Genomic DNA, 66,753 nt, shown 5'->3' with positions numbered 1-66,753 from the left:
TTGGAGCTGGAATTACCGCAGATAATATGAGGTTTTCGCAGTTTCTGAGCCTCCATTTTGCCCTCCAGTTGAACCTCGTCAAAAGATTTAAAGTGTGATCATTCTAATTACAAGGCCTTAAAAGAGTCCTGTACTGTTTTTTTTTTCACGCTCATTATACTATCATGGCGGACCATCAACTTGATCCTCAGATCCACCTACAATTGGATGTGGTAGCCGTTTCTCAGGCTCCCTCTCTGGAATCAAAACCCGATTCCGTTACCAGTGGTCACCGTGGTCGGCACAGAGAGTAAAATCGAAAATTGATAGGGCAGACATTTGAACTCATTTCATGAGCGAGGTTTACATGTTTTGTTGTTTAAACTCATCTGCCCTTTGATTAGACATTTCTGTTTCTTTAGCAAGTTTGTCTTGAACAGAGTCCAGCTTTTCCAATTCCCATGGGTAATTTTTTCTGATTCTGGCGTTTTGTTTAACTCTGTCATCACCTTCCTGTGCTCAGCATCCTTGTGTTTTAGCAGTTTTTTCTGTTGGTCTTATTTTAAGATACGCTATTGGAGTTGGAATTACTGCAGATAATATGAGGTTTTGCTGTTTTTCAGCCTCCATTTTGCCCTCCAGTTGAACCTCGTTAAAGGATTTAAAGTGTGATCATTCCAGTTACAGGGCCTCGAAAGAGTCCTGTATTGTTATTTTTCGTCACTACCACCCCAAGTTGTAAGCGGGTATTTTGAACACCTGCTGCCTCCCTTGGATGTGGTAGCCGTTTCTCAGGCTCCCTCTCTGGAATCGAACCCTGATTACCCGTTACCAGTGGTCACCATGGTCGGCAAAGAAACTAACATCCAAAGTTGATAGGGCAGACATTTGAACTATCCTTATGAGCGAGTTTTTCTTGTTTTTGCTGTTTAAGCTCATCTGCCCTTTGATTAGAGATTTCTGTTTCTTTTGCAAGTTATTTTTGAATAGAGTCTAGCCGTTCCAATTCCCATGGGTAATTTTTTTTTCTGATTCTCGCATTTTATTTAACTCTGCCATCACCTTCCCATGCTCAGAATCCTTTTGTTTTCACAATTGTTTCTGTTGGTCTAATTTTTTGGTGGTAAGTTTTTAAACCCTTCCAATGTACTTTATCTCTTGTTGTCAACCTCTGTCTGCTCCCAAATGGCTCTTAATTTTACCACTTCTGCTTTTTTAATATTCAGCCAATTTAAAAAAAAAAAAAAAGTAAGATTATTTTTTGAGGCATTTTCCATGTATTTATAGGACTGTGCGAGAGAAACAAGAAAGGTGGGAGAGAGAAGGCGGAATTACATGCAGCAAAGGGCCACAGGCTGGATACGAAGCCGGGCTGCTGCAGAGGCCTTGGGCATATGGGGCGAACACTCTACCCAGTGAGCAAGAGGTCGCCCCATTTCAGCCAAATTTAGCACTGTTTTGACCTATTCGTATGTGTGGTGTGCACGTCACTTAAATTATTTAATGTAATTATCCTAAAGCATATAATTCCCACAACTACAACATGCAGTTGTGATTGTACATCAGCTTATGAACAACAGATTTATGCAGTCTTTTAACCCCTAGGTATTTTTCTGTGTGATTTAACTATGCCGTGTATCTGCTGCACCAGTTTATTTATATCTGTGACTTCAATGGCATGCTTAAGTTTCTTGGTCTCCAGCCTAAGATACTAAGTTCTTCCTCATATTCTCTGTGCATCTGCCCAATGCTTTGTTTTCCAGTTTGAAAGTTGATAGGGCAGACATTCAAACTATTCTTATGAGCGAGTTTTTCTTGTTTTTGCTGTTTAAGCTCATCTGCCCTTTGATTAGAGATTTGTTTCTTTCGCAAGTTTGTCTTCAATAGAGTCCAGCTTTTCCAATTCCCATGGGTCATTTTTTTTTCTGATTCTCGCATTTTATTTAACTCTGCCATCACATTCCCGTGCTCAGCATCCTTGTGTTTTAGCAGTTATTTCTGTTGGTCTAACTTTTGGTGGCAAAGTTTTTAAACCCTTCCAGCACTACTTTATTGTGTTGCAATGACTGCACTCCCAAGGTCAGTTTTTTGTTGTCCCCCCTCAAATTCCCAAACCTTTCCAGTTCTCTCTTCATCTGTTCTCTCATGGATTTTCAATGGAGAATTGATTTTGGACCTCCATCAAGTCTTTTTTGAGGTTAGCAACTGTCAATTGAAAATGTGTTTTTTCAAGATTCCGCTCAGTCTCTTCCTGTGTTACGGTACTTTTGATCTTTTTCTCAGCATTTGAACAAGAATGTTCTGCTCATCTACCTTAGCTTTTAGCTGAGTAATTGTAAGGTTTGTTGCTATGGAGGACCCACAATATGGAGACGAAGATGAAAAAAAGGTGTAACAGAGTTCATTACTGTTAATCAAACCAAAAGATGGAACAAACAAAGACTGGCAGCGTCAGCGGAGGCTGGCTGGTTGCTGGCTGGTGTGGCAAACAGAGGCACTCAGATAAGTCAGTCGTCAGGCCGGCAAGTCAATGAGGCACAGGTGAAGCTCATTAGAGACAAGGACTGGGGAGAAATCAAAAATCAGCCAATAGGCGAAGCAACAAAAAATCACTGCATGAGGGGCAAAAACACACAAGGGAGCAAAGAAGAATCTAGTAGCAAGTAAGCTAACACAACACATAGTTTACCAATTGCAATGGAGCGATCTGGCTCCGAAGCAGAGTCTCAACCAGGCATAAGAAGGCTGGAGTGACTGATTGATGACATTCAGGTGTGCCTCATCAGGGGAAGCCAGCCACACCTACCACTGCACACATACACACAGGAGGGAACATGCAGAGAGGGAAAAAAAACCTGAGAAACACCAGAAAACAATACCGTACAACAACCATGACAGTGTTCTCATTACGTTCTTTTTTTAATTTGGTCTTGGTTAAAATGAGGTCACTCAGCTTTTGTTTGTGCTCTCTATTTTGGTCCATGAAATTTTCTCCTTCCTTAATGCCCTATTAAGTTCCTCTTGTACTTGTGCCATTTTGCTGGCTGTAAATCAGTGTTTTTTGCTGGTTTCTTTTTGATTGCTGGTGTAAAATAAGAGTTTCTAAATTTTGTTAGAAAGATTAAAAGTTTGCACAATCACAAAACTTAAAATTTTGCAGGGAAACCTGTTATTTTTACAGACTGTTATAGACTGTATAGAGTGGTGAAGTAATGAGTCTTAAAACGCGGAAGTCTGTTAGCCTTGTAGCACTTATGGTTCCCTTGTCCAAAGTCATTAGGTTTTTTTAATGGGTTTTTTGGTAAAATGCACTAAATAAGGTCTGTGGTTAACACAGGTTTAACATATTTAATTAACATATATATCAGAAAAACTGCCTCTAAGCGCAACAGCTCTCTGTATAGAGCTTCACAGATTTCCCCGATAAGCACCTTCATTCCAATAAGATAATAAAGGCCCCATGTGGTGTACTGCCTTTTTGAATGCTGTATCACTGGGCACGCTCTGGAAAGCTCACCGCTACTCACTGCGCATCACTGGATCCCCGGACATGTCACCCCCTCCCTTTGCACTATCACACAGTAAATTAAATCACTTGAACTTCGTCCACTTATGCAGTGTCTTGCATTTGGGTCCTGTATTCCTCAGTTGTCCTGTAACACATGAACTATTCAGAACTCATTTTTAAATAGCCATAATTTAAAACATTAAGTCCTAAAGAAGTAAAATGCGCCATTTTCAGAATATAGAGGCATTTCTCCAGACGTAAAATGAACGTGCATCGGACCCGCACGACTCCACCGCCTGCATGAGTAACTCTCGAGTCCCTGACACAACATAGGCTTCGTGCTGGCTGTAGTAGTGGATATTTTTGCTGTAATTCATCATTTTTGAATCATAATTCATCATTTTTACCATCTTACAACACATCCATATGCTGTTGGCTGTAAAGCCTGTAATATGGACGTCTTACCGTGTCTGTATCATAGACTGTATATACAACTATGCACTGTATTCAAACAACTGGTTATCAGTGAGCAGCGCGGAGCACTAGTGACAGTTATTAAACGGTATTGAACGTAGTATTTACTTAAAGTTGAGCTGTTTAATAATACACCGGGCAATATTACAAGGCACCACCTTTATTTTATTTTACTGAGGTGGCGACAGCTAACGGAAGCTGAAAGGACTCGAAACCGATGGTGAGTTAGCCTCATTTCTACTTTACAGCTAAAAGTGTTTTTAATGTGTGCACTGTAACACTGTAGCCTGTATGTTGTGTGCTAACGTTAGCTTGTTTCCAAAGCTAAGGCTGGGTAGCATATATTTATTGCAGAGTGGGAAAAAAAATATCTTCATCAAGTTATCAAACAGTCTTGTCAGTTTGGTTTTATTACTGATATTTATGTAAGCTCTCATGTTATAATATTGTCAACACCACTGATCTCCCACGTAGTTAGGTCTCTGTTAACTGCAGTTTCTGTTATCAACACCTATAGTGGTAAAACCAAATGTTAAGGTTTTTTTGTTTTGCCTAATAGAAACTGTTGTGCATAAGTTTCCAAAGCAAAACAATTTATCCATCTGCTGATTATGTATCTCATACCTAAAATCAGAATCACGATTAATTGAACATTTTTACCTCGATTACAAATAATGATTTTAAACAAACTTAAGGTAAATTTAAATACATTGTGCTGATAATAGGCCAACCTCTCCTGACTGCAGGACTCTGACTTCAATTTCCATACAACTTCTGTGCTATTAATCATCTTACTCGGAAATTAAAAGCTTTTGAGTAGGCCCACTTCTCCTATAGCTGCCAACAGCCTGCCAACATTCCCAGTTAGAGGAAGGGAGAAAATAAGGCCATGTGCTTGTGGCCCCAGGCCCTATATACATTACATCTGCCCCTGGTAATAATAATGAGAGCTCAGCGCGAGTGGCTGGATGAGACACAGAGAGTGTTTCAATCAAAGTAATTCATCCAAAGTCTGATTAAACCTGAAACTAACACAAAGTAGTCTGTAGAAGTCTAAAGAAATCACTTTCCACCTCTGAAAATTTGCCTGTTTCAGACACTTGCTGCTACAGATGCTTTGAGGAGAAGCTGCGCTGTTTGTCTGTCTCACTGTGCTGCTGTCGGACCATCAGCTGTTAAATCCGCTATAATGAAATGCTGTGGCTGTCAAATACAGTTTGACAGACTTTTCTACAGTCAAAGTCGATCACTTTTTTACATGATTGTTCAATATTTCTGCCCTCGCTGTATTTTGGTGTGAAATTTTCCTCTGTGTCATGACAGCGTGAGACAGAGCCTAAAAGCATGAGACACATGGCAGATGCATGGGAGTTGGCAGCCCCGGTAGGGAAAGGGTTACAAGAATTTTTAGATAACCAAAGTACCCAACATTGGCAACATTATGTCGATTAGAGGTTCTGAATGTCAGTTTTGTTTATTTTTCAATAAACTGCCCAGCAACTTATAAAAACTCCTTATAAAATATTGTTCTCATTCTTACATTTTATTACAACTTGTCCACGGGTCTGAATAGGACAAAGTTTTGGTTCAGATCCGGACCATGCTCCGTCAATTGATGATGCCTGTTATATTATAGCTATCTATCTTTATATATATATATAGATTAAAGTTTTCTAAATAATCCCCCATCAATGTAAAACTTCAAACCTTAGTATATTCTCCAAGCTCAGTGGCCTTAAATTGCCTTTATTTATTCTGTTATTACAAGACTTCTGGCCCGACTCCAACATGGTGGCAGCATAAAAAGGTAGCTCCCCGACATTAAGATTAAAAAGGCCCTATAAACCGATCAGTTTGTCAAAGTGACGATAAATGCGAGAATGCGGTAGTAGGGGCGATGAGTAAGACCAGAGGAAAAAATCGAAAGTCGAGTAAAAACGCAAATTTGAACATCGAGCAAGATCACGAGCTAGCTAAGCTAACAGGCGAGTCAACTGAATTATCAGGAGAGATTACCGAGCTAGCTGATGAGCTAGCGGAGTCAACAGGTGATAGAGGGACAACCAAGCTAGCAGTGAGACCGAGCCAAGAAAGAGAAGAAACACAACGACCGGCTAAAAGTATGGCAGACCTGGAAACAATACTGCAAGGGATACGTGAGTTTCGACGGGAGAACTCTGAAAACCTGAAAGAAATCAAAGATGATATTAGAAAGACAAACAACAGGATAGATGACGCCGAGAAGCGGATCAAGGAAACAGAGGAGCGCACTCAGAACCTGGAGGAAGCCACGGTGGAGCTCATGGAGCTGCAGAAGCGGGTGGAGATCAGAATGACTGATTTAGATGGGCGCGCAAGGAGGGAGAATGTTCGTATCCACGGGGTGAATATGGCAGCGAGGGCCCTCTGCACCTAGGGAGCAGAGGACATCCCTCAGAGCAGACTGAACATCAGAGTTCAGAGAGGGTCTATAATAGGACCTCATCTAAGGAAGTCTGTGTAGTATCTTGTTTGAAGTTATTAATGTCATACCTTTGTTATATGTTGTTTAAGGTTCGTTACTGTTTTTGTAGCAAATGGGGGAAATGTGAAAGAGAGAATAGGAGAGAAACACAAAACATGAGAACGAAGATCAATGACAACATCTGTAGGCACCAAATACCTGTATGTGTTAAGTGTCATATGGTTTCTGTGTGCTATTCACTGTTGTGAACACGGGGTGTCGCTGTAGTACCAGCCTATGCGCTCACCTACAAAGGTAGGAGGAATCCTGTTGACGTCAGGTGTTGAACCCGGAAGGGCAAACGGTTTTTGACCGCTGTGGTGCCGACAGAGATTGCGGTGAAGCTGTGTGTTTGGTCTTCCATAGAGTTAGAGATGGTTATTGTTCACGATCGGTGCAAAGGAAAGCAATAAAAGTATTGCCATGCTGCAACAAGAACTGCCTGTGGATTCTTGAAGAAGCAACACAGTCACGGTATCTCAAAAGCAAAGCATGTCGACTAGGTCACGCTGGGGTAAGACACCTCAGTGGCTAGTAATAGGCTAGCTCCTTCAACACCCAAAAACTGCATTAAAGTAGCCTCATATAACGTAAATGGTGTGCTCAACCCAACTAAAAGGAGTAAGATAATAAGTAAGATGAAAAAAGAAGGGTTCGGGGTGATATTACTACAGGAGACCCACCTAACAGAAAAGGAACATGCAAAGTTGAAGAGGAATGGTTACAACCAAATATTTTCTGCCTCCTACAAAACAGGACACCGGAGAGGGGTGGCTATTTAAATCTTGGGGAAGAATTCATTTGAAAAAAATTCTGTGACGGGGGACAAAGAGGGTAGGTATATCATGGTTAAGGGGAAACTAGAGGGTGAGATGGTAACTTTTCTTAACATCTATGCTCCACCAGGATCAGACTGGAAGTTTTACAGGCAGATGTTGATGACAAAAGAAGCAGAGGGTGTTTTGATTGTTGGAGGGGATCTGAACCAAAGACTCAACTCACAGCTAGACTCCTCAGGAGGTGGAACACAAAAAAGTGCAATTAGTAAAAAAATGAAGGGTCTGATGTCTGAACTGGGAATTGTAGAAGTATGGAGGGATCTGAATCCCACAAGTAAAGATTACACTCACTACTCGTCATCACACAACCTATATTCGAGGATTGATTATTTCCTAATGTATAATAAAGATAGGCATAGGATGGAAAAATGTGATATAGGAGTAATGGACCTATCAGACCACAGCCCTCTCTATTTAACAGTCCGTCTTGCAAGTGAGAAAAAAAACAACAATCTGGAGATTAAATTCAAATATATTACAAGGACACATGAAGAAAGAAATGGTGAAGGAACTTCGAACATATATAGAAGATAATGACAATGGCGAGGTTTCCCCCTCTGTACTATGGGATGCATGCAAGGCAGTGATGAGAGGAAGGAAGATAATAGCTAAATCAGCATATTTAAATAAGATGAGACAGTTAAGACTTGACACACTAAAATCAGTTTTAAAAAGGCTAGAAAGAGAGCACAAAGATAAATTGGAAGAGAATATCAATCAGGATTTTTTTTTAAAAAAGGGCAGAGATAAACGAAATTCATATGCAGGAGATCCAAAAAAAACCTACAGTTTATAAAACAAAGATATTATGAAGTGGGGGGTAGATCAACAAAATTGTTGGCATATAAACTGAAAAAACAACAGGCAAAAAAATAATATTGGTAGAATAAAGGACCCAGATACAGGATCAACAGTGGACAAAACAGGGGAAATTCAAAAGTGCTTTGAAACTTATTATAAAAATCTATATGCTTAACCGAAAACTAGTAATAAAACTCAGATGGACCAATTTTTAGAGAACTTAAATCTACCAAGAGTAACAGAAGAACAGACTCGGGCCTTAACGACAGAAATTACAGACAAGGAAATAAATAAGGCGATCTCAAACCTGAAGGCTGGCAAGTCCCCGGGTGCAGACGGATACACTGCAGAATGGTACAGATCACTTAAGGTAACATTAATCCCACTTCTGCGGAAGGCATTTAACTGGGTGTTGACAGAGGGAAATTCCTCATTCATGGAGAGAAGTTATTATCTCTGTAATTCCGAAAGACGGAAAGGACCAGCAGGAATGCTCCAGCTATAGACCTATCAGTGTCCTTAATCAAGATTACAGATTGTTTACAGCCATTTTAGCCAGACGTCTAGAAATAATTCTGCCAGAAATAATCCATTTGGACCAGACAGGATTCATAAAACAAAGACAGACGCAGGACAATATCAGGTGCACCCTACATGTAATGCAACGTAATCAAATATCAGAGAGAGACAGTAGTGATGGGATTAGATGCGGAAAAGGCATTTGACTCTGTGAGGTGGGATTTCCTATATAGTGTGCTGGAGCGGTTTCGCTTTCACAAGACATTTATTAAGGTTATACAGGCCCTGTATAATAATCTGACAGCTAGGATCAGGATCAATGGGAGTCTTTCAAAGTCTATCTCTTTAGAACGAGGCTGTCGCCAGGGTTGCTCAGCGAGTCCGCTTCTTTTTGCCATTTTTCTGGAACCCCTGAGCTATTGGATAAAACAAAATAAAAATATAACATGGGGGGAGGGATACAAAAAAAGGTTTATCTGCTGACGACGTGCTAATATATTTATCAAGCCCAAACCGTCCCTTCCAGCACTTATGAGAACTCTTACAGATTATGGTCACCTGTCGGGTTATAGAATAAATATACAAAAAACTCAGGTTATTACCTTCAACTGTAGACCAGGCCAAGCGATTAGGGACAAGTACAAGCTCAATTGGGATTTAAAATCAATAAAATATTTGGGAGTTAATCTACCCCAAGATTTAGGACAATTAAAATCCACCAACTACGATCCGCTACTCAATAGAATTAAATCTGATATCAGCAGATGGAACTTGATACCTTCCATGAGTTTTACACAAAGAGTGGGGGTGAAAAAATTAATGTACTGCCAAGGCTTCTGTACCTGTTCCAGAGTCTACCGATGGAGGTAATGGATATTGAATTCAGGGAATGGGATAAAATGATCTCTAGATACATCTGGTAGGGGTGGAGACCGAGGATTAGGTACAGAACGCTGCAGTTACCTAAGAACAAAGGGGGGCTAGCACTTCCGTGCCTGAAGAGCTATTATCAAGCTGCACAAATAAAAACATTGCTAAATGTATATAATCCTTCTCACTCGGCGAGATGGAAAGAAATTGAGGCCAGCACAACAGATGGGGTTCCTATACAGGCTATAATAGGGGACAACAACTTGAGAAAACACCTCAACGAAGGGACAAATCCATGGTTGGATATATCACTGAAGCTTTGGTTTGAATTAATCGCAAAAAACGATCTGAGGATACAAAGTAGATTATTAAGATGGATCAGTTATGATTCGGAATTTATACCAAATAGAACAGATGAGTCATTCCATGAAAATGGCACAATTTGAGTCCCTCTCACCTCTTATGGTGTATTTCATCTATTGGGTCACCAAACTTTATATTTAAACAGCTTTACATATACATTGAAATGCACCCTTTAATACAGTGTAAAAAAACTGAACTAAATTTTATCTTTTTATGAGAAATAATACAGTTTTTTCATTTGACACCACCTATTTTGTCATGTCCCTCATGGCTTTGATGAAAGTTTACTTTGAAAACACCAAATAAAACTATTTAAAAAGTCAATAAATTTTAAACATCTATTTGTGCTCTTTTGCTGGTAATGTTTATTTTTTTTCAAATTTAATCGTTAATTATTCATTAAAATCACAATTATTTCTGTACCTGAGTAACCCCTCAACCCCGTTACACGAATGATCCCACCCCCATAAATACAATGGTGTGATCCAGAATTCCATAGTCTTTTGGACAGGGTTAGGGTTAGGACCACAGAGAAAGGCAAGTTGCTCCCATCTTTTCCTTTATTTTAGTCATTTATCTTGTGATATTGTGGTCGTCAAACTCAATGACTCAACATTGTAACATTAAAAAAAGATAGAAAACTATTACTTATGAAAAAGTTTTTTGTTATTTCATAAATATATGGTGATTTTGAATTTCATGCATGCCATGTGCTGGTATTCACTACACTGAGCAGCGGCCATTTTGTGCAAAAATCTCAACCCCGTCACACTCAACCCCGTTATGTGTTTGATTGTAACGGGGTTGTGAGATTGTGATGGGGTTGAGATTTTAATACTTTGGTTGTTAAGTTTTCAAATTATTTAAATAAATTATTATTATATTCAATCAACATGTCTCTATTTGACTCAAGAATGTACTGATCAGAATCTGGCAGTCAAAGGTCAAGGTCAAGGTCAAGGTCACTGCCCCTTCATAAAAGATGATTTCAACCATAACTCAAGAATTCATACACTCAAATTTCACACAAATGGCTCATAGGATATTACGCCTGAGGATCAGGGCCATTTTGAAGAAAAAAAAATGTCCCCATTGTCCCTGGTTGCCAAGGAGGCTGCCTGTGCTCTCACCTATTTTATATTTTGCTGGCAAAATGTTAATTTCCGTAATATAATGCCCCGTCTCGTAAATGCATGCATCGTGTTGGGTCAAACCGATTCTTCTGGCTGCATCAGGATGATATCCTCTGGTACCTGTTTGATGATGTCCTTGAACTCATTCCACCCCCACAGAATGTAACAAAGCGCCATGTGGAAGTCTTGAAAGAGGTGTGGAACCGACTCACAAGATGAATTCATGAAACAAAAGGCACATTCATGCATATATACAGACGCACACACTGATGCAGGCACACACATGCAAAAACACTCTGACATGGACACAGACACAGGCGCTGATACAGACAGACACATTGAAATCGTTAACTGTTTGATTATTATTGTTATTAGTTCAACCAGTTCATCAAGTTTAATTGTATGTTATCGGAGCAAGGATGAGGTGACTTACACCTCATGAGGCTCTCTTATGCCTAGACACACACACACCCACCCACCCTCACATACACACACACACACACACACACACACACACACACATTATGTTGCATTTGAGCAATTCACTTTCCAATGTTAGTTGTTAATATGCCGTTGTGGTTATTTTTACTTTAGATTAATAAAACTTAATTCTACTGTAATTTGTATCTGGTGTCCCTCCTGTGGTTACAAAATGAGATATAATGCTAATGGAAAGTCCTATACATTGAATTTGAGAGTAAACAACTGTTTATATGTAAAGCTGTATTTGTCCCTTCAACCCCGTTACCATCTTCAACCCTGTTATGCTAATCTCAACCCCGTCACACCTACATTTTCATAAATTATTTTCTTACAATGTTGAAAAAATAATTTAATGTTTGCTGATTTGTGTCTAAAATATTGAGCGCTTTCATATGGTCATTGATTTTGATTACAATTCTTAGTTAAACTAAATTTTTTCATGAAAAATGACAAGATTGCTTTCACTTATTAGTTACATTTCAGGATTTAAGAGACAAAATTACATTTTTCTATTTAAAATTATTGAATTAGTATGGGGGACATCTGATTAATGTGAAAATATTGATTTCTTTAGAAATACATTTTATGATAATATTCAGAGAGCCTCCAAAGTGTCCATAACGGGGTTGAAGAATTACAGTCACCACATCTTGAAATAATGATCAGTAATAAAAGAAACCTAATGCCTGAGATGGGAAAATGCATTTTTCTGATAGTTAAATATATCCTTAATGATGTGGGATATACATATAAATAATACATTTTGGTAAAAAAATGTGAAAATATCCAAGTCCAATTTTAACCATTCTCATGGAATGACTCAGATAAGAGTTTTCAAAATTGGGAAAGGGGACCTACAATATTCTGGTAGCTCTTAAGAAAGTAAAAGATAAATAGTTTTCAAGAGATAAAAGACCAATTTAGTCTGACAAATTGAGATCACTACAGATATTTGCAATTAAGGCATTATCTAGAGCAAACACTTAGGGGAATAATAGAGGGGAGGGGTTTAGCAGTGACTGAGATGTTTATTACAGCATGTGAATCAAAACTGGGGGAAAAAATTATCTCAAAATTATATAAAGGAGTGGAAGACTTGAAGGGAAATGACAGTTTATACAAAAGAGAGATGGGAGAGGGAGGCAAATATTGTCATATCAGTGGATGAATGGGAAGAGATAAATGAACAGCAGTGGAGAACAACCTGCTCCTTGTCTTGGAGAGAACGTGGGTGGAAGAACATCATAAGATTTTTTAGAACACCAGCACAGACAAAGTACCATGACACTAAGTGTTGGCGATTATGTGGAGCTGATAAAGCTGACCACTTTCACATATTCTGGAGTTGCCCCTCCATCTGCAGCTATTGGCAGGAGCTTAAGAAGTGCATGGATAAAATACTGAAGGTAGACCTCCCACTTACATTTGAGGTATTATATTTGGGGAAACTAGACATAGATTTTACAAGATTAGAGGACAAACATATTTATAGAATAATGTTGACTGCAAGCAAAAAAGCGATTACCAGAAAATGGATGAAGAATGAGGTACCTAAAGTTGAGGACTGGGTTGAGGTTATACACAATATATACATGATGGAAAAGTGAAGTTCATAGAGTTCATAAAACCAATTAGGTCAGATTTTATTTGAGTTGTCATCACAAGAAGAAAAAGAACCCTAGTTCATAGCTACACAAGTTGTAATGTTTTGTTTCTGTGTCTTTATATATATATATATGTATATATATATATGTGTGTATATATATATATATGTGTGTGTGTGTGTGTATATATGTGTGTGTGTGTATATATATATATATATATATATATATATATATATATATATATATATATATATATATATATATATATATATATATATATATATATATATGTATGTATGTATAATGTATTACCCTGTTTCTGCTGGAGCATGGTAAAATTATATTAGTTTAACAGAACATAATGTACGTAAGGCAGTAAATGACCTTTATGTTGGGCAGAATTTTATTTGTGGATATAATATGGTTATTCTTGTATTTTGATGCAAGGTTAAGAAAGAAAAAAAATGAGGAAAAATTTTAGGTTTGATTTAAAGATGTAGCCTTGGAGGGAAAACTGACTCAATTATTGTGTACCATTTGTATGCAGAATATATGGTGTGTTAAAATGTCTAATAAAAATAAAATTTAAAAAAATAGTCTGTTATTACAAGACTGAAAAGGTCCCCAAACAATTATCCAGTTTTTTATCAAGAAATACTGCTGGTTTGGTCTACTATTTATTAACATAACTCATCGCCTCACAGACTTGTTATTTGGAACAAAAGGATAATTCTGTGTAAGAACAAATCAATTTTTTATGAGAAATGGTCCACAAATAATATTATCTCAGCAGGGCAGTTTTTTAATAATGATGGACACTTACTTAGGTACCTGGAATTCCTCCAACCAATAACGTATAGGAGCAGCTGTGCAAAAGACCTTGGTTGGAAAAATATCTGGAAATTACCCTGTAAATATTTGTTGATTAATGAAATGAATTATTATCAAATCACAAGTCAAAGTACAATAAAACTGAAACCACACAATGCATAAAAAACATCTCCTAAGCAAACAAGATGGCCATTAAGACGATGAATTTCTTTAATTTTGGTCTTTGAAACTGGAAGAAAAAAAAAACAAATGGAAAAAATATATAAAATGTCAACACCAGTAAATTAAAACACCCCTAATTTGGAGTAAGTACATAATATAACATCACCATTATATAGATATATAGATTTTATTTAATATTTTTTGTTCTTGTTATTATAATTCCGTTGGGGACAAACCGGAGCACCCGGAGAAAACCCCAACAAACAGAGAGGCCAAGATATAGTTTGCAAATGACAACTGTTTTACAAATACAAAGGTACTAACAAACAAAAATGCACAACATGTTTTTACCACATTATGTTACAGAAACAAACACAAGTACATAAATTGCATTCTACAAAGACAAAAAAAAATCACGTGACTTTTGCCACAATTTTTCCTGCCGTGTATAATGCTGGGAATTTCTCACAAATGTCCCTCTTTGTACTTGTAAGACGTGTTTGTTTCTGAAGCATAATGGTTGGATTTGTTTGATAGGTACAGTTTGTGTTTGCAGAACAAAAATATACATATATAAGTATGTTAACCATTTGCAAACTACATTGTGTAAATGTGCACTTGATTGTTTCCTGTTAAAGCCAGGCTGGGGAAAATGAATGGCTCTGGTTACATTAAAGCGCTAGCCAAAGACATATTTACAAAGACATAACATAGGCCACTGTGTTATTTGTCAGTGGGGCTGTCATATAGGTGAGGGCTAGATGAGCCCTTTAATAATGACAGCAAACAGAGGAGCTGTGGTTTTTCTGGATAAAAGCACAATAATGTTAATATTTCGCAATCACTTGAGAAATATAAACATTATCAGCAAGATGGACAATATGACAGCTCGCCCAAAATGTAACTTTTCAATCTGGGTCGCTCCCCGGTGTAAGACTACAGTACAGGTCTTAAGGCCCGCCCCTCCATGAAAGTGAATGGTGATAGGCCAAACTAAAAACTCACAGTACATGCCAAATACATTTTTCCCCCAAAACACTCTCTGTTCAGGACAAACATCAGAACAGAAACCATAATTGGGTAAAATTTATGTGGCGTGTGCCTAGCGTTTTTAGTTTGGCCTATGCCCCATTCACTAACATGAAGGGGCAGGCCCTATGACTTTTACTGTAGTCAGTCACCAGGAGGGGATCCAGCTTGAAAAGTTGCACTATAGGAGAACTGTCATGTTATCCATCTTTACATACCATCTGTAGCTGACACAGTCACTGTGGCATCTTTGTATGTCTATGACACTAGCCATATTAGCTTCAATTTATGGCGGTCCAATTTAGTCTAGTATAATTTATAGTTTGTATTATTATCTTCATTGTCTAATTTGCCCCGCCATAGTCTCAAGGAATGGAGCTGGACTGTTCATGAGGAGTGGTATTAAAATATATACATCTTTGGGTTATTTATAGCGCAGTAGCGGCACAGAGGAGCAGCAGCACGTCAGATGCATTTAAAGTAAACTAAACCGTTCACTCTGCTGAGCCTCAAACGCTCTTCCACTTACAAAAATCTGCCAATATCTCCTGTCAACCATCAATCTGTGTGAACCATCTAACTGTGAACGCATCAACAGAAAAATTATCCACCCTACGAGTCACATTCAGTTGCTACGGAGATACAAAGATGTCCACCTGCTCCTCCCTGGTCGCCTGGTACCACCACAGGTACACAGGCAATCTGCGGGAAACACTGTGAGCAGTGGATAAAGTTATTATATTCTGTTTCGGACTAAATACACCGGGACTGTTAGCAAGATGGCGCACTAGCAAGTTGATAAGTTGTCTACCTCCAAGTTAAGTCATATTATGTAGAGATGTCTCCACAAGTTTTAGTGACAGAAATAGACTCTATAATTAAATGACACTCTTCAAAAGTGCCATGCAACTTGCCATTAATTATGCTTAAAGCAACGTGCAGCCTATGGAGTTTTGGGTGAAGGTGGAGGAGGCAGTGGCGTTACTTTTCTGCCAAGACACTGCATGGAATTGGCGATGGGAGGGAGGAGGGGGTTGGGATTTAGGACGCTAACAGACTTAGGCTCTTCACACTCCGTCTTCACGACACGGAGTGGGAAGCGTTTGTGCCTTGATAACCGAGGAGCCTCACCTTGGCCCTCCGGTTCGCTGACAGAGGGGGACTGTGGCTTTTTACAAACAGGTGTTAAGTGTTGCATGTGCCAAGCCTCCAACTTCAGCTTTCTCAAGTCATCAGTGAGCCTTTGATTCTCATTACTGACCTCCTTGTATTTTGCCTCATATAATATTTTCTCTCCCTCTAACGCAGGGACCTTTTTGTTCAACTCTCTGATGGTCCACATACACTGTTGCAACTTCTGTATTGCATCAACTGGCCGCCTTGCCAGCATCTCCTCTATCGCTTTAATTTTTGCCTCTTGAGTTTTTAAACAGAGCTCATACTGACGGTTCTGGTTGTACAACATGCGGTTCTGGTTGTACATCACTTTATGAACAACAGACTTATGCAATGTCTTTTTTGCCCTAGATGTTTTTCGGCGTGATATAACTAAACCGTGTATCTGCCGCACCAATTTACTTACATCGGTGACTTCAATGGCATGCCTAAGTTTCTTGTTCTCGAGCCTAAGATACCTAAGTTCTTCCTCATACTCTCTGTGCGTCTGCCCTATACTTTGTTTTCCAGCCTCCTGGAGGTTAAGCAGACGCTGCTGCTGCATTACCTTCTCCATGGAAAGCTGAATGTCTTTTTCCAAACTCTCCTTCTCTGCTGCGACCCTCTCTAATCTATCCTTTACCACCTGTAGATCCTGCTCAGCACCAACTCTATAGCTCTCATGCATGATCTTACTTTGTGCTAATTCCCTCTTCACTTTTTTCAATTCAGCCTGACTCAAACGATAACACCTCTTAAACCTGACCAGCTCTGTGCCCTTCTTAGTCTGATCACAAGCCCGATCTTGGATCTCCTCCTCAAGTTTCTGAATCGTTTTGTTCCTTTCCTGAATTTCTGTCGCAGCCTTGGACAAGTTTAGAAAGATGAGCTTTTTCTCACCCAGGGCAAGGCCATGTAGGATTTTTAACTCTCTGTGCCTGCTTTCTGCTTCCCAAAGGTCACTATTAAGGCTGACTATCACGTCGTCCTTGTGCCTCATGAGTTTCAAGGTTTCTGCTGCGTGTTTTTGGAGCCTTTTTGTCACATCTCCATGTTTGTTTGCGTCACACTGCAGCTTTAATATAATGTTTCGCTGTTTCTCAGCTTCCACTTTGTGTTTTTCCATTTCTAATTTTAACACATCCGTATCTTGTTTCATTTTAAATATCTGGTCTTTCATGTCATTTTCTGTTGATTCAAGCTTACTTTTCTCGCTGATCAACTTCTTAATTTGTTTTTTCAAGCCCATTATACTTTCCTTATGAGAAAGGTTTTCTTGTTTTTGTTGCCTAAGCTCATCTGCCCTCTGACTAGAAATTTCTATTTCTTTGGCAAGCTTTTCTTGAATACAGTCCAGGTTTTCCAAATCCCATAGATATTTTTTTTCTGCTTCACGCATTTTATTTAATTCTGCCATCATTTTCCCCTGCTCAGCATCCTTTTGTTTTAGCAGTTGTTTCTGCTGATCTATTTTTTTGTTGGCAAAGTTTTTAAACCCCTCCAGCGCTGCTTTATCATGTTGCAGTGACTGTACTCCTAGGGTTAGTTTTTTGTTGTCTTTCCTCAAATTCCCAAACCTTTCTAGTTCTCTCTCCATCTGTTCTCTCATGGACTTTTCAATGGAGAATTTATTTTGGACCTCCATTAAGTCTTTTTTGAGGTTAGTAACTGTAATTTCATAATGGGTCTTTTCAAGATCCCGCTCAACCTCTTCCTGAGTTACGGTACTTTTGAGCTTGTTTAAGTCCTTTCTTAGCTTTTGTATAAGAATGTTTTGCTCCTCTACCGTACCTTTGAGCTGAGAGTTCTCATTCCGTTCTTTTTTTAATTTAGTCTCGGTTAAAATGAGGTCGCCCAGCCTTTGTTTATACTCTCTATTTTGGTCCATTAAGATTTTCTCCTTTTTTAATGCCCTATTAAGCTCCTCTTGTACTTGAGCCATTTTGTTGACCTTAAGATTGGTGTTTTTTTCTGGTTTCATTTTGCTGGTGTAAAATGAGAGTTTCTCAATTTAATCTAATAGATTAAAAGGCTGCAAAATCACCAACTTTAAAACTCTGCTGGGCAACCTAATATTTTACAGACTATTACAGACTGTATTATCCTTACACTTACTAACGCCGCCTGAACACGATATGTCACTGCCTCTAAGCGCAACAGCTCTCTGTACAGACCTTCACAGATTTCTCCCAAAAGTACCCTAATTCTGATGACTTAGTAAAGGCCCTGTGTGATGTAATGCCTTTTAGAATTAGTGGTGACATCACGGCATTCCACTGCCTTTACTTCTGTAACTTTATGACATCACAGAGGTAACTTGGAGACATCACAATGTAACATGATGTCATGAAGTAGAATAGAATGTGCATAGACAGAGCCAGCTGACCAATCAGAGCAGACTGCCCTTCCAGCTGACAAATGAGAACAGACTGGACTTCCAGCTGACCAATCAGACCAAACTGCTTCCAACTGACCAATCAGAGCAGACTGTGGTTCCAGCTGACCAATCAGAGCAGACTACGCTTCCAGCTAATCAGTCAGAGCAGACTATGCTTTCAGCTAACCAATCAGAGCAGACTGGGTTTCATTTGAGGCGGGACATAAGCTCAAACATATGGGTGAAGTAATGAGTCCTAAAACGTGGAAGTCTGTTAGGCTTTTAGCACTTGTACTGATCTACCACGTAGTTAGCTCCCTGTTTACCACAGTTTCTGTTATCAACACCTATAGTGCTAAATAGTGTTTTGCCTAATAGAAACTGCTGTACATAAGTTACCAAAGCAAAACGATTTATCCGTCTGCTGATTATGTGTCTATCAACGCACAGGCTGCGGTTGTTGGACAATAATGTTGTACCTGCCACAGCTGTAGTTGTGTTACCGTCACTGCCACATAGTAAAATGACAAAATACATCTGGAGGTGAGAAAACGGTCTTATCACACAACTAAACATCTCTGCTTTTTCCACAGGCCTGACATCATTGAGAGAAAGACTGAACTTTGCATCAGGAATGAAATCCTCCAGCTCTATTTTTTAACTGATATATTATTTTATCATATTATAGTTTGTTATATATATTCAATACACTTTGTAGCATGATTCACATATTTGTAAATTATCTTACTTTGTATTTCTTTAATTTTTATTTGTAGTATAATGCACATACTTTTAAATACATTTGATCTTAGATTTATAGCCTATGCATAGTATGAGACTAACCTATAAAATGTTACAATTTTCCTCTGAGGATCAGTTAAGTATTTATGATTATATTCCAAAGTTTCTTTCACATACCCCTACTACTCATCCTACTCATGTACCTTGTATTTCAGTCATCTACCAAATAAAACTGAAAAATATATGTCAATTGTCATTACTTATGTTTACATAAGCTTTTCAGGTATTTACTGTGAATCTCTCTTACAGGTGCAGGTCTTTATATTATATTACAGGGGTATTCAATTAAAATTCAAAGGGGTCCAGTTGCTAGAATGTCCTCCCAGCAAAGGTTTGAACCTCATACCTAAAATCAGAATCACAGTTAATTGATCATTTTTACCTCGATTACGATTAATGAATGATTATTTTGCTTTTTGTAGCTGTTTGTTTTTTGCTCTCATAGTTCACTGATAGTTTCATTTGACCAGGGTTTGTTGGAGTGTAATAAAGATATGATTTATCATTATTTATTAAACTTTATTTATTAAACTTTTTTTTGTAATGCATTACATACATTAAAATCTCGCTGCTTGTCTACAAATTAATCTGTGGCTCAGCGCCAAAATATATCTCTGACATGCTTGTGTCATATGAACCTTCAAGGAGCCTCAGAACATCAGGGGCCAGCCTTCTGAGCGTCCCAAGAGTCAGAATTAAACATGGCGAAGCAACATTTTGTTATTATGCAGCACAAACCTGGAATAACCTCCAAGATGAGGTTTGACAAGCCCAGATCACTTTTAAGTAAAAGCTAAAAACATTCCTTTTTCACACTGGCTACTCTGCTGACTACCAACTTATTTTTAAACTTGATTTTAAATCATTTTAAATTACCTTTTTATCTTTGCACCTCTTGACTGTGTCATGGTTCCTGCATCCTCCACACTGCCAGTAAATTTCCGTTCACCTTCCTCTGACCTGCTCTACCTCCTAGCCACGCCCTCTGCTGCAGCCTGCTCTCCCACAGCTGCAGCTCATCACCAATCAACCCGGTATTTAAGACACTCCTGTTCACACACTCATTGCCAGATCGTCCTCTGCAGTATGCACGTCTTTCCAGCACTGTCCGTCCAGATTCTCTGTTGCCGACCCTACCTGTTCCTGACCATCTCTTCTCGCCTGCCTCCCTGTGATCCGACCTGCCTTCTGTCCCCGACCACGAACTCAGTTTCGGCGTTCCAGAAATCTGACGGATTCCCCGGTAAAGACCTCTCTGCTCAGACTCGACGATTCTTCCGCCTGATCCCTGCTGGTGCTGCTGTTTCCGTGGACGGACCTCCCGGTAACCGAACCCCTGCCTGCCCTCGACCACCCCTCCGTTCGATCCCCGACATCACTCTCACACGTGTTGTCGGCTCACGGAGCTACGGGGTTTCCTCGCCACCGGCTACAGCGGGTACGTGTGTCTTCTACGTGTGTCGTGTCTTCGTTACTGGTGATCTCCAGAGACATTGTTTGGGCTCACAGCTCGAAGAACGAACTTTCATTCTGTGTCCAGTCTGCCATTTGTGTTGGTATTAATAAAAGTTATTACCAAGTGCCAGTGAAGCGTACTGTTCTGCATTTGGGTCCTCCTCACGCCCATTACAGTACGATCTGGCCAGAAATGGACCCAGCAGACTCCGGTGCTCTTCAGTCCCGCCTAGCCCGAGTTGAGGGAATGCTTCAACAGCACGAAGCTCAACTCACCTCGAACGCGGCGGAGGCTCGCCAGTCTGCTTCGGCGCTGGAACGGGCGCTAACTCAGCTAGCCACGCAGGTTCAACAGATGGCAACCACGCTGACGCAACACGCTGTTCCAACTCCAGTTCCCGTCCAGCCCGCTCAAGCTCCTACGTCATCATCCAGCGCCGCTCCTGAACCCCGGGTGGGGGCTCCTGAACGCTACGCTGGAGATCCTGAGGGTTGCAACCCGTTTCTCACTAACTGTTCCATCCTGTTTGCATTGCAACCCCATACCTTTGCCTCGGAAGCCGCCAGAGTTGCCTTCGCCATCAACCACCTCACGGGTCGAGCTCGCCTATGGGGAACGGCGGAATGGGAGAGGGGCACGCCGGCCTGTTTGTCGTTCCATGCCTTCGCTGAGGAACTACGCAAGGTTTTTGGACCGATTCCTGTGGGTCCAGATGCTACCGGGGGTCTTCTGAATCAACGCCAGAGAGATCGATCCGTTGCGGACTTCGCCATTGAGTTTTGCACGACGGCTCGCCTGAGTAGTTGGAACCCCGCTGCCCAGTGTGACGCTTACCTGAACGGCCTCGCTCCTTACATTAAAGATGAACTGGTTTCGTTTGATCTTCCTCAGTCTTTAGACGGCTTGATCGAACTCACCACCCGTCTAGACAGACGAATCCTGGCGAGGAGAAGAGAGCGGTTCCGGGAGGGGGAGACTCGCCGGACCCTCTCCAGTCGGCCTGGTCCTTCCTCCAGCCCGGCTTCGAACTCTGTACAAGGGACAGAACCCATGCAGGTGGGTCGCACACGGCTGACAGCCGAGGAGCGGGAGAGACGGCGTCGGGACAACCTCTGTCTGCACTGTGGTCAAGCCGGACACTTCGTTTCCAGTTGCCCGGTAAAAGGGCGGGCTCAGCAGTAAAAGGGGGCATTCTGCTGAGCCGATCCCGATCCACAGCTCGAAGAACGAACTTTCATTCTGTGTCCAGTCTGCCATTTGTGTTGGTATTAATAAAAGTTATTACCAAGCGCCAGTGAAGCGTACTGTTCTGCATTTGGGTCCTCCTCACGCCCATTACAGACTGCACTTTTTTCTTCTTTTTTATCATTTAGTGATTGACTTCACCTTGTATATCTTAACTCTTTCTCTTTTATTGTAAATCTGCATCTTTTATTGTGTTTTTATATTTTATTATTCTGTTAAGCACTTTGAACTGCCCTGCATATGAAATGTGCTATACAAATAAAGATTCCTCGCCTTGCCTACTGAAGTCGCTGAAACTTTAAATTGAATTAAACTGGTTATTTTTATGTATATTGGAACAATGATGCCCTGTCTAACTTTAGTTTGACCATGTTAGTTGCAGACAGTTTGCAGCATCACAAACCCTTTATTTAAATCAAAGACCACATCAAATATGCATTTCCTTTTTCACTGCTACATGTAACATGCAGTATGCTTATATCATTTGAATTTGTCCATCACATTGAAGAAAGTGTTTTGGAGAGATAACAATAAAGCAGAATCAAAAATTACAAACAATCCACATTACAGTTAAATTGTTGAAAAATGTATTTTGACTATTATTGTGAACTTTGAAAGGTTGGTTGTCAATTTCTCCTTTGGCATTGCCATGATGGTGCTAGCATTTCTTCAAATCAACATTAACTACATTTCCCATAAACTCTCAGCAAATCTTCTCTATCAGGAGATAAACTTGTTGGATGTCATTTTTCTCACTTTTGAATTTTTGACTTGCATGATTGAAGTTGAAATAAATTGCATTCATGGTAAAAAACAGATGTCTCAAACCACACATGCCATATTGATTAGTAACATCAAACTTCATATCTTATCTCCATTATTACATGGGCGGAGACTTTTGGTTTGTCCTTCCCTTTAGCAGACAGGACTGATGGGCACACCCCTCTTGGGTTTATAGGGTGTCTTCATGGTTACCATCTTGATGCAGTCTATGATTGGACAGACGCTGAGGCACAGAGTGCAGCCTGTGCAGTTGTCAGTCACGTTGGGAAGGTGGGTCTCTGGGTGGAATGTTATGGCCTGCCAAGACAGATAGCAGTCATGTTACAGGACAGTCTGAAAAAAAGGGTCCATCTAGATGCAGACTGACATTTTTTAAATGGATATTTTTCCCCTCTGTTTTATAAAATCATTCTGTCTAGACTTGCGTTTGACAAAATATCTCTGTTCTCACTACAGAGCAAAACGTCTCCAGGTGCTCGCTATCGTACGCTTTTCACACAGCCATCGTTACTGCTTCAGAGCTGCCTGCTGCTCTACGTACTGTATTTATACAGCTAAAAGCTGGCAGTCAGCTAATTAATGAGGCTGTGAAGCCACTGCGTTGTCAGCAATGCAGTCCTGCAAATAATTCTCAATAAAAAGATGTGTAAGGATGCACAATATTGGATTTTATGATGATATACGATATATTAAAAAAACACACTTGGCTGATAATCAATACAGATATATCCCCAACATGTAAAATTTTAGTGATCATCTAGTCTCTTCTGCAATGGAATTAACATCATATTTTGCATATTTCAATTATGATGGCCCACCAGCACAGGACACATAAAATACAATGCTTTTCAGTATATGTTATATTAATTCACTGTGCAATATAAGTCAACCCTAAGTTGAAATACTTCAACTTAAGTTGACTTATGTTCACTCAAAAAAAAAAAAAAGAGTAAATATTTATGTCCTTTGCTTTCTTCTCCAGCTTCTCTTGGTAGGGTGTGGTCTTGCTCTTGGACTTCAAACTTTCAGGTGCGTTTCACCACCTCACCACGAGGTCGAAGAAATTTGTGAAGGAGAATTCATAAGGACTTGGGAAAAGAGGACTGTTGTGTTTAGAGAATCCAAATGCACTTATGCCTGGCTCTGTGATGATGCATTAGCGGATATTACGGACGTGGGTCTGCTGTGATGACACTACAATGTTCACATGATGGACGACTAAAATCACGTCCTCACAGTTTTGGTTTTTTATGCAGCAACTAGTTTTGTTTTCTGAATTGTTGTTTTCTTTTAAACACTTGATGATTTGCTGCTGTCTTGAAGCACTTTGTGACGTGAATGTTAAAAACTGCACCTTAAATTAAGAGTATTACTATCATGATCATTATCATGATTATGATTATTATTAACTGTTTTTGTTGTTGTTATTATGTTAAACTACGCCCCGCTTGTTTTTGTTTCCTCCACTTTATACAGGCTAAACGAGGACAATCGGGTGAAAAGAATTGCATCTGAATAAGAATTAAAAGGGCTCCCAGTCACAGAAGTAAAATGTAATGTACACGAGATAGTTGTTCATGCTCACCATCCCTTCCTCTCATACTTATCGCATATTTCTGAATCCCAGAATAAATATATGAAAAAAGTTGTAAAATGTATGCAAGATATGTACAACATGTTAGACCGACTACTTCGTTTGTTATCATTCTTATGGTTCAAACATGTTGAATTAAAAACATAATCTGTCTCTAAATGTCCCCTTGTGTTCTGGTCAATATGATGATTATGATCTTGCTAAGATGTTTATTGTCACTTCATTTACAGAAGTACAATCATATGAAATACTTTCACTAGGGGAAACAGTAAATAGTAAATATCAAATACACATAAAACACAAAATATTACAATGAAATGAACATATAAGAAGCATGTATTTTTTTTATATACATGCTTACATTCAGGGCAAAGATCTCATTATAAATCTGTGCATATGACAGCATAAGAACCAGCACAGACCTCAAAAAACACCTGGCGCATGTAATTTTGGCTGTGTTCATGCATATGACACACATTTCTTCAAGATTGTGTACTTTTATTCTCAGAATTCCCAGCTCAGCTCCTACAGTAAGTCTAAAATACACTGTGGAAACTAAATTTTTGCATTCAGACTGTTATTTTTGATCCCCCAGCCATCAAAGCATAAAAACATGACTTGTATTATTTCTGGGTGTCATTCGGGGTTTTTTTTCCACCTGATGACATCGTTTTGACCATATCTGGCATATGGATAAAATACATGCTATTTCCACTAGGTGCACAGTCACAATCAGTGTTGCTGATAATCATTGACATATCCCAGGCTGTGACGGTTGAAAAAAACAATCTTCTTTGCAATAAGTATATTGAAACCTGCATTTTTTTTTCATCTCAAAACATAGTGCCATTGTGACAAAAACTTTACATTTAAAGGGCTAAAATTCTGAAAATTCATGAATATTTAATATGTATGATTAGGACTGATGTTAGATTTTTAAAACACACGCACACACACACACACACACACACACACACACACACACACACACACACACACACACACACACACACAGAGATATAACTCAAAGTAGAAAATAATATCAATGTATACAATTTTTCAAAGCTTGGTTTTAAAAAGTGCATTTGGTGCGCAAAGCGATACTAGTGTATGTAATATTAAAGTCCTCGAGGTAAATACGAGAAAAAAGGACTTTTTGGCTGCAGCCACGTAGAAGAACGCCTTAAAGAAAACCCAGAAAGCATTGCTCCATGCCGTCGTTGCCTATTCTCCATATGTATAAAGAGTTTATTAACTTTAAAGAGACAACTTTCTTTACGTAACAGACAGACGGACTGACTTACCTGGTAACCAGAGTCATTGCAGGTCATGTAACATTTTCCACAGTTGATACACATCTCTTCATCTATCAGAGCCTGGACCTGAGAGCAAAGGAGGCTCATGATTATGATCATGTAACATTCAATTTATTAAAGACTCAAAGTGTGACCTTTTATATAAATGTCACTTTTACAGCTCTTACTGATAGATCATTTGGAGGTTAATGCCAGTAATAATAAAGTAATAATACTTCATTACATTTCAGTGTTTTTTGAGTGTATCTATACTAAACTAGTTTTAAATTCTGTCAAATTCACTTGTAATCACTGTGTTGGATCTAAGCATTTTAGCTCCTTACAACAAATTAGGGAAGGAAGGGTGGAAGGAGGATGGGATGGACTGATGAGTTTTTTTGTTTTTTAACCATTTAAAACTCGAAGCAAATTGCCTTGAATTCTTTCAAAAACATTGAAAGAAGGCAATGAGCAACAAAGAAGAAATGATGCCAAACTTAGCAAGAAATCAGTAAAAAGCATAAGAAATTTTCCTGAAAAGTATTATTTTTAAAAAAGTGCTTAAATTATAATAATTCGGATTCTGAAAACATTTCCTGCCATATAGCTAATTGACTTTTCCCCTTGTTTTTGAATTTAAAGGTTTTAAAACTGGTGAAAGGCATCTGAAAGCAGAGGTGAAGTTGCTCCAGGTTTTAAAGGGTTAAACAATACGTGCATTCAAAACCCTACTTCAGTAAAAGTCAGAAGTATTGTCAGTACGTTGTAATTTTAGTATAAAAAGTAAATGAACTCTTTTTGCATTAAAATGCCCCTTGTGACTGTCATAATATTACAGCCTTTAAGTTGTAATAATAACCTCATCTTTCTTGAAGTATAATGTACGCTCCAATTTAAGGTGGTGTACGTTACGAAGATATAAACTTTATAATTCCCAAAATTCTGACCACTATCTTTTTTATAACCACCATTTACTTTTCATTCAATATGTAATACATTTCAAACAAAACAACAGGAGCACTGGAGAGGGACGGATCGCCCAAAAAGCTGCAGAAGGACTCCTGCACATTGTCTGAGTTGCAATATCACATATTTGCGACATTTCGGTACTAGACTTTCGTCAAGCAAACAAGTTTGTGTCAAATGAGAGCCATCTTAAATAGAAATAGAAATAGAAACAAAGACTGCTTGCCATGGTCTTTGGGCTTCTCATCACCTGAAGCTCAACAATCTCTCTTCAAATGTGCAATTCTTACTTAGAGGATAAAATGGCTTTAAAAAGTGAGAAAAAAAAGAGTACCTGCTCCGTGTTGTTAAGTTCCTGGTATGCTCCAATGTAGCGCAGCGCTCGGGCTATCACATCCTACAAACACACCCATGACACACACACACACACACACACACACACACACACACACACACACACACACACACACACACACACACACACACACACACACACACACACACACACACACACACACACACACACACACAGCATGGTTAAAAAGTTCCAGTACAGTATCCAAAGGAATAGTGTCAGTGTACTTGTACATGCTACTAGTGAGGATGCTTTTAACCAACACAGTGAGGACATTATTGGATACTGAGGACATTTTGGCTAGCACCTGCCTCTTATAAGACCTGTTTGAGTGTTGAGAGTTGGTTTGTAGGATCAGGTTATGGTTAAGTTAGAGTTAGGGTAAGGGTTGTATTTCATGGTGATGATTAAGGCTCGGACATACATTTCGGTGGTTAAGCACACACCCACATGCTTTCATTCATGGTATAACTGACAGATTACATCAGTCCCCTGCAGTGAACCTGAGGACTGGACTTTACAGATGTGCAAACATGGAAACTATGAATTTGCCCCTAAACACAGCCATGTAGCATATATTATGCCATTTGGCTGTGTTTCGCTGGCTCTTGGGCCTGTTGCTCAAACTACACCCTGTACCTCTGCATTTTTGTATTGCTCGCTATCCCACGGACTCAAAGAGTGTGCAGCTGATGAAAAGACAAACCCGCCTCTCTCTCTGTCTCTCAAACTCAGACCAAAACCTGATCAAATGGTAAAACAAGGTGGTGCATATCAAATATGAATTAAGATTACAATACTGCACTGCCAATTTCTTGTCTAAAATGTTCTCAGAAGCGTATTTTATTGCCCTGTTAATGGTGAGAGTCTGTGAACAGGAAGTGAGCACTATACTGCTTCCTGCGCAGTGAAAATGGAGACTGAAAAATGGAAATCAAACAGTAACACTAAGCAGCTGATCAAATATAACACCATGATTCTGTTAGTGAGATACATATTTCTCATCTCAAATGTTTTCAAAAAACATGTTTTGGCTTGCTGTTAAACTGAGATCCAGCCAGTTGCTGTTATGTAGGTTTTCTTCCTCTTGAGCAAAAGCGTCCTTTTTTTCTCTGGTCATGTATGACTGATTTCAAAAGTATTTGCGTCTTTCCACTGCAGAGAGGGCCTAGTTTTATGTGAGGGCCTTCCATTTATCTGTGAAATACTACTTGAGGTTAGGGTAAAGGCTGAGGGACTCATCATGAAATTTATTTATTTTAACCTCACTTAAGCACAGTGGAGGTAAGTGGAGGCGTGTCGTCCATTTTTATGTACAGTCTACGGTCCTCACAAAGATAGATGTACAAAGAGTGTGTATGTGTGTGTCATACCTTGACTGCAGGAACAGGTTTCTTGGGCGTGTTGTTGCACCGGCTTATGTCGGCTTCCGTCACATCCGATTTGACGTTTCTGAGCCTCTTCTTGTACTCTGCAATGGCTTCCGTCTTCTGCTGGAGATATGGGCCAAAGCTAGGAAGGCTCTACACACACACACACACACACACACACACACACACACACACACACACACACACACACACAAACACAAACACATGTAAGAGGAAATACCCTATCAGTGTTTTCAATACTAATAAAATGCAATAGAACACAGGTGTGGAGTTGTGGCTCCTATTTGTTTGAAGAGTACAAGTACATATGGACACTAACTATAATGTTCATAGTCAATAGCTACTGTCATTGTACAAGTATAATAACATTTAAAAGTGCTATACATTAAATAAAGCACTAATAAATACTTTAAAAAGGGTAGAAATGATCTATTGTTATTGCACAGAGGAACGCATGTTATTACACAGAATGACTATTATCATGGTTATTGCACAGAATGACTATTATTACTGTTATTACACAGAATGACTATTATTACTGTTATTGCACAGAATGACTATTATCATGGTTATTGCACAGAATGACTATTATTATTATTGCACTGAATGGATACAGTCTCTCCAGGATGTTGTGATGCTGTGATTGCAATAAATCACACAAATTCAGCAAGTCCCCTTGAATCCAATCACCGCGACTTTGACTCATACACAGGAGACAATACAGCATTCATTTTCTGAAACCTCTTATTCTGGTACAGGGTTGCAGGTGGGGGCTGGAGTGTATCCCAGCTGACATTGGGTGCTCAGGCTACCAGATTATCACAAAGCTAACACATAGAGACAGACAACCATTCATGCACACACTCACACCTACAGCCAGTTTACAATCACCAACTAACCTGATATGCCTGTCTTTGACTACGGAGGAAGCCAGAAATAATCCCTGTCCAAAATCCTTTTTTACAGTGTTTTTCTACATCAGTGGTAGTTAATGGCAGTAGTTGTCACTATAATACTGATAGTAGAATTATTAGTAATAAGCGGTTTTTACCTTTCCCACCAGGTCTTCCAGTCTGGGAACTGGTTTTCCCTTCTGATGTCTCTCTGTTGGAGGAGACTGACCATCCCAGTCCTTCAGCTCCAGGCTCTTCAGGTACAACAAGGCCTTCAGACCTGAACACATATATCGCACATAATGGTATTACCACATAGTTAAAAGGAGCTCTATATGATGCTCAGAGCATTTTGCTGTGTAAGGATATATTGGAGAAATGGCATCCTGAGCACAGAATGATGTCTCTGTGTGTTGTAATCTGACCTTCTCTGTTCATTGTATGTGCATGCATGTTAGTGCATAAGTGTATCCCACTGGTCAGCCAATCACTGCGCTCTGCACTGCTCTCTCACGGCGCTCACTGCTGATGTCAGTACAGCAACGTCATGTATAAAGCTTAGCACCCACCCTGTATTACCCCTCATGCGAGTTAGCATTTCTCCACCTCCAGTTCCGTCGTCTCAAGGTCAGTGGGACTTTATAGGAGTTTTTTTAAGTAAAGAGGCCTGAAATTAGGTCTATGGTTAACACAAGTTAAAGACAAACTAAAAGATTTTTTTTCCAGCTGAAAATGCCAGGCGCTTATCAGGGAAAGCCCAGTGTTTAAGAGCGTTTTGGAGGCACGGTGTTATTTTAGTGGAGACATTTTGTTTGCGTCTGGTTGCTATGATACGGAATATCTATGGAAGTACATGTTGGCATAATGGCAACGATCTTGTTTTGGATGAGGGGAAGGCTGAAGCATGCAGGGAGAGAGGACGGACCCACCGGTCTGTGTGAGTTCATGTCAAGTGTGACAGTTTATTTGTCCCTCCTCTACTGTGATTGGACGGCTGAAGTGACAGTGAGGAGTGCAGTGTTTTCACACACAGTTTTTACACAGTTACATACCTACACAATAGTCCTCAATCACAGTGAAGTCCTGGTTCTGTACTGCGCTGCACACCTGTGTGAATCAGACACAGAAAGACAGGCAGCAACAAAAGCATTATCGAAATTTATTTCATTTATCTGTGTCATATGTGTTTCTCCACTGGGAGACGAGCAACAGGCTTGAAGCTATTCATCACAATGGGAAAACCCAACAAGAATATAGATTACCGTCCCTTAGTCCTGTAGTCACTGAAGTAAATATTGGAGCATGTGTCACAAGCCCCAGCCCTTAACGTTCTGACACCAAAACTGCATTTTTTTTAGACAGACAAATCAGGAGAAAATTAACTCTGTAAGGAGACATGTCTCTGTTCTTGCAACATACTCTTGCAACATTTGGCAGCAACTGACGTCAGTTGAGATCATAAATTAAGATAGGAGATAAAAACGAGTGGCAAAATGAGGAATAAACATTAAATCTGTACTGTATATAGTGTTGCATTGTTTTCAATCATACTTCATCCATCCAGACAACGTTTATGCCCATGTAGGAGAGACCGGAAGTGATTAGCATTATGGCATAGTTTGTGTAATGGGTGTCTTCTTTTATAGAGTAATAATAATAATAAAAAATAATCCAAAACCAAACTGAGTTCAACTTTATGGAGCTTCAATTAACTGTTAAATATGACAAATATTTTACTGCAGCTTGTTGCTGTTTCTATCCCTCAAACTGCTCTATGGAATGAATTAATTTTTTTTTTTTAGATCCACTTTACTCTTGGATCATTTCACAACAACGTAATATTCCAGTTACTCATCAATTTTACAATACATTATCAATGCCAACAGCATCATATTAAAGGAGTACTTTAATCAGTGTAAAAAAGTAGATTTTACTAAATAAACAAAAAAAACCCTTCTAAACCCATTGACTTAAAAAATGTGAGGTCTGTTTGGTCTTGATTTATGTTTAGTCTCTATCTAATTTTTAAGTTTACTTAAAATTTGGTGATATTTTCTTAATTTTATGAAATTGTTGCAACTTAAAAATGACAAGCTTAATCAAATCAGTCTTTCTAAGTTTTAGCAGCTTCACTAAACCAAGTTTACTGTGCTACACACCTGTATTCTGCTAGCTGCAAATTAGCTAATCATATTTGTATTTTCTTTAACATGTTAATAAAATCCTCTTTGGATTAACTAACTTGGACTAACTTGGTTTACTGAAGTTGCTAACTGTCCTAAAGAATAAGGACATTTCACTCATCATTTTTAAGTTGCATCAACTAAATACTAACCTGTCTCTCATTCTAACGCCCCCACCCCTCCTCTTCTTTTTTTGTATTGTTGTACTTAACTTTATTAGTAACATTTGTATGCGAATCCTTGTTATTCATAATTTAATTGAGTGTTTTTGCACTGTCAATTTCTGACTGTGTTGTTTGTATATTTTAAAAAGAAAAAAAGAAAAAAGTTGCAACAACTTCACATAATCAAATACATACAAATACATTTTGACTTAACTTAATAATTAGATATAAAGTAAACATAATAAATTAAGATTAATAGTCAAGGTGATCAGTTTCCAAAGTTATTTTAAGTAAGATCAACTTGTCAGATTTTACAGTGTTTGCATATATTGATGAGTCATGCTGTGTGACCTTGAGTTCCTACATCTATGGAAAACAGCGAACATTTGTTTTTTTGATTGATAGGGAACCAGGTTTACTTAGCAGACCAGTTCTGCTGGTGGGTAGCAGTATGCAAACTCATCTGTCTGACACAACTGTGGCCAACTAGTAACAATGCATCCCGTATTATAGCTAAGAGCTAAAATATGTTTCTGAAAACATTTTAGTTGGTAGATACACAACTCAGGGAGGAATCTTGGTTTCTTTTTGATCAGCGCTGCTTAGTTTTTCCAATTTTTTTCTGCCTCTGTTTTTACTGTGCAGGAAGCAGTACATTGCCCACTTCCTGTTTACAAACTCTCGCTTTTACAGCTAAATGGGGTTTGAAATGTGGAATGACATCACTTTTCTTGTGCTGCTTTCAGATGCCTTTTACAAATGGATGTGATTTCCTTAAAAAACATGAGGAAATGAAGGCAATGAGCCACTTGATTAAACAGACAAACAAAAAAGAAGAAAAACGGCTCGGGATAAACTACATTTATGATTATGATAATTGTATATTTACAACTATGGTTAAAAAAATACTGTTAACTTTTTTAAATTATTATTATTAAGGTAATTCTTCATATACTTTTTACAAATTTCCTTACATTTTTTGGGGGGTAATTGGGCAAAAACATAGGCCAGGCAGTAACATCATCTTGATTTGTATCCCAGCAGCACTGCCTAGTTTTACAGTTTGACAGGATTTCAGTCAGAGTTTAAGAGAGGGAAAGGGTCTGTCTCTTTGTTACTGTGGTGTTGGCGAGTACGAAAATGCAGAATTACAGCCTGTAGTCAAAGCAACAGCCAGTGAAACTCTGCTGGATGATGCATTTTGTGTCATTTTGCATCATGTGGTGAAGATTCGCTGGGCAGTAATGTTTGGTGGATCTAGGTGATGGGTTAGAGGAAAGAAAGTTAAACACAGTTCATCTACGTACATATACTACCACCCTGTTTTGATACAAACCTGGTTAAAAATTGGTGAAGTATCCCTTTAAATGTGGCCCCCAATAAATCAGTGCCAACTCCTTGGAGGCGTGTGAGAAAAGCAACGTTTTCTACAAACATTCAAGGTAACAGCATGACTTTAGATAAACAAATTGCCATTTTGTGGGTGAAGTATTCCTTGAACAGCAAGTGATTGCTATCAAGTTCTTAATATAGAGTGCATGAGAAAACCGCTGCTTCCCTCTCACTCTGCTAGGTATCGCAGTGACTTTATCACCTGTAAGACCGAGGCCCCGGCGTGAAGAAACTGTAGGCCGCTCTCTGCTGAGTCAATGCCCCCGGTGGCCAGGATTGGAAAACCAGGAAGTGCTCTGGCGATGGCTGATACTGCTCTGAGAGCAATGGGTCTGATGGCGTTACCTGCACACATTATTTGTATTATTGAGAGCTAGCTGAGTGTGTACCTCATGTGTCACTTTATTTCATTCAGTCACTAAAGGATCTTTGAAAAGATAATTCTGGTCTACATTCATGTTAACTACAGTGGTCCCTCGCTATAACGCGGTTCACCTTTCGCGGCCTCGCAGTTTCGTGGATTTTTTTTAGTGCAATTTTGCATGCTTTTTTTTTTTTTACAGTGCAGTGTATTCTGCGTCCTGATTGGCTAAGGGACTGTAGACCATTGTCGATCAATCTCCTCCGTGCCGTGTCTCCTGTACAGTACAGAATGCGTTCAGCTTGCCAAATTTACATAAATTTTTGATCGCTAGGCACGGTCGGAGGAACTGTGAAATACTCGTGAGTCACTATTAATAATTTCTTATGAGTCCAACCTCGTAGGTTGATCGTTAAAATTAAATTTGTTAGTTCTAAAAGCCATCATAATTATTTATAGGAAAATGTTTATATTTTTATTTCTCAAACAAATGTTTGGGCCTGAAAACAGGTTTTGATCTTTGGTTTCATTCTATAATACTGGACCTTTTTTTCTAAGAAGGTTTGAACTTTGTGTTTGTGTTGATGTGTTATGTTATGATGATAATGCCGAGGGACCACTGTACAAACATCACACCTAAAGGTCTATCTAGACCTCTTACCGTCCAAGCAGCCTGTGGTTTCGCTTCATTTCAATACTACTTCAATACTAATATTGTTAAAAATGAGAGCACTGAGATCTGATATTTTCTTGTGATGGAACATACCTTTGAGTTATGTTTTTATTTGTATATTTGTATTTGTTTGTTGTTAATCTATATTAATTTGTCACTATCGATTGTACTTAATTAAGCTTTAGGGCCCACTTAAATATTACACACACACGTATTGCTCTGTGCACAAAATGCTCTTTTCAAAATCAAGCTTTTAAAAATATTATACAGATATATATCAGAATTAATTAAGGTGGAAAATAAAAAAACAAAAGACACCCAGAAATAATAAAATGCATGTTTTTTATGTTTTGATGCCTGTGGGATCAAAAATTACAGTTTGAATGGGTTTCATTTGAGCATTGTTTGCACCTAACAGTCTGAATGTAACAGTTTTGTTTCCACACTATATTTTAGACTTATTGTAGGAGCTGAGCTGGAAATAATGAGAATAAAAATACACAATCTTGCCAAAATTTATGCCATATGCATGAACACAGCCAAAATGATAAAAAATTGAAAAATGAAAAGGGCGTAAAATGCGCCAAACATTTTACGCCCTGGATCTCAGGCTGTTGCTTTAACTACAGGCTGTACTTTCAGATTTTCGTATTTCCCACCAACCATGCCACCACCATCATGGACACAAAGAGTATAGAGCTAATCAAGAGATACACCCTCTGACGGGACACATCACAACATCACGTGACTCTTCTGAGGAAGACTGCAGGAAGACAGCAGTCCAAACATGTCAATGTAAAAAAAAAAACACCTTACAAGTCTGTCAATAAGAATATAATTAATACGTTTCAGTGGAGACTAAATTAATCTTTTCGGACCACCAGCAGGAGCATTTATTGTTCTGATGAGACGTAAAGCATTCTGGTGGTTGTAGGTTTTCTCCCTTTTGAGCAAAAGTATCCTTTTTCTCAGTTTTCTCTGGTCACGTAGCACTCTTCTAATCTAATTGTCTTTCTAATGCAGAGGCAGTCTTGTTTTATGAGGGCCTTCTTTGTTTGTGAATTGGTCAGGTGATGCCGGGTGACATGTTTGCATGTGTGTGCGTGTCCTTACCCGACACCCCTCCATATGTGGTGCGTTTGCCTTTTCCAACACTCGGCCAGGGGGAGCCGTCAGCCTTCAGTCCCATCAAACCTGAGACTGTGTTGGTGGCTGTGACTCCATCAGCTCCACCTAAAAAACACAATAATCACACACATTCATTTATTACATACATAAATTGCTGAATGTAAATGATCTGCGCTGTGCAGTGTAAAATGATGTGAAGAAATACGGTAGCAGATATGATGTGGAGGAAGTAAAGACAAGTGAGCATGGTGAGATAAAATGTCCTCACCTTCATGAGCGGCCCTAGCGATGTCGACAATATTGGTAACATTTGGTGTCAGTTTGGCGAAGAAAGGGATGGAAATGGCTGCACGCACCCAGCGACAGATGTTACGCACCAACTCCGGATCCTAAAGACGTAAACTCGTCAATACACAAATCATTCAGCAAATCACAATGTTCATTTTTGAAAGATTTATTAAGATTCTAACATCTGTAATATGGCAGAGGAAGGTGTAAAGAATTGTATACATAAGATTGACACATACTTGTACTTTGTAAAAACATCAAGGCCATGTCATTTTTTGGAGGATAAATAAACAATGATCCTTTTGATGCAATTTGACAAATGTTTGGATTATAATTTTGACATGTCTGTATGCATTTCCTGGTAAACAAACCACTCTGACAGTGCTTTTGGCATAAGATCACGAAGCCAAAAGCCACCTCTCACATCCGTATGACAACCGCTGGATGGCATCAAGTGAAAACACAGCCGTATGGAACCAGTCACATCCGCATGGAAAGCGGCAGGATGGCATAAACAGGCCTTGGCTTGTATTTCAAAATACACTAGCCTATAAAATAACACTAAACAGGATAATCAAGTAAGATCCCTTTGCATTTATATTCATTCACCTCACAACGGCAATCATACATTTTGTAGATGCACCAAATAGGAGCTGTGTAGGCAAAACTAATGATTTTTATAAATAGACAGTAAACAGGCAAATTAACAGTTCCCTAACAACATATTGTTCCCCACAAGGTAGCAGACATGGCCACAGCAAAGACATATCAAGTGGACAGCGAGGGCTGCTGCTTTCAGGAGTGGTGGAGAGTTGAATATTTTAAAACAGCTGGGTTTTGTCCTTTCTATGTGATTTTTTCTGTTGTTTTTATAACCTGTATGATGTGAGAGGCAGCTGGCTTCCTGGTATTTTTACATTATTTAATGTGGCCCCTGTTCAAAACTAATTGGATACCCATGTCATAGCATTTTTAATTTAAACCACTTTGTTTAAAGTAGACATGGAGACATGCTTAGACCTTCTCTTCTCTTGTGTGTGTGTGTGTGTGTGTGTATGTATGTGTGTTTACCTGTCCACAAGCCAGTCCCATGCCTCTCTCTCCCATGCCATGAGGACAAGACAGGTTCAGCTCCAATGCATCTGGTCCTGATTTCTGAACACACACACACACACACACACAAATACACACACACACACACACACACACACAATTGAATTAATTTCACACCTTCACAAACCACACAGCTGTAACCTGTGTATGCACATGTGATTACAGACTAATTATAATGTGTAAATTCTGTGAATGGTAAATAATCTGGCCTGTGATTTTTCTCACCTCTGCCATCTTGGCTAGCTCTGTCCAGTCATCCTTGTTGTAAGCACACATTATACTGGAGATCACCACCTGACAGAGAGACAGGCAGAGGGTAATTTTCAAATGTCCAAAAGATGTCAAACCATTTGTTGACCCATTCTTCCAGCCACCATGCATTATGTTTCAAACACAGTGACCTGATTGAAAGATGAATCTCATCATGGTTCTTGATCAGACAATACAAAGAGTTTTACAAATCTATTTAAACTGTACATGCACCTGTACAGTCACCATCTATGCTGCTTTGAGTACATTTAGCCGACAGCCAATAGCCCTGGGATATTCAACTTGCTTTGATTGGGGGCCACTCCTGCAAAATGACAGGCCAGGGGCCAGTTGCAGCAGCCCAATTCATGTTTCAAGGATTTTAGGACATTTCTAGGGTTTTAACAGGTTTCCAGGATTTTTAACGGTTCTACGATTTTCAGATATTTCTAGTATTTAGGACCTTTCTAAGACTTAAGCACAATTTCACAATCTTTCTTGGATTTTAGGACATTAGGGGCTTAGCTAGGACCTCTGTCAGCGCTTGCAGGGAATCCTCTACCGTCACTTTTTTTTAATAAACAAGCTCTATTTTGATACTTTTTTTTTGCACTCTGCAATTCCCAGTGTGAATCACTATTTTTGTTGTGAATTAGAAAATGTTTGGGGGACCACCTGGCACCCTATCAGGGCCAGATTAGGCCTGCAGGCTGTACATTAGGTATCATTCCGATGTTGATGATTGTATATTGTTATTTATTATGTTTTTGTTGTTTCATTTTTTAAAATATATTTTGTTATTACATAATAAAAAATAATCAAACAAAAAATGCTACATATTTATGAAAAACAATTCTTTCTTTGATATGAAAAACACATTTTAGAAAAAGAAAAAAAATGCTTTAAAAGCTTTTTTACAGCATAGCGTACATTACAATTTTCTCTCTAATATCTATTTTATATTGCCGTGAAAAAATCAAAAAAGTTCTTCTTCAAACAGCTGTATTTGTTCAATGTGCAGAGCAAACCTCTCCACTCTTCCACATTCTTAGAGGAAAGCCAAAGGCAGAGAGTGCCCAGAACAAAGTCATACCACCAATATATCATATTACAAATAAAAGTAAAAGTTTTCTTTGACTGAAGTGGCCCTGACGGAAATGTAACTTTGACGTTAGCCATCAAAGACTACATCACAGGCTATGACTCACTTGAACTTTTTTTCAGGGCGCAATTTTAGCGCCCACCTTGGGATGGCACCCTTGGCTACCGCCTGTATCGCCTATGGCAGGTCACCACTGCTCACCACATCTTGTTTTGCAAAGATAACATAATAAGGAGCAATTTTCAAAGCTGCTTTCTATGTTCTTCATAAAACAGAGTCGGTGAAGAACTCCAAAGAAAAACCTGATGTGATAATAAACTCACATTATTGGGGAAGTCCCTCTTCAGCTCGGCAACCGTCTGACACCAGTAGGCTGCTGTCTTCTCACTGATGAGCTCGATGTTGAGGAAGGAGCCTTGACCTGGTCCATACACAGGACCTGAGGTGGTTCCACGCACAATACGAGGAGACACGTTGGTCACCAGATCCTGCAGACAGTTTTACAGAGGGGCTCATTGTTCAGTGGGGAGACATTGGTGGCTGTGACAGGCTGATTGTTTTTTTAGCTAGTTAGTTAGTTTAGTTTTATTTGCACAAACACATGTATAGAAAGAACAGAAAGAAAATTAAAAAGTTTCAGCACTTTTACGGGAGAGGTTATAAGCCAAAAATGGCTTATGGAGATATCTCCCCTATCAAATAACTATAATCATTGTAAGAAAGAAAAAAGATTAAAAACATTTCAAGACTAAACAGTAATACAAAGCAGATAAAAATACACAAATGACAAGAAGTTTGTATGAACAAAGCAAAATGTATTTTAAATAAATGAATCAAGTACTATGAGTCTTTGCTAATCAGTCCTTTTCTGATGTTTTTTTTAAAATAATGTTAATGTTGATATTCATTGTAGTGATGAACGCAGGTTGTTCCAAAGAGATGTTTTTTGTATTTCAATGAATATTCATAAGGGGAAGTCCAACAATACGGAAGATTAAAGTCCTTAGCTGTTCCTCTACCAAGCCTTCGTCTGGCTAATGTCCGCTCGCAGGAGAATAAAGTGGATTGGGTGTGATTGAGACTCACTCGGCATCGCAAAATCAGAGACTGCCCTGGGCACATCTTCACAGAGACATGGTTAACCCTTAACATCCCAGATCAAGCTGTTGCACTGGATGGGCGGACCTTGTTGGGAGCCATCATAACTCAAGACTCTGATGCAAATTCAAAAATGCACTGCAGGAATTGTGTGATGCCATGAGCAGCAAGATGACCAAACAATCGGATCGAATTGTCATAGCAGCTGCTGTTTCTAATCAACTCATCCTTCAACTCCAAAGATAAAGCAGGATGAAGGACAAATGTCATTTGTGTTTTTTCAACTTTGTTTAAAAAATGATCAATAAATCTACTTTCTACCTTCTTAAAATGTCTTGTGGGATATGAGTAAATGTCTGAGGATGCCTTAAAGAAGTTCTAAAAAAACTCTGCATTCTGGTAGCTGTAAGTTTTTTACCTCTTGAGCACTTTTTTTCTGTTTCAAAGGTATTTGCATCTTTCTTCTGCAAACACAGCCCTGTCTTATAGAAAATGAAATAAAATAAAAATCATCATTCCAGCAGTGATAAGCCCCTTTAATCAACTGGCCAAAAATCAGTGGTACCAATTCTTATAATCAACTCATTGTTTCATCAACTTTGTTTTAACAAAGACGCAAAAAGAAACTCGGATTAAAGCCACGTCTCTGCACACCAGTCAAGTTGCATTTATGGTGTGGTTGAATAGAAATTGTACAGAGCTGGCAGGATGTAGCTATAACACAGATATATTTAATAAAAACTTATCAGTTTACACGAGAAAATTCACAAAGTGATGGGGCTGTCGGCCAATGAAAAAATCCACCCACTTTAGCATATTTCACCTCTCGTATAGCCTAATTATCTTCCTGCCGATCCCTCCCCTAACCGGCCAGAAACCCCCTCCTTTTCCTCACAGTAATGATGATCCTTCACCAAATCAAGCTTCTTCCTAGACTAAGTTCTGGGAAAGTATCATGAACATTACCACATTGTCTCTATCTCCCTGTCTCCTTTTTGGCAGTAGTGGTTTTCCACACAGTTGCCTAACTCTGTCATAAGTTGTTCATCAACCTTACAGGTCACACAGGGTGTGGTTGCTTCTCCTTATGCATGAGTACAACTATTCCAATATGTATCTCTAAATAACCCCCAACATATAGAGAACATAAATGGGAGGATATAGTAAAATATGGAACGTAATCAATATGTAGTATAACCCACGATATATCCCTCTTAAAATCTACCACAACAGTTTACATCCATGTGTGTGAAACAGGGATGCTTCACACAGAGCGCAGAAGATTTATACCATCAGCACAGTTTCAAGATTAGTGTCACGAATTCAGTATCTGACCAAAAGTCTCCCCTTTTGTTTCTGAGACAAGACATTTAGTAATGACCAAGAAAAATGTTTTTGCACAACATATTGATGTAAGTTCTTGTGTCCATGTGGCAGTTTGTGCTAAATCTCCCCAAATTCCCAAAATGCATTCTTGAGATACTGTGTTCATGAGAATAGGTGAGCTGGATGGACAGACAACCCGGAAACATATTGCCTCCAGCTTCAGCTATCACCAGTGCAGAGACAAAAAAACACTGGTTCCAGTCTCAAATATGAATGTTTGCTAATTGTATGATTGTACATAGTGAACTGAAGATTTAAAAGCTGTGGACTAATAAATAAAACAAACTGCTAAATTAGGCTTTACCACACCGTGATGGTTAATTTTACTTTCTCTGACAACTTATAGACTAGACTGGAGAAAATTGCTGGCAGACCAATCAGCAATGAAACTGATTATTGATTGCGGCCCTGAAGTATTGTGCTACTTTTGCTGAGCTAAGTCAAAATAGCTTGACTAAAACAGGGAAACACTATAAAGTGGATTCCGGAGGGTTCTGGCTACATTCAGCTGTTGTTGATAGTAATATACTTATATCTAAAATGTATAGGTTGCCTTTATTCTTAGGTCTACTTAGGTTAAATGTATCAGACCTAAAGCAGCTAAGAGGTTTGCCACCTGGGCTTTTTATAAAAGAACTGATGGATAAATTAATCACTCATTTTTGCAAACTAGTGTGCAACATTATGTGCTTGCTTATTACCTTTCACTGTGTGTGTGTGTGTGTGTGTGTGTGTGTGTGTGTGTGTGTGTGTGTGTGTATGTGTACTGTACCTTATCCAGTCCAAATGTCTTGGTCAGAGCAAAGCCCCATCCCTGTTCGAAAGCTCGCCTGATCATAGCTGTGCTGGTGGTGGGAGGAGCAGATGCCAGGCCAAACGGGTTGGGAAATTTTATTCCACACACCTCAACACTGATGTCCACCTTATCGATAGCGCTGTAGAACAACGGAAGCTTCGGGACTGGGTCCACTGTCTGTCCATGCAGCGACTGCAGGAGGAAGGGACATGGAAAAAAATATTTGACTCAGAAGATAATGCTGGCACTGACTGTTTGTGCAACACACAAATAGATTTGCTTATTTCATATGTAGCATATTAATGTTTCAAAAGTGATGTAGTAGACACACATGTAGAGACACCTGTCAAGCTGCAGATCACTGTTCAATTACAACCAACTGGTTGTTTTTTAGTGAGTCCTGCTGTGTTTCCAGCAGCTTTTTCCAGAGGGGATATTGGCACAAAAGGCAGTGGATTTTTACAAAGACATTGGCGCTTTTTCAGAGGGAAATTTGCCCTCAAAACCATGTATTTTAAGCCAAAACATGATCTTTCACCATAACCAAGTGGCTTTTGTGCTCAAACATAATCAGAACATTGTTGAAACGTAAAGTCTCTATGGATCTGCTACATAATAATCTGAAATGCAACACATCTGTTGTTTGCAGAAATGTACAATGAAAAAAAGTGTGCTTGTTGTGTGGTGCATTCAGGTACTCAGGTACAAACAGAATCACATTTATGAACTGTGTTGACAAAATATCAAACGTGAATCAAACTAGAAACAAATACCAAATAGAATGATTTGGTATCAAATCTCATATTACATTAAACATTAAATTAAAAAAGGCGTCTTTCATCCCGGTTCCAACTGCACAGGTACGCACACAGAGAACCTGATAGGCTGTTGTATATGATGACATCACATAATTATATTTAATATGCTTTATATAAGATCTCAATATAAACATCATATACATGTATGTGAGTGAGCTCCTTGTCACTGGTTGCAGCTGGATTAGATCTGGTCGGAGCCATGGATTTTAAAGATGTGCTGAATGTTTGAAGCAAAAACAGATTTACCTGCATGTATCTGTGAATGTGCCATGAGGCCTGTTTGCCATCATTCACTGATTCCACTGTGGTGTTCGCCAAACCAGCAATGTCTCCTCCTGCAAACACCCAGGGCTCACTGGTCTGCATGGTGTCACTGTTCACCTCCGGAGTACCCCAGCGGGTCATCTTCACAGGAGCCATGGCTGCGCTCACTACACACACACACACATACAATACATGGCTTAGGTTATGTCTGAAGATACGTCATCTCCCCATTGATGTTCTGCATTATCCTACAGCAATGACACTCAACTGGCCCCCGATAGGAAGCCGAGTTTCCCCCTCAAGCATTTTCTAATTCAGAATAAAAATAAATGATTGATGGGAATTGTTTTTGTACTTTTAGTTTATATAAACTGCCAGAGTGCATTAAACAGCATCAAAATAGAGCTTGTACATTGAAAAAATGCCAGTGGAGCATACCCTGCATCTCCCAACAGAGGTCTTAGCTAAGTCCTTGATGTCCTAAAATTCTAGAAATGTCCCAAAAACCTGAAAAATTCTTATACACCTAGAAATATCTGAAAATCCCAGAAATGTCCTAAAATCCTGGAAATGCCCTAAAATCCAAGATATGCCTGAAAACCCTAGAAACATCCTACAATTCTAGCAATTTGCTTAAATCAAATAAATGTCCTAAAATCCCATAAATGTCGTCAAATTCAAGAAATCTACTAAAATCCTAGAAACATCCCAAAATCCTGGAAATGTCCTCAAATCCTATAAACATCCCTAACATATTAAAAATGTCTAGAATCCTAGAAATGTCCTGACATCCTAGAAATGTCCTCAAATCCAAAAAATGTCTTCAAATCTGAGAAATGTCACAAAATCCTAGAAATGCCCTAAAATCAAAAAATGTTCTTAAAATTCTAGAAATGTCCTAAAATCCTAGACATATTCCCAAATTTTGGTAATTTTCTGAAATAACTGAAACATGTACTGGGCTGCCGTGATTGGCCCTGGCCTCCTATCATTTTGCAAAAGTGGCTCCCAATCAAAGCAAGTGAAGTATCCCTGTCCCACAGAATCATCAATAATAACTTACAAATCTGAAAAGCTCAAAGACTCAGTTTTTGTTATGCACCTTGTGGCTCATTGAGCATCGAACCAAAGGCACTGATGATGTAATCAGCCTTCAGCCTGACAACTTGGTCTTCATCTTCCAGCCAATCACCGTCCTCGGTCTGCTCAGTGCGACAGAACTGCAGCCCAGAAACCCGACCGTTCTTCATAATGACCTCACGAGGAGAGAGGAAAGGTAGGAACTCACACTGCTCCTCTTTAGCCAACTCCATCTGACAGAAAAAAACACATGCATTTAGTATTCTGTTTCCATCTGCCCATCCATCCATCCATCCACCATCTGTCTGTCTGTCTATCCATCCATCCATCCATCTGTACCTCCTCAGGAACAGCCCTAATGTTAGTGAATCCCTTCCTGAAGCAGACAAAGACCCTCTTGGCTCCACAGCGGAGAGCTGAGGTGGCGCAGTCAAACGCTGTGTCACCCGCCCCCAGGACTATCACTACACCTCTTAACTCTGGCAGGGAGGAGCGACACTGACACATGCCTGGGCGAAGTGAGACAGAGAGAAAATATACAATATACAAATACAAATATACAATTTTTATGCCTCCATGCAGGCAATAGTTGTGACCTGGAGGCATTGTTTTTGGGTTGTATGCCTGTGCATTCATGCGCCTTATAATTAATTAAGAATACCTTTAGGTACTTTCTTCAAATTTAGCACAAATATCCAGTTGGACTCAAGGACGAAATAACTAAAATATTTTGGTCATATGTCAAAGGTCAAAGTTATAGAGACCTTGTCTATCTCATTCTTGTGAATGCAATATCTCAAGAACATCTTGAGGCAATTTCTTCAAACGTCCACAAGAAATTAAATCAAGAATTTGGTCATTGAAGGTCAAAGGTCAAGGCCACTGTGACCTCATTAAACATGTTTTAGGCCATAACTCAAGACTTTATGCACTAAAATTTCATATAATGATAAGTGCATCAGCACTTTATCATACAAGTTGCACACCAAGTTGTACTTAAAGTAAAATTTACTTTAAATGCAACTTGGAGTGCAACTGGTCTGCAGAGGCATACAAATGTGTGGCGGTAATTTTAGCTGTATTTGCACTAGTTCACAAGAGTTCCTCATTTATACCTACATACTATATTTGTTGGTTGAAGTGATGTCACCAGTGAACCAGTTGTGTTTGTGTTGTATAATTACTCTAAATGTTTGAAGCATATGCATGCTCTGTGTGCATGTGTACATGTGTGCGTGTGTGCATATGTGCGTATGTATTCTGAGTACCTTTCTTGCTGGCTGAGGCCACCATTGGCAGAAAGTCTTTAGAAGTGAAGAAGCCTTGATCCATAGTTAAATCCTGGAAGATTTTAGCTCTGTTTGCTTGAGGGAGTCCTGGAGTCACACACACATACAATAGAAGAAAATGAGCGTCTAATTCAAAGATGCTGTATACGACATTCAGAGCATTAATATAGCACCAAACCATGATTTACTAAGGTAGAGCATGGTGAAAGGCGGCTGTGACTCAGGAGGTAGAGTGGGTTGTATACTAATCGTAAGACTGGCAGTTTGATCACTGGCTTCTTCTGTATGTATGTCAAATTACCCTTGGGAAAGATACTAAACCCCCCTTGTTAGCCTCGACCACCAGTGTGTGAATGGATGAATGTGACTCTGTGACTTTTATTGTCCACCAGCCATAGTGGCAGGTGGACAATAAAAGTTCATTTCCAACCCTGAATGTAACATTGATTCATTCAATTCATCAGTGTTCGATAACTCAGCTATTTCAGCAGTTTATTAGTTAGGCTACTTTTAGCTAAGTGCTTTAATCAGCATTAGCTAACTAATGTTATTCAACTTTTTATCAGTTGGCTACTTTTAGCTAACTTTCAACTTCATTCATCAGTGTTAACCAACACTATTTCAGCTGTTTATCAGTTACTTTTAACTAGCTATTTCAAGTGTTTATTCATTAGCGTCAGCTAATTAATGCTATCTCAGCTTTTTATCTGTTACTTTTAGCTAACTGTTCAAATCATTTTTTTCATTAGCGTTAGCTAAGTAATGCTATTTCAATTTTATTTATTTCATCTGGAAGTTTTGAATCCACAATTCCTTTGTGAAATCGTGGACTATCGCCTCCCAGAAATCGCTCATACGTGGCCGCTCCCACGTATAAGGGGCTTGCCTTTCCATTGGTGCTTGTATATGGCCTTGGCGGAGGAGCGGAGAAGTCGCCTTACATCACTCAATGGAAATGTAGCCATCTCTCAATTGCGTTTAATTGACATTTCGAAAATATCACTTAAGTTTTGCACAAATCTGTAATAGAAACCATCTCAACAGACCAAATGCAAAAGTGTTCTCTGAAATGCTGAACGACGCACTCACCAATCCCAATGAAGACAGCCTTAAATCCTTCCTCTTTCAGCGAAGTCAAAGTCATTCCGTTAACACCCAGACCCTTCTCACACACCACCTAGAGTGTGTATACACACACACACACACACACACACACACACACACACACACAAACACACATTTAACCAAAGGACACAACACAACACAGCATTATTGTCCTGGTGTTTAGGAATATCCAACATCATGAATCAGCTCTTACTATTTCATTTTCAGCCATTTTCATTCCAATAAGGGATTTATGTTACATTTGAAAGGTTTGGTATCACATTTTAATACACGCAGAGTTCATTATTATTATAATATACCAAAACATCAAAAAGAGAAGACTACAGATATCTTAATAAATAAACAGTTTTTTGAAATACTGTATGTATTCCAGCATTTTACACAATAAGTAGACATGTGTATGTTTCATGAGTCCGACCTTGACGCCCAAATCCTTCATCAGGTCTATTTCAAACTGGACAACCTCATAGGGAAGCCGGAACTGAGGGATTTCCGATGTGCTGCAGGGAGGAAACCATATTTGTTGAACTTCCTTTTTTTAGTCCCCCTTTTACTTTGCTTGATATCATCTCATGTCTTGCTTCTTCTGCCATTTTGACTTTCTACCGTATAACTTAGTTTAAGAGGTTACAGAAGTTATTCTCAACATTGTTTTTTTTCTTGTTCGTAGAAAAAAATAGAACCTGATTTGCTGACTTTTGTCGATTACATTGTTTGCATCTAAAGTTGTTAGAGACACATATGAATTTATTGTAAATTATCTTGTGTGCACAAAAAAACTTGCAAGATAATTAACTTATAGAACAAAATAAAAACAAAAATTGATTTAAAAAGCCCTTCAGGTTGGAAGGAGTTTTGTATTATTTTGCTTTATTGAGAATTTCTAATTTTTCATTAACAGCATTTGTTATATCTTCAGCCTGGCTTTTTGTTATTATGTGTAACATGTTTTCATAACAGTACATTTTAAAAAGTCCTACAATAAATTTTGAATTAAAAATAATACATAATTTTACCCCATATCATACTTAACAAATTATTATAAAATATTATGATATAATGATGCTGATGATGATGCTGATGGTGATGACCGTGATAATATGTTACCTCAGCCCTCCAATGTACTTCTGCTTCTCAAATATGGTAATGTTATCATATCCAAGACGGGCCAGGAAGGAGGCACAGCTGATTGATGCTGGGCCACAACCAATCAGAGCTATGGGGGCATGGTAAGACTCTGGCATCTCATGGGCTGGTGGGAGTTCAGGATTCCTGATCTGAGGGATGCCCATCTTGCTAAACACCTACGGAAAAAGACAAATGCATTTGGAATAATACACTTGTCAGGCCATTTAACAGACAGTATTCATATCTCAACTATAATATAATTCTCAACACAACATGGCTGACTTTAGAGTGAGGCTTTGTACCTTTCACTGAACAATAGCCACTGTGGCCCCAATTGGCAATAACATTTTGATGCTTCACTTAAAAATACGTTGTTTCACTTGTAAAATAGAAAATTGTCTAGTTTATCACCCACTGTTGGATAACTGAGCAAAAATTCACTCCGCTGATCAAGACTGTAGGTGGGTTTACATTACAGATTTGCACAAAACTTAAAAATTACACTAGGACTACAAGTTTTGTAAGCAAATGTGGAAATAAGACCGATTTCTGGGAGGTGATAGTCCACAGTTTCACAGAGGAACTGTGGATTCTAAACTTTTGGATGATCTACTCAGCTTTTGAAGTTATGCAATGCAATGACACATCTTGTAGTGCCTTCTGCATCATGCCAGTTTCTACCAACAAGCGCAGAGCCATAGCATCATGTGACCTAAAAAAATTGTTACCATAAGACGTATTTTATCTTCACAATTTCAGTTGCACATAATGAAGGTTAATGGAATCCTGCCTTGTGAGCCCTGTTTGATAGCACTACTAAGCCTTGGTTTTAGAGTTTCTCATGCATTTTCATCCCAGCTTGTCAAATATCCCTGCTTAGTCAGTACCGTACACGTCTACATAAGACGTTGTTGATGTTCTGGGACGCCATTAATTTGCCCAATTTACATTGTGTCTTTTCAGAATTACAGAAACTATTTATCATATGTATTTTGCAGAAAACATGGCAGTTATAAATGCTGTGTACCTCAGTAGCAAACTGCTGGAGCCCTCCGATGTTAATGGGCCCCTCCTCAGAGGCATACAAGTTACACCCCCCCACACACAGCTCTGATGTGGGACACACCATTCCACAGGTCAAACCCAGAGGATTGTCAGAGAGGATGGCCCGCGCTGCCCCATAGTAGTTCTGGTACACACACACACACACACACACACACACACACACACACACACACACACACAAATGATAAGATCATAACTTTAGAACTGTTGCATATAATTTTCTGTGTACTGTTCCTTTATCCTTTGTTCTTCTTAGACATCTTACACTTTAATGAACTGGCACTGTGACTTTGCGTACCTTGCTAGCGATGCTTGTAATAAATGTCTTTATGTCCAGGTTAGTGGGGCAGCTCTTCTGACAGGGGGCATCTGCACATTTCAGACACCTAAACACAGATTTCACTTTTATTTGACAGTTTAACTAAATTATGAAAAATCCTTGTTTCAGACTGGTCCAAGAAAGCAGCAAGCATCATGGCGACTATGATGTAAAGTCAACAACATCCAACAACGCACAAAACATTTTATTAGCACTGCTGTCTGCTGCTGTTTTTTTTAAAATAGATATTATCACTAGAAATATCACAAATAGAGAAAAAAAATCCATAAATAAGAGTTCAAAAAATGAGGTGATGCACTGATAATGGTTGTTGAAGTAACTGGATATCAAACTATTGTGCAGGGCTGAAATCAAGCTGATTGCCACAGTCTGTCTGTGGTGCTTTGAGCTAAATCCTAACATCAGCAGGATAACAAGCTCACAGCAACAGTGCAAACGTGCAGAGTGTAGAGTTTCATGGCAATGTAGCTGCTGGATACAAGAGCGTAACTTTGGCACAATAAAGGGGCGCTGGGTTCCTCCCCTGTTTTTTAAATCTAATTTTTCATGCATTTCAACATACATTTAGAGAATATGGTAACCAAAACAAAATTCAGGAAATAATTAAGTTGATTGTCATTCTAAATTCTGTCATGAATAGTAGTAAATGTGCTAAATAAGCTACTTCCCTGTGGCATTTTTTGGAGTCTATCAGACACATGTTCACCACATCCCTAGTGGAAATCATCATCTTGAATGATGTTGCTAGCAAGGTTAAAAATTATACCAATAACAATCATTTCCTGAAGGAGACACAGGTGATTAGATAGTAGCAGCTACTACTTTCTTTACCTGTAGGAGGCAACATATACCGTCATCTGAGAGTAAGTTTGTGAGATTGGGTGCTTGGTATATGGCAGTTTAAAGTGGTACTTTACATGAAAAAAATGATCAGAGTAATGAATTCTCACCGAAGTGCTTCCCGTAGAGCTCCGCGCTCGCTCAGTGTTGTGTGTTTGATATCGTCAAAGTTGTTCTCTAACTTCACACAAGACTGAAAGGAAGAGAGAAAGAGGGCAGGAAATCAAACTATGAAAATTATTTTTTAAAAAAGGGAGAAAAAAATGCAAGAGTGGGTTGAGAGATATGGAGGGAGAAACGTTGCACTAATGCTACATCTACTAAACTGTGCAACCAAAGCCAAGTTTTGTGTGTGTGTGTGTGTGCATGTGTGTGTACTCACATCACAGCTCCTGTCAGGGTTTCTCTTCCATTGTTTCTTTTCTCTCTTCTTGCTCGCCGTGGACATGATCTGAGCGTGAGTCTTCACCCTGGGATTCAGAGCGAGGATGCTCTGGTGATGAAATCAAGCAAAACCTCCTTAAAACTCTGAATTCTTTAACTTGGACACAAATAGAATCCTACTCTATTCTCCCGAGGTTGTTATTTATTATGAGTCAGCTACTCCTGGAAACCGATCTACAAAGTGCCAGAAAAGATTTTTGATGACCTGTATGTTTGTGTTTTTGTGTGTTTTTTTTTTTGACACCTAAAAAAATGAACTACTTATCACAGGAAATTAAGAGCAGCTGGGTTGCTGTATATATATTTCTTATTCTATTATTTCAAGGTCAAACGTTAATTATTGATTCAGCTTGTGATATCCATGGACAGGATTTAAAGGAGCAGCCAGGGGGAGGTAGGGGTCCAATTTGGGGACCTGTTAGCACAGAGAGGCACAGATCTGCTGAAAAAAACCTTTAAACTATGGAACATTGTCAGGAGTTTGCTTGTTTGAAAAGTTGGGGATCAAGATGATAAGATGATGAGCTGCTGAGGCAGTGCCCTGAGGTTACAGATACATTTTCCATACTGAGATTTTTTTTGCAACAGAAAATACATCCAACTACAAAAGCCAGATACAAACTTCATAAATGTATGATGTTATAAATGACTGGCTTATGTTCTAATGGTCGTATTTGAGGCCTTACCAAATAACGTGACCAGTGATTAAGTGATCATCAGTGTCAGTAACACTGATTAATTTTGCTTGACAGTTTGATTCAAAATTATTTAACAGTTATTGTGAATATTGTTTAAAAAGGAACATAAATATTATTTAAAAAGAGAATGAATATCATTTAAAACAGAGTATGTATATTTAAAAATTGCAATAAATATGTTTAATAAACATATGGCACAGCGCACTATTTATTAAATTAAATAGGGCAACAACTTGATAAAACAATGTCCCCATTTAGCTATTTAATTAAAATCAAGTGATTTCACTTAAGAAATAGATTGGTCCTAACATGATTTATGTTATTCAAGAAATTAATTTGTTGGCTTAATAACTAACGTGAAAAATCTTTGAGATTTTCAACCCAACACTCATTCGTCAACAATCAAGACAATCTTGAAATTGAGTTGAAATGGGTGGAGTTGTCCTGCGTCCTCTGTGGATCTATGCTGGGTCGAGTTTAGGCAGGCAGTGAGGCTGAAAACCAGGCAGAAACCGAAACTGTTTTCATAGCTAGTTTCCAATAGTTTACCACAAGGGTTTGTTTTTTTTTAACTTTCAAAGCATGTAGAGAGGGGTAGTCTGTAATATCTGGCAGGTATTTTGCTTCACACATACATGTTCTCTGTTTTAAAACATGTAGAGTTGAATGCAGCTTTTTCATGACGGTTGTTGAAACTATTGCGCAGTTTACAGCCAAACCACCACTGATCATGAATCACGTTGCTTGTTGCATAACACTGCAAGGCCATATTAGGACTACATTAAATGGCTGTTTATCCCTTTAATCTTCACTGCCGCTGTGTCATTTAAAAGTGGCACAATAGTTAATTGCATCATAAAGAATATATAGAAAACAGTATGATAAGAGTAGGTATATTATGTTGTATATCTCAGATTACACCAAGAACTTTAGAAGTGCGTGTTGACATGTAGGTCCAATGATACTTTTTTTGGGGAAAGGACATTTCCCCATCAAACTTTTTAATGTTTAACCCTTTGAAACCTGGATCCACATCAGTTTTCTTCTGCATTCAGATGTCTTTTTCAAGCATTTAAGCCTCTAACACGTAAGAAAATTGGTTAGACTTACGAAAAAATAAAATAAAAAACATGGGGGGGGCAATAAGTAATTATATGAAATTGAAACCAAGCCGCTGCAGAGGCCTCGGCATACGGGCTGCACACTCTAATAGTGTGTCCATTTATTTATTTTATTACGATTATTAGCGGCAAAGATATGTGTTTACGCTGCAAGTTTGATGAAGGCAGTAAACAGAGAATGCTGCTGAGGAAAAAACATGTTAAAACGATAAACAAATACACAGAGCTTACCTCAATGTCTGGAAGATCTTTGCTCAACATGATCCTTCTGTCCGGTTTACAGACTAAAAGCTTTCAAACACTTTCTTATAATGTGGAGATCGTCACTGGTTTGTGGATTAGAGGTCCGAAGCACTGTCCGGGACTGCTCTGCTCCCAAGAGGAACTACCCGAGAACTGACCGCTCTTATCAGGCCACTCACCCACTCCTCTCAGCGACACTCAAACAGCAGGTTGACCGTTTAAAGCCATCATGTGTTGTCTTTTCTCTGATAAGGCAAACTGACAGACAAAGTTAATACGGTCCTCTGAGGTTCGAAGTTCAGCAGAGCCGGACGGCAGGTATGTTTCTGGGTGCATTGCTCCTGAGCTCTGGACAAATCAAACAATAACCAAAGCGAACTGTCAAGTTCAAACTCCACCTTGCATTTTTCGTTTCACTCCTTTCTGCCTGTCCAAGCACTGCTCACCTCTTGACATAGACGATATAGGCGGTCGCCTAGGGCGCCATCTGCTGGAGGGGCGCCACCACGCCGCCAGTCCCCCTTGGCCTTGGCCTTGAAAATAATAATAAAATAATAATTTTCTATGCTCACTGGCGCCCTCACTTAGTGTTTTCTGTCTAATATATATATATATATATATATATATATATATATATATATATATATATATATATATATATATATATATATATATATATATATATATATATATATATATATATATATATATATATATATACACATACACATACATATATAACCCTAACCTGCACCTCCACACCCAAATACGACACATCACATGCTCACACATAATTTAGGAACGTGTTTGTTTATTTATTTGTAATGTTAATATATATATCTATATATCTATATCTATCTATATATCTATATCTATATATATATATATATATATATAAACATTACAAATAAATAAACATGTTCCTAAATTATATGTGAGCATGTGATGTGTCGTTATTGGGTGGGCTAGGGCACCTAGGGCACCAAATTGGGTAGAGCTGCCCCTATCTCTACTCCATTCTCCTCACAGGGCAAACATTTTGTGTTTATCTGAAGCCAGACAGACAGGCCAGGAAACAGTTTGAGGTACTTTCTCTGCAATCCAAATTTCACTTTGGGTGACAGTGGGTTGGCAAGAGGCTTTGGCAGGGTGGCACAATATGCAATGGGGTGGTGTCCCCCCAAATAAATCTACACTTATAGTAGAGTTAGGGGTCAGGGTTGTTTTTTTTGAATGAGCAGAGAAAAAACATACCATGAGGTCCAGATGGAATGGTGGAAGGAAGTGTTTACCTCTCCATCAGTGTCTGTTTCTGTCCGTCTCTTATTCTTCTTCTGTCTCATCTTTCTGACTCCTTCTTTTCTGTCCCTCTCATTCAATTCTCCCTCCTATCACTCTTCTCTTCTAGGCTAGAGGGAAGACCCAAAAAAATGCTTTAGTTTTGGAGATACTAATATTAGATAGGGATGCATGATATTGTATTTTTTTGCCAATATTCGATATACCAATTTATAACAACTCATCAGGCTGATAACTGATATCGAAATCAGTAGGCAGGTTTCTTTTAACCCTAAAATTGCGCAAATTGAAATCATGAATAGAAAATACACCTAATGAAAACACATCAATTTCGAAAAAAACTCCCATTTATTGCAAAAAAGTTTTAACACTCGAATTTGGTGGTATTTCAGATGATTAGAAAAGGCCGTATTTTGCAAAACTGCAATGGAAACACTTTTGGGATTTTCTACGTCACATGATGCGATGGCTATTTTCTCGTCGGTAGGTACTGGGTCCGTTGGGCATGATGCAGCAGGCGCTACAAGTGGTGTTATTGCATTGCATAACTGAGCGAGAGAGAGAGGCTGAGCGGATCAATACGCTGACTATAACTATAAAATGAAATGATACCTGTTTTAAATAGTCAGATTTCTGAAGCTGGTATAGTTGCAGTGATTTGACAAAATTGCAAGGTTGCACTGAATTCACAAGGATTGGATATATTTTGCGTTAACTGTTGTGATCCCAAGATCATGAAATCCTTAAGGGACTAACCAAACTAACTCCATGGAGCTGAGAGGAACTGCAGAGGTAATGATCATTTCCTGTGGGTTTTTCACTATGAGTGACGCCTTTCCCAATAAACGAAAAATGTCTATTATAAAAACAATGATATCACAATAGAATATAGAAGAGCCTGGGGCGCCTGGTGGCTCAGTGGATAAAGCGGGTGCTCCATGCATTGAGGCTGTGTCTTTGCTGCAGCGGCAGCAGGTTCCAGCCTTGGTCCTTTGCTGAATGTCATCCCCCCTCTCTCTCCACTTTTCACACTTGTGCTGTCCTATCAGTTAAAGGCCAAAACGCCCCAAAAATATCTTTAAAAAAATTTCAACCGCACAACTGAATTTTCTGATTCAGCCAAAAGACACCTTGTAGAAATGTTATAAACACTTTATTTAGTGTGTGCAGATTAGACGTCATTGAGATATAGCATGGAGGCAGCGGTGGCAAGTAGGGCGACAGCAGTAGCCATGGCAACACCTTAATAAAACAGAGAAAAAATTTGGATAGTGTTCACACAAACGCAAATGTACACACTCACATCATACCTTTATAGTTTTAATGTGAAAAAAGTGGTTAGTGTGATGACATTATAGTAGATAACTTATTCTAGCATAGGGCTTTTTGCCAGAAAAGTCAATCCTGTGGTGATCCTGAATGGATATGACTGACATACTGACGTGACATACCACACCATACACAATCTACCCAACACAACACAATTCTGCCACCTTCTATTTTCTAGATGAACAAAAATAAATTTCCTGCACAGTGCACGCTGGGAAAGGTGTGGGGGAAATAACAATTTTGGAAAAGTCATGGAAGGACATTACTGTCCTTTATGGATAACCCTCCATGTAATGAGACAGCAAATTTATATTCTGAAGCTGTCGATGTAACGTAGCTCTAACATGTGTTTGATGTGAATTCTGACTCTCCCTCCATGTATTCCAGCAAGCTGAAATTACTATGACAGGCAAGTAGAAAGAGAAAAAAAAATACTACAGGTTCTAAAAAAAAAAATAAAATGGAAAAGTTTTAACAGTTTGTCCATGAAAATGTGTGGGAACTCTGCATGTTGTAAAGAGACCATTTGAAAAAGGTGGCCGAATGTCCATGTGAAAGTATCACATTTTTTGCTTCACTTGTCTATAATAGTGATGTTATGAGAATTTTTTTCAAGTGTATGTGTTATAGCGGAAAGCGTTTTACCGATGTAGCTGCTCCTCTTGGGCTCGAGCACTTCAACAGCTTCAACAGTTGGCTCTGGAAACACACAGTTTCATAAACTACAACCATACAATATCTCAGCAAACTTGATTATTGGGAAAAATCAGGTTATGTGTGCAAGTCTGAGAATTCCATCACATTGACTGTGATAACCTCGTTTCAACTGATCATCATACACAGTCAGTCCCAACAGGCCAAGGTAAAAACACAGAGCTGTTCTTTACTGTCAGCGTGTAGTTTACAAACACTGCTCAGCTATGGAAATAACTTATGAAGAATTGGACTGTCAGCACTACAGAGCAGTTCAAAGCATTATGGGACTTCAGGACATAGAAGCTACTGTATAAACTGAGTAACAGTAGATGAGTTTATCCAGTTATTCCAGTTTGAAAACTTACAGGGTTGGTGAACATTTGCTGCAACTGCCATAACCGTTCTTATGAAGAAACAGATCGCTAATGGAGTGCAATTCTCAGCCACCGATGCCCCTATATTTATTTCTAATTATCATACGTAAATATTTCAAGTTATATAACAAAATTATTATAAAGATTTAACCACTTTTTCCAAGTAATTTTCTTTTTCTTTAATCCTTTCTTTTCTTCAAACAATTTCTTTTTTTTGCTCTTCAATTAATCTTCAGGTAATTTTCTTGTACTTTTTACTAATTTCTTGCTAACTTTTGGGTCATTCCTTTTTTTAAACTACTCATTGCCATCTTCTCATGTTTTTGAAAGAAATCAAGCCATTGCTCAACCATGTGCTCAGGTTTCAAAGGGTTAAAACAACAATGTTATAAGATTAAAGAGAGTAAAGACTGGTATTTAAATGGTACTAAATGAAAATCAGTTTTGGTGTGAGTATCCTACTTTATAAAATGAGATCATGAACCACATGGTAAATATTAAGCAGACACACACAGTCTCCCTACCTGCTGCAGGATCGCTCTCTAGGGTTTCAGCAGGCGTCTCCTGCCTGTTATCTAAATTTTCCTCGGCTGCATCAATGTCCAGCATCTCCTTTAGCCTGTCAGTCACCTCAGACAGGGCCTCGTCACTAAACTGGTAGTCGCACACACACACTGGCCCGCTCACTTTTACTGGACAGAAGATACGATGAGGGAGACAGAATTGTTCTGAAATAAAGACAGAGAGTCAGAGGCACAGTGAGAGGAGCATGTGAGATGTCCTGAATCGAAATATTTCTTTCCTAATGTTACCGTGTTTATCATTGGGACATTAAAGTGACCTTAAGAGCAACCACGGCTGCCACAAGTGGCCACAGAGTCCAACAGAGATGATGTTTTTCTTTAACCGACACGGAAGTAAGCCTTGCCCTGTTTCTCTCGTCAAACAGCCTGCAGGGTTTTTCCATTGGATTATTGCAGAATAATAAGGTCTGCGGTGAGCAAGTGTTCATGATACTTACATGTTTTGTTCAGCAAGATAATCTTCACAGATGGACACCATTTTTAGAATTTTTGAGACCTAAATGCAATTGTCAGAAGTATAATGCTAACATTAGGCTATAAAGAAACTATACTACAGTCGCATGACCCAATGAGGGGGCTTAAAGATGTATTTCCTTTTGCTTGGCTGCACAAAGGTCACAATCTATAATTATCACTTAACTATCTTAATTTTTCCCATCAACATGCATGTTTATCTTTGTGTATTGTTGACCCAGCACTGTTACACATGTATGTAACTCTGTGATAACTGGGTTTTGTAAAGTCACGTGAACATTTGCCCACAGTTGACCCTGCTATCAGCAGAAAAATCCTACCTCTTCACTGCAATTGGCTGACCCTAAACCCACCCACCACCCTGATCTCGACCTCAACCATGACCTCAACTATCTGCACATGCATGCTTGTGATAGTTGGAGCAAACTGGTTAGCTGCTGTGTGTGTGTGTGTGTGTGTGTGTGTGTGTGTGTGTGTGTGTGTGTGTGTGTGTGTGTGTGTGTGTGTGTCTGTGTGTGTGTGTGTGTGTGTGTGTGTGTGTGTGTGTGTGTGTGTGTGTGTGTGTGTACCTGTGTGTTGTTTGTCTCTGCTGCTGCCCTTGCTCTCCTCTGATGTCAGCAGCTCGTCCAGCACCATCTGAACCCTTGTGGCCACCGTAGAAACCACATCCCTCTTCAATAGCTGTCCGCAATGAAGATTTTATGACAAAATTATGCATTGTTTGTTTCAGTTATGTTTCATATCATCTACTGAATGACAGCACTACCTTCTCTGCCAGCTTGGCCTTTGGTTTGTTGCTGTGTAGGTAAGCTCTGCCGTGGATCCCTCCTCTGACGGACACGCTGCCTCCACACTGCTGGACCACATCATTTAACCTCCGGTCATCCTGACACACAAGAAATCACAGTCCTCTTTTATTTAGTCCTTTTGTGGCACATTATAATGACAGACAACGCCCCCACACCACCACCCCTGAATAACAAAATAATAAAGAAATTTTAAAAATATATAAATAAAAATACAACACCCAGACACACACCCTGGCTCAGTCGAGGTTTTGACATTCACATAAATATGACACTACTCAAAAATGAAAAAGAAAGAAAGGAGGCACTTAGTCTGGCAGGACCTGCAAGTCCTTTAAATAAGAAATATATGGTTGCCACTTGTGGAAAAACTTATCAGTAGACCTTCTCATTGTGTATTTATTTATTTTTTTAAGTTTAAGGAAAGACATAGTGTCTTTCAGCCACTGTGACATTGAGGGAGGGTTAGGAGATATCCACTGAAGCAGGAGGCCGCGTTTAGCTAGCAAGGAGGTAAAGCAGTCCTCTTTTATAAACAGTGTGTATCAACTTAATTTAGAAGCTGCATTACAACTGTGATCGCTTATTTTTATCCCACTAACGCAGCATTCACTGTGGCGTAACGCACAGTGCTTATATAGTATACAATATTATTAAATTCATCTCAGTGAGAAGCTGTAGGAAAAAATATTTTACACTACAAATGTTCACAACATGTTTACATTTTCAAGAGTGGTGGACACTTTCCACATGAGGTTGACATGACAACCATGTGCGTCAGAGTGTGTATTTGCGTGTGTCTCTTACCTGTGTGATGAGTAGCTGAGTGGTGTATGTCTGTCTCACATTCCTCTTCTAAAGAAAAATAGGAAAATATATAAATATATAATATAGTCCTGTTTTTCACACAATCCAGAGTCAGTTAGATTCATTACTGTCATTCCATGTTTTTCTTAGTCGTTTAAATTTATTTATATTGCTATTTCTTGTTTTATTTGTACATAATGATTTTTCTGCCTTGTAAGGAGACCTTGAGTGTTTTGAAAGGTGCCAACAAGTAAAACCTATTATTATTATTGTATTGCATTGTTTTATGTTATTATAATGTTGTTATTTATTTAGATTTATTTGTTAATTTACGGGGGACACAGAAGAATGTCTGCACTTTTTCAGACGCCATTATTGGATTCATCAAGCCAAAGTGTCATTTAAGCATGAGACAGTTCGCAATCGTTTCATAAAGGACAAGAAATGAAATAAATGTTTAAGCGGCGAGAAACCTACTGTTACATGACTACAAACACAAGAAAATAAAATATTTTTTTCTAATCTCCACTTCACCCAAAATCATTTCAATCTCAGCACTGGCAAAGTTTTTCTTTCTCTCTCTTGCTTTCTTTGTTTGCTGTATGTTTGCAGGTTGACAGGATAATCACCTCCTTATATGGTGCTCATATTTTGCATTCATGAACATACATGCGTGCCTATGATCGAATCCTAGTTTCCCATGCCGTTCATGAATGCAGTGTATGTACCGAGGCTTTTTACGTGCAAATCTACCCACAGATTTACTAACATTTCATGAATGAGACTCAATATGTTTGCAAGAATGAGACAGACGAGGTCACAGTGGCCTTTGACCACCAAAACCAGTCAATGTTTAAGTCAAGATGTTCAAAATTTAAAGAAAGCAGCAGCATCTTGCTTTCTGTCCAAATGTGACTGTTGAGAATCTTTGCTGGAGCCTCTTTTGTATCAGTTCTTTGCTCAAACACATCTAAACAGTATTTTTGTTGAGGACGGCGGGCACCAGTGACCTGTTTTCATCAAACCAACTTTTCATCCACAACAGCAGATTCAGAAAGAAAACAGGATGGAGTTAAACATGAGGATGTGGGTCAGTGTTAAAGGTGCTGGTGAAAAGATGGAATCAAACCCTGGAGAACTGGTTTCAGTGACACAAAAACGCTGCAGAATAGTTGACATTACCATGAGGCAGAGGCCCAATTGTCAATCTTCAAATGGCCAGAAAAAGTACATTTTATATAACTAAAACAGCTGAAGCGCCCTTGAGAAAGATCCAAATATATATATATATATATTTTGGCAACTTACTTTAGGTACATGCAGCTTTTATAGATTTAGTTTCTATAGATTTAATTTTAGTTTTCTTAGTGCTGGTTAGATTCATACAACCTGTCCTCCTGTGAGCTCTGCATCCTCTGCAAGCTTTTTTCCATCCATCAGACAAACTCCACTCTCCAGCTGGTCTGCCCACACTCTTAGTTCCTCCTGAAACAAACAGTGACCTGAGAAAAGTTCCACTGATATTTCTGAAAATGAATTTGTATGTGTGTGTGTGTCTGTGTGTGTGTGTGTGCACGCACTAACCTTGAGACATTCATCCATGCTTTCTGCACTGGTACTGTTGTCTGGTAGGGGTACCAACATGTCCACATTTAAACAACATGACACCGTGCTCCAGGAGGAACACACACCTGACTGGTACTTCCAGTCCGCAGGCTTGGCCATGCTCTGAAACAGTCAGCGACATTAATATGAACAACAACACAATCACAATGCTGTATAGTCAAATCCAAACAGCATATTAAGTCTGAGATAATTTGACATGTCTCAGTTGGCTCCTCAGTCAGTTAACCGTTTGAAACCTAAGCATATTGGCTTTTCCTTTCAAAAGATGGCGACTAACAACATAACAAAAAAAGGCCCAAAAATTAGTTAGAAATTAGTAAAAAGTTACAAGAAAATTACATGAAAATATGTTAAGAAAAAAATTATATCATGAAACATAATATTATAACATTTATAGTCCCAAAAGTTAAAATGCTTGTGAAAGGTGTCTGAATGCAGCACAAGAAAACTGATGTTGAACCAGGTGTTAAAGGAGCTGTGTCTAGGATTTAGTGGCATTTTGTCTCATCAGCAACAGTCTTTTAAAAGACACATAAAAGCTTAAATAATCATTAGCGGGGTATTTACTGAGAGATTTTCTGTCGTAGAACAAAACAGGAAAGTCTCTTAACCTTCCCTAACCCCAGATCTTACTTCAGGCATCTAACCAAACACCTGAAAAACTCACAAAGCGTCCAATAAAAGTTCTGGAGTGGATGCTCAAGATAAAAGAACTTCAGGTGAGCGATTCAAGTCAACAAAGACTTGAAGAGAGCTCTCCTGGGGGCAGGGTAGATGCAGAGAGTTCACCTGCAGGCACAGGTCATAAGCGCGCGTTGACAGTGTTTGTACAATTACTTTCACTGCCAGAGGAGGAAGACTAAAGTTCTGCACTCCAACTTCAAGACAACTCGAGATCCAAATCCTGCCATGTCAACTGATTTGACCCTTCAACAAGGTTACTTAAAAATACAGGGGATACACTGGATGAACCTTTGGAGTGTCTCTGTATATAGGCTGGGTAACTATTAACTCAAAATATTTCAGCTATGGGTGGATCAGTGACAAAAACTCCTCAGCTCAAAATCATTCTTCATTGATACTTGAAAAAAAAAGGACGAGTTATTTTTTAAGAGAATATGAAACAGATTCAATTTAACCCTTTAACACCTAAACCGACTTCAGTTTTCAGTGTTCAGACACCTTTTACTAGGATTTAAACCTCTGAAACCTGAGGGAATTGGTTTGATTTCTTTTATAACAATGTAATGGCCCACAAAATACAGAAAAATAGTAAATGATGACAAGAAAAATGATTTGGACAAAAAGCTCTGGGGGATTTTTTTTTAGATATTATCATAAAAACTAGGGGTGACTGTCCAGAAAAGTGTATTTTTAATTGTCATAACTACATCTTAACAATTCTGATACAGTAAATAGATATATTTAGCAATTTTTGTGTTTTTTTCTTTCATTTTTATTACAATTTTAGTTGCTAATTTTTTTAGGACATTTTCTAGTATTTACTAATTAGTTTTACTGGTTTTACTAATTTCTTGCTAATTTTTCTGGGCCATTTTTTGTTTAGTTGCTCATTTCCTTCTTCCTGTGTTTTAAAAAAAAAAAATGATGCCAATTTTCTCAGATTTCAGAGGGTTCATTTCTGCAGATGAAAGCTGTGGCTTTGTGAGGAATAAAAGATGTGAACCAACCTTGGGATCTTTGACGTCAAAAGTTCTGCAGACGGTTCTAATAAGTGGGGTTAAAGAAAATCAACGCATAGTTTTTGGTAGTGAACCATCCAATGAGAGGGCTGTGCAAAAGGATACTTCCTGGTTTTGGGGTTAACGTGCAGAGTAACACAGTCTGTGACATCATCATCTGCAGGTTTCCACAGACGCTCCGAGGAGATTAGGTTCTCCACTGCGAAAACAAGCTACACACAGGCACAGAGTACAAGGATCAGAAGAGTGGAACACACTCACAGGTACACACACATGACCAATGCAAACATTATGTGTAAATGCCCTCGCTGTACATAAACCATTTATCTTTCATAAACAGAGAGAGAATTTTGGACTCCAAAGCAATTCTAATGTTGTTCGGAGTCTGCTGGATATGTCAACAGTCTCTTTTGACCTCTCTGATAAGAGTTTTCAGTTGCTGCTGGTAACCTGCTCCCTCATTTGAAACTCTGTATTCTGGTGTGCCCCCTGGTTCTATCCTTGGTCCGATTCTTTTGTATTCTTTTTGTTTGCATAAGCTTCCCTATGAGAAGATAATATGTCACTTTAATGAGTCTCCAATCACTTCTTGGCAGTTGATATTCCATTATACATCTTGTTTTACCCATTGAAACCTGAGCAAATTGGCTTGAGTCCTTTCAAAAACATGGGAAAAGGCAGTGAGCAATGAAAAATAAAATGGTCAAAAGTTAGCAAGAAATTAGCAAAAAGAAAATTATCCATATATTAGTAAAAAAAAAAAAAATCCCCCAAAACAATGACCTAGTGCTTAAAAATGTATAATTATTCTGTAAAGTAATTTTAAATATGTAATTAGGAAAATAATAACTACAAATATTGTTTGTCCAAAACTTTTTTTCTCCAGACAATTTTATCTAGCTTTTTAAAAATCTTTTGACAAGCTTCTTATTTTTTGCAATATGTTTAACATTTCTCACTCAGTTGCTCATTGCCTTTCTCTCTATATTATTAGAGGAAATCAAACCAATTTTACACAACTTTGTGGCATTTTTTATTCATATTTAAATCTATTTACATTATATTATGATTTTTGTGTATTTTATGGCTGTTGCCATATTTTTCAATTGTGAAGCTTTTGGTAAAAATCTCCTCTTGTGGTGCTATAAAATTTGCTTTGAATAAACTTACCAACTTGAACCAACTTGTCACAACAACTTTCTGAGAGGTAAATCTGTCTGCTAACTTTTAGGTTTTTTTGCCCCCTCGTGGCCAAAATGGGATCATGCAAGAACCTGAGGAAGAGGCCGTGAGCAATTTGGCAAGAAATGTTTTGCATATTGCAAGAAATTAGTATATTTAGTGAATTTTTTTAAATCTATATTTATAATGATAATTGTATATTTAAAATAATGTTACAAAATCATTATGTTTGAAACCTTTTTTTTAAGTAATTTTCTTGTTTATTTTAGTTTTTTACTTTTCTTTTTCTGTTCTTTCTTGCTCATTTTCAGTTTGTATTTTACGAATTTCTGAGCTTTCTTAGCTCTTTTTAATGTTTGGACCATTTCTTCTTTTTAAGTTGCTCGTTGTCTTCTTTCCATGTTTTTGAAAGAAATCAAGCAAATTTGCTCACATTTCAAAGGGTTAAGAGTGTGTCCATCTTATACCTATGCAGTGTGTTTCTATGTTTCACCTGTCGGAGTGTGGTTAGTGTGTCCTTGGCATCAGTATCAGTGATGATGAAGACTCCCAGCACAGACAGGCCTCCGGGCAACATCCGAGACACCTGAAAACAGATTAAACCAATAGAAAATGTCAAGTGTAACACTGTCAACCACAGTTTTAAAGCCTACAGACACTAGCAATAACACATTCCTTTTCTGGCAAAGATAACTGTGTTGCCTCCTCTTCGACTGTTCAGTTTTTGCCCTCTAACACCAACAGACACAACTCATATATTGAAAAATACAATAGTTCTCAAAGCTATCTGCGAGACACATTTGGAAGAGGCAATTCAAGATGATGTTTGGGAGGAGATTTTACAGAGGGTACACAGATCATCTATTTGTCGTCGAAATTGTTTTTTCAGGGCAGATACAGATACAGATTATTACAAGTTAATGAGACCGATAACAGATATTTGGAACTGATATGCATTTACAATAAGAAATAAAAATCTTCCTGTCAATATTTAGATATTTGTAATATAACAAACTGCAACACAAAACTTTTTTAAATGCCTTTAGTAAATTTAAAAAAAACTAAAAAACAAATAAAAACTGAAACATTCAACATCATATACAGAAAGTTCTCAGCAACTTTTTTTTTTAGAATAAATTCATAAATAATAAATAAAAATAATTCCCTAAGGTTTTAAAAAATAAAAGTTAATTGCATGATGACATTTTCTTTGCACACTGCTAATTTTATCAGCAATAGTTGAAATAAAACGCTGATACAGATAATCTGTAACATGCCAAATATCAGCCCTGATAATCATCCAGGCTGATAGTCTGTTGACGTCTACTCCACACTCTGAGTTATCATGCAGTACACTTTAATACACACAAGTTGTTTTTTCCCCGTTACAGGGGTTCTTTTTGGGGAGTTTTTCCTTGGGTGATGTGAGGGTCTAAGGGCAGAGGGATGTCGTACACTGTAAAGCCCTCTGAGGCAAACCTTGTTTTGTGATAATGGGCTATATAAATAAAACTGACTTGACTTGACTAGGATGGTTCCTCTCTGCCTACCTGTCGAGCATGCTCAGTTACCCACTCCTTGTCCAGAGAGTTTCCAGCTGCTGCATTAGACTCCTCCCTCAGGGGCGTCCGAGTTGCCATAACGACAAAATCCCTTTGGGTTGAGCTCTAAAATGATTGGACATTAATATCATTTACTGTCTCATCACTTTGCATACATCATCATCATATCATGTCATAGAGATTCACTAATACATCCAACAAAAGACACCAGTTGACAGACAGCGTTTTTACTGAAGAGAAATGTTTCCACGGCTTGTATGGTGTTCTCCTGTGTTACACCTGAAGCTATTTTCTAGTTACAACACCAATATGGAAAAAGTTGGGATGCTGTGTAAAACATAAATAAAAACAGAAAGATGTGCAAATCTTTTTTGACCCACATTCAATGGAATACAGTATAAAGACAAGATATTCAATGTTCAAACTGATTAATTAATTAATTTATTTTTAATTACTATAAACTCATTCTGAATTTGATGCCTGCAACATGTTCCAAAATAGTATAGACAGGTGCATTTCTGTAATACACCACCATTTGTTTTAATGACACTCAGTAAAAATTCAGAAACGTAGGACACTAACTAATAAAATTTGAAACTGAAATTCTTTCCCATTCTTGCTTCATAAATAACTTTAAATGCTCAACAGTGCGGGATCTCCGTTGTTTTACTTTGTGCTTCAAAATGTGCCACAACTGATCAGTGGGAAATAGATCTAACCTGCAGGCAGGCCAGTCTTGTTCCTGCACTCTTTAAATACGAAGCCAAGTGGTTGTAATGTGCAGAATATGACTTGGTGTTGTCTTGCTAAAATAAGCAGGGATGTCCCTGACAAAGATGTAATTTGGATGGCAGCATATGTTGTTCAAAAAACCTGTATGGACCTTTCATGAGTACCCATGATCCCCTAGGCACTAACACACGCTTATACCATCACAGATGCTGTCTTTGAACGTTGAGCTGATAACAGTCTGAATGGTCCTTTTCCTCTTTAGCCTGGAGGACACGACGTCCACGATTTCCCAAAACAAACTGCAAGGTGGACTTGTCAGACCATGAAACTTTTCCACTTTGTGTCAGTCCATATCAGATGAGCTTGGGTCCAGAGAAGTTGGCTGTGTTTCTGGATATTGATATAGTATTTTTTTTCGACTTTTTTGGAACGTGTTGCAGGCATTAATTTCAGAATGAGTGTATATTTTACAAATGACAATTAAGTTTAGCAGTTTGAACATTAAATATTTTGTCTTTTTAGTGTATTCAACTGAATATAGGTCAAACAGGAATTGTAAATCATTGCATTCTTATTTCAATTAGATTTCACACAGTGTCCCAACTTTTTTGGAATTGGAGTTGTACATTATAACCAAAAAGTAACTGCAGTGAGTGACATCTAGCTGTTCTGATATCAAACTGTCACATGATGTTATTCTCTAGAGGTGGAAAGTAATCCAATAACAGGACAGGGTCACTGAGCAAAAGCTTAACTGCTTGTGTATAGTATCTTACCTGTCCAATTAGCAGGCCTGTGACTGAACCTGCTTGTTGCTCACATAGTTTAGACAGATATCCCTCCACAGTATCTTCCACAATATAACTGCGACCCATATTGCCTATGGAGAGTGTGGAAAGAGATTGGAGAGGACAGATGTTACATCCAAGGAGAGGACATACAACATCAGTGAAACCAATGTTTTATCAATATACAGCAATGAGAATGGGGATGGGACATGTGGAAAAATGACACACGGTTAAACATGTTAAAACTTAACATTTAGTTATTTACTTAAGGGAAAATGTAATTTAGGCACGAAAAACTCCAACTCAACGTTAAGTAGTATAGTTAACGGTTGTATGCCCCTCTAACTTTAGCTAACAGGCATGCTTTTACTACGTTTAGCTAACGTTCAGTGGTCAGAGTTAAAATTTAAAAGACTTCGTAACTCTTAAATAACAAGTGTCATGAGGGAAAATACCTGAAAGAAGCAAGACAGTCGGTAAAATATGAACCAGGATGCAGGTTTCTTGATATTACTGTTGACAGCTGGCAGTGGTTCGTCAGCAGAGCTGAAACACTCAATTTACCACTATGCTTTGCGTAATGACGTATTTCCGTCGCACATCGCTGTCGTAGTGGGTTAATCGAGGTCGAATAGTCAAGTTACAAAATAAAAGACAGGCGCCTAACGGTACATTGTTAATTTTTCTTCAAGATAAAACTCGTAATAAAAAGTAAAAGCGTTTTTTCAGTTCATACCGAATGATTTTCGACAACAAATACTGAAACTTTAAGTTCAGTCAGTGCAATTCGTCGTGGTATCCTAGCCACAATAGGGTGCTGTTTTTCATTTAGCTTTCACTTAGCTGTCCGGTGTTATGTATGGATGTATCATAAGGAAGTCATGCATGGATGTATTATAGTGAAGTTGGTGTTGTGAGGAAGACTGTTTTCCCGTCAGTATGTGTTTCTCCCCGTCTAAATCTGACCATATCCTGAAATTTTCATGCTTTAATA

The 66,753-nt window shown here is 38.6% G+C and overlaps 3 protein-coding genes across 3 annotated transcripts; all 3 read right to left on the bottom strand.

Moving 5' to 3' along the window:
* Positions 1-15,872: 15,872 nt before the first annotated feature.
* On the bottom strand, positions 15,873-17,253 carry LOC148188028 (uncharacterized). Its single transcript, XM_088085497.1, has one exon. It carries the CDS (start codon positions 17,251-17,253, stop codon positions 16,042-16,044), a length of 1,212 nt encoding a protein of 403 aa, XP_087941623.1. The 3' UTR covers positions 15,873-16,041.
* A 5,265-nt stretch (positions 17,254-22,518) lies between these two features.
* Positions 22,519-52,242, bottom strand: dpydb (dihydropyrimidine dehydrogenase b). The gene is made up of 25 exons (XM_042497610.2): positions 51,786-52,242; positions 49,674-49,784; positions 49,402-49,484; positions 48,410-48,497; positions 48,074-48,235; positions 47,026-47,222; positions 46,337-46,418; positions 45,883-45,970; positions 44,773-44,880; positions 43,844-44,013; positions 43,527-43,737; positions 42,407-42,591; positions 41,319-41,534; positions 38,386-38,550; positions 36,937-37,005; positions 36,670-36,753; positions 35,579-35,699; positions 35,296-35,415; positions 33,351-33,493; positions 30,462-30,516; positions 29,568-29,689; positions 28,499-28,648; positions 27,105-27,167; positions 25,814-25,891; positions 22,519-23,212 (listed from the first exon to the last, which is right to left on the bottom strand). The coding sequence occupies exons 1-25, from the start codon at positions 51,813-51,815 to the stop codon at positions 23,048-23,050; spliced, it is 3,066 nt and encodes a 1,021-aa protein (XP_042353544.1). The 5' UTR covers positions 51,816-52,242; the 3' UTR covers positions 22,519-23,047.
* A 1,985-nt stretch (positions 52,243-54,227) lies between these two features.
* On the bottom strand, positions 54,228-66,349 carry odr4 (odr-4 GPCR localization factor homolog). Its single transcript, XM_042498454.2, has 14 exons — positions 66,215-66,349; positions 65,748-65,851; positions 64,228-64,344; positions 63,171-63,263; positions 61,601-61,707; positions 61,484-61,520; positions 59,751-59,894; positions 59,556-59,651; positions 58,167-58,214; positions 57,320-57,439; positions 57,123-57,234; positions 56,020-56,223; positions 55,071-55,124; positions 54,228-54,338 (listed from the first exon to the last, which is right to left on the bottom strand). Exons 2-14 carry the CDS (start codon positions 65,844-65,846, stop codon positions 54,268-54,270), a joined length of 1,302 nt encoding a protein of 433 aa, XP_042354388.2. The 5' UTR covers positions 65,847-65,851; positions 66,215-66,349; the 3' UTR covers positions 54,228-54,267.
* Between the last annotated feature and the right edge of the window lie 404 nt (positions 66,350-66,753).

Source organism: Plectropomus leopardus, chromosome 12 (assembly GCF_026936395.1).
Source record: "Plectropomus leopardus strain MGB_pleo_1.0 chromosome 12, ASM2693639v1, whole genome shotgun sequence".
Lineage (NCBI taxonomy): Eukaryota > Metazoa > Chordata > Actinopteri > Perciformes > Serranidae > Plectropomus > Plectropomus leopardus.
Note: the sequence above shows the minus strand (reverse complement) of the source record. Positions and strands in the feature narration are given on the sequence as shown.

Coding starts and splice junctions, on each gene's coding strand:
- dpydb (XM_042497610.2), bottom strand. CDS start 51,815: ATGTTGAGCAAAGATCTTCCAGACATTGAG. Junction 38,551..41,318: donor AGACATTTGGACTGGATAAG/GTACAGTACACA, acceptor AACTGTCTGCAG/GATCTGGTGACCAACGTGTC. Junction 28,649..29,567: donor TGGAAGACCTGGTGGGAAAG/GTAAAAACCGCT, acceptor GTGTGTGTGTAG/AGCCTTCCTAGCTTTGGCCC.
- odr4 (XM_042498454.2), bottom strand. CDS start 65,846: ATGGGTCGCAGTTATATTGTGGAAGATACTGTGGAGGGATATCTGTCT. Junction 61,521..61,600: donor GTTAACCCCAAAACCAGGAA/GTATCCTTTTGC, acceptor CCCACTTATTAG/AACCGTCTGCAGAACTTTTG. Junction 59,895..61,483: donor TTGACGTCAAAGATCCCAAG/GTTGGTTCACAT, acceptor TGACTGTTTCAG/AGCATGGCCAAGCCTGCGGA.
- LOC148188028 (XM_088085497.1), bottom strand. CDS start 17,253: ATGAGGCACAAGGACGACGTGATAGTCAGCCTTAATAGTGACCTTTGG.